Source organism: Corylus avellana, chromosome 5 (assembly GCF_965113065.1).
Source record: "Corylus avellana chromosome 5, dhCorAvel1.hap1.2, whole genome shotgun sequence".
NCBI classification, from domain to species: domain Eukaryota; kingdom Viridiplantae; phylum Streptophyta; class Magnoliopsida; order Fagales; family Betulaceae; genus Corylus; species Corylus avellana.
Window position 1 is genome coordinate 22173972 of NC_142494.1, and position 60948 is coordinate 22234919.

The 60948-nt window shown below is 36.4% G+C and overlaps 7 protein-coding genes and 1 non-coding gene across 9 annotated transcripts; 4 read left to right on the plus strand and 4 right to left on the minus strand.

The window, feature by feature from the left end:
• Positions 1 to 2064: 2064 nt before the first annotated feature.
• On the plus strand, positions 2065 to 14161 carry LOC132180770 (uncharacterized). The gene is made up of 10 exons (XM_059593711.2): positions 2065 to 2357; positions 9038 to 9212; positions 9312 to 9470; positions 10296 to 10389; positions 10870 to 10940; positions 12299 to 12350; positions 12775 to 12823; positions 12914 to 13051; positions 13616 to 13735; positions 13823 to 14161. Exons 1-10 carry the CDS (start codon positions 2158 to 2160, stop codon positions 13959 to 13961), a joined length of 1197 nt encoding a protein of 398 aa, XP_059449694.2. The 5' UTR covers positions 2065 to 2157; the 3' UTR covers positions 13962 to 14161.
• A 462-nt stretch (positions 14162 to 14623) lies between these two features.
• On the minus strand, positions 14624 to 21779 carry LOC132181344 (Thioredoxin family protein). Its single transcript, XM_059594525.2, has 10 exons — positions 21383 to 21779; positions 20443 to 20481; positions 19849 to 19975; positions 19427 to 19488; positions 18022 to 18089; positions 17643 to 17692; positions 16200 to 16269; positions 15893 to 16016; positions 15259 to 15375; positions 14624 to 14861 (listed from the first exon to the last, which is right to left on the minus strand). Exons 1-10 carry the CDS (start codon positions 21704 to 21706, stop codon positions 14763 to 14765), a joined length of 1080 nt encoding a protein of 359 aa, XP_059450508.2. The 5' UTR covers positions 21707 to 21779; the 3' UTR covers positions 14624 to 14762.
• Positions 21780 to 22750: 971 nt separating this feature from the next.
• Positions 22751 to 33474, plus strand: LOC132180250 (S-adenosyl-L-methionine-dependent methyltransferases superfamily protein). Of its 2 annotated transcripts, none has more exons than XM_059593002.2 (11): positions 22751 to 22978; positions 24201 to 24281; positions 26075 to 26153; positions 28913 to 29057; positions 29157 to 29226; positions 30084 to 30127; positions 30243 to 30321; positions 30853 to 30940; positions 32437 to 32501; positions 32630 to 32719; positions 33299 to 33474. In XM_059593002.2, exons 1-11 carry the CDS (start codon positions 22799 to 22801, stop codon positions 33410 to 33412), a joined length of 1035 nt encoding a protein of 344 aa, XP_059448985.2. In that variant the 5' UTR covers positions 22751 to 22798; the 3' UTR covers positions 33413 to 33474. The 2 variants fall into 2 exon arrangements, with proteins under 2 accessions (XP_059448985.2, XP_059448984.2); XM_059593001.2 differs by having other exon boundaries at positions 22752 to 22978; positions 30079 to 30143.
• Positions 33475 to 35694: 2220 nt separating this feature from the next.
• On the plus strand, positions 35695 to 41559 carry LOC132181332 (electron transporter, putative (DUF179)). The gene is made up of 3 exons (XM_059594510.2): positions 35695 to 36180; positions 39796 to 39947; positions 40596 to 41559. The coding sequence occupies exons 1-3, from the start codon at positions 35955 to 35957 to the stop codon at positions 41271 to 41273; spliced, it is 1056 nt and encodes a 351-aa protein (XP_059450493.1). The 5' UTR covers positions 35695 to 35954; the 3' UTR covers positions 41274 to 41559.
• A 559-nt stretch (positions 41560 to 42118) lies between these two features.
• On the minus strand, positions 42119 to 49007 carry LOC132181092 (Protein kinase superfamily protein). Its single transcript, XM_059594157.2, has 8 exons — positions 48519 to 49007; positions 47760 to 48044; positions 46796 to 47113; positions 46333 to 46560; positions 46106 to 46206; positions 43950 to 44055; positions 43613 to 43852; positions 42119 to 42593 (listed from the first exon to the last, which is right to left on the minus strand). Exons 1-8 carry the CDS (start codon positions 49005 to 49007, stop codon positions 42414 to 42416), a joined length of 1947 nt encoding a protein of 648 aa, XP_059450140.2. The 3' UTR covers positions 42119 to 42413.
• Positions 49008 to 52311: 3304 nt separating this feature from the next.
• On the plus strand, positions 52312 to 55944 carry HSD5 (hydroxysteroid dehydrogenase 5). Its single transcript, XM_059595835.2, has 6 exons — positions 52312 to 52598; positions 52795 to 52987; positions 53771 to 53856; positions 53998 to 54129; positions 54799 to 54963; positions 55418 to 55944. The coding sequence occupies exons 1-6, from the start codon at positions 52416 to 52418 to the stop codon at positions 55754 to 55756; spliced, it is 1098 nt and encodes a 365-aa protein (XP_059451818.2). The 5' UTR covers positions 52312 to 52415; the 3' UTR covers positions 55757 to 55944.
• Positions 53089 to 53162, minus strand: TRNAN-GUU (transfer RNA asparagine (anticodon GUU)). The gene has a single exon. It is a non-coding gene; the product is annotated as a tRNA-Asn (tRNA).
• A 1253-nt stretch (positions 55945 to 57197) lies between the features above and the next one.
• LOC132183211 (Integrase-type DNA-binding superfamily protein) lies at positions 57198 to 58050 on the minus strand. The gene has a single exon (XM_059596613.2). The coding sequence runs from the start codon at positions 58025 to 58027 to the stop codon at positions 57542 to 57544; it is 486 nt and encodes a 161-aa protein (XP_059452596.2). The 5' UTR covers positions 58028 to 58050; the 3' UTR covers positions 57198 to 57541.
• Between the last annotated feature and the right edge of the window lie 2898 nt (positions 58051 to 60948).

A 60948-nucleotide genomic window follows, 5' to 3' on the forward strand; every position in this document is an offset into this window, starting at 1 on the left:
TTGCGTTTGAGAAATAGAGTTTTTAAATTAAAAAGAGTTTTTGGGCAAAAGTTTCACTTTTAAACTTTTGCCAAAAGTATTTTTTTGGCCATTTTTAGACATTTTGAACCTTTAAAAACGCTTTTAATTTTTTTTATCAAACAAGTATTTTTTTTCTTTAAACGAATTTTTTAAGTATTAAAAGCACTTTTAAGTCCTTCAAACACAATCCCAAACAGGCCCTGAAACTCGTTCGAACAAGCAGGCCTCATAATTTTCTTGCTGTTTGAATCATTTAGAACACCATTTGTTTGGATTTAGATCCCAACAATTTTTCATTTAGATTGTAAGTAATTTGAGCAAAAATGTGAGAGAGACCATATAAAGTTTACTTTTCAATACAGGAAGACGAACTGTCCAAAACTTGATTGAAACTTGATTGAACAAATAAGCCCATGAAAACTTTCTTACATGTAGTCTCTGGACAACGATCTATCAACTACCCAGTACAACTATACATTTCTGGTTTTGACCAAATATCACTTTTCTCTCTTACTCATCGCAATACTCAACTCCATCATTTCACAATTTCTAGGATTATTCAAGGTTAAAGAACACGACTGAGTCTTTATCAGCAATAATTTAGATGATTTAAATAAAAAATCTGCAGGTAGCCAGCAGCCAATTGTGTAAATTAAAGCCCCACTATTCTCACTGCTTTTTGATGGACCTTCAAAGTTCAAACAATATTTGCATTTGTAATTTCTCTCTTTTTAAAACAGCAAACTTTGTAGTAGAATGAACCAAAGCCCGTCTCTCTATTATTAGCAATAAATTATTTGATTATGTAATTTGTTTTATATCCATTTTCTTTAACTAGTTTACACTAATTTAACTCGACTTTTTTCATCTAGAATTTCATAACATGCCAGCATTTAAACCCATTTTGCTTTTCTTAATTTCTTGTTGGGGTTATCCCACATCGGTTGTAGAAGGGATTGGTGATCAGTTTATAAGTGTGAGAGAAAGTCTCACATCTTGAGCTAGTTTTTGGGGTTGAGATAGGTCAAGACCATCCAATACTGGTATCAGAGCCCAGATTTACCAACAAATCTCAGCCCAACAGTCCACAGGAGAAACGGGTTGTCACTGCTACGACCCAAGGGCTGATGTGTGAGAGAAAAATTGTTGGGATTATTTCACATCGATTGTGGAAGGAGCTGGTGGTCACTTTATAAGTGTGAGGAAAAACATTTTGAGGTTAAGATTGGTCTAAGACCACCCAATATTTCTTTCAAGAAATTCCTCCCCTTTTCTCAACAAGAATATTTAGACAACTTATGTAATGAAGTAAACTAATTGAGAATCTTTTGAATTTTGATGGTAGGTGGAGTTCCCAAAAGACACCTATGACCTAGTCAGTAGTCAATATCTTTTTGTTTTTTTTTTAATCTCTAATTATTTGCTATATAAATTGTTAGTAATGGATATAGGTGACAATTTGTGTTTGCATATCAAGTTCGGGTCGTGTCAAGATATGAATATAAGACTATATAGGTTAACGCTAATTCGACACATTAAATTAAACGGGTCAAACTCCTCAACTGTAACTCTTTAATTTTATTTAGGGTTTAGTATCAAAAATTGACATCCTTAATAATGGGCAACAAATGACTCACTTATATGTACAAATAAATTTTTGCCTGTTTTAACTTGGGTGTTATAAAAAAAAACTACAGCACATGCAACTAAGACAATTTATTTTGGATTGCCCAACCACTTACTTGGATAGGTAAATTTCATATAAATTACGGACTTCAATCTAGAAAAACCTACCTTTCTGTTAAAATTTTATTATTAATTTAATTGGTGAAATCATACGCTTGTTTGCTAAGTAGTAAGTCGATTTTATTGCAAATGGTACCAATTTTTGTTATATATATATATATAATTTTAATTATATTCAACGCGGGGGAGGGGAAAAGGATTGTTTCATAAAAACAATATTGGGCTGGGCTGGGTTCGTCCCACCCAATAGGGGCCAAAATAGCATAAAGATTTTAGCAAAATCCAAGGTTTCTTGCAGCGAGGCAGACATATAGTTTACCAGAGACTTTCTTGTCTCCGTCAAGGACAAGAACAAGAACAAGAAGAAGAACGAAGCAAGAGAGACAGAGCATGAAGTTCGCAGTAAAGGCATGGAACAACGGAAGGGCACGTTCAGGGGTGCTGCAGCTGGGCCGCTGCCCGAGCCCAATAGAGACACCTTCCCTTCTCCTTTCTACACGTAAAGGGCTGCCCTTTTTTATCCCCCCTGACTTCCTTCCCTCTCTTCCTTCTCCTGATTCCCATCTACTCCAAGTCTGCCCCTTTCACTTGTAAGTATTTTCCACTCCACCCCCTGCACTTTTCCTCCTTTTTTTTTTTTTTTTTTTTTTAATATTATAGTTAGTGCATTAAAGTTGTTTGTGAATTGGGTTGCTTGAGCATAGTTGAAAAGTGTTTTTGTATTTTGAAATGTTTGCTAATGGTTTTGGGAAAAAATGTGTACTTGGTTTTGGATGAATGAGTGCCAGATAATCTAAAACTGAACTTCAAGTAGTTTTATTATTCAAAAAAGTTGCTTACAATATATGTCTGATAACAATGGAGAAATGGAAATGAAAATAAACATGGAATAGTGCTTATTGGATTGGCATAGTTGAGGGAACCAATTTTGTCCCTCGAGAGTCGAGACTGTAGTCTGATGCAGCAGGGTGGTGGAAGTCGGTCTCCAGGATTCGGCAACTGCTAGAGAAAGCTGGTAAGGGTGCATTCTCCATATCAGGTTGGTTGGTGGACCTATCTATCTAAGCAACCCTGTTAGAATGGAAGAACTAAGGATAATTTTTTGGACAGAGCAAAACTAATGGAGAAGTAGAGAGATTCTGAATTGTGTATTGGATTCCTTAGACAAAGTGATACCGGACAGAAAAAAGGATGGAAAACAAGTACACAGATTTACACTCAAATGATAGATAGAAGTTCACCACCCAAAAGATAACACCCAAGGGATATAGAATATCACCACCCAAAGGCTTATAATAAGGGATACAGAACTAGAAAACTCACCTCTCTAAGGCTCACACCAAAGAGATACAGAGATACAAGGAGAACTCTCCTCTCAAAAGCCAAAGGCTGGTTTTTAAATTAACACAATAGTCTGCTTCCTACACTTGCACAGACAAGTATTATATAAGCTTAGAACAGCCCTCTAAGCATAGGATAAGTCTCTAAAGAAATAAAACAAGTAATAATGGCATAGAACAATCTTTAATTCGTGGGCAGCAGACAAGGGGACAAAACAGCCTACTTAATGCGTATTCCGAGAAGGCTGACCACTCCACTTGAAACAGTCATAACTTTTGACTCCCAACTCCAAATGATCTGAAACGTTTTTAGTTGGAAAGATAAGATTCTAAACTTGAAGTTAGACCCAGGCATGTGTTCGAAATGATGAAGTACTGGACGGCTATGATGTTTTTGAAGTCACTAGAACCCTCTAGATTGCATCAGGATTTCTTCAATTTGGGCCTTGACATTCTGTTGGGCTTGTGGACTTATTTGGGCTGAAGTTTGGGAGATTGTTAGTGGACTCTTGCTGGACACACCCGTGTCATTCTCCCCGGGTTGATGAGGACTTGCCCTCAAGTCCGTGGTCTCTTCGATTTCTTCATATGGTGCTAAGTCACATACATTGAAAGTGGCAGATACACCATACTCTCCAGGGAGCTCAATCTTGTAAGCATTTTCTCCAATGCGTTGGAGGACTTTGAAAGGGCCATCTGCTCGTGGTAGGAGCTTAGATCGTCGTTTCGCTGGAAAACGTTCTTTTCGAAGATGAATCCATACCAAATCTCCTTCCTTGAAAACCATTGGCTTTCTATGCTTATTGGCCTGTGTTCGATACTTCTCATTTTGCTTCTCAATATGACCTCGAATCTGCTCATGCAACTTCTTGATTCCCTTGGCTCGTTCATCAGCACTGCCACTAAATTGAATGGTTGTAGGAATTGGTGCCAAATCAAGAGGGCTAATGGGGTTTAGGCCATAGACAGATTCAAATGGACTACAACCAGTGGTTTGACTAGTAGACCTATTATAGGCAAATTCAGCTTGGGCAAGGAGGAGATCCCATTGACGGATGTTCTTTCCCACAAAACTCCTCAAGAGGTTTCCCAAACTCCGATTAACAACTTCAGTTTGACCATCTGTCTGAGGATGGTATGCAGAGCTGAATTGGAGGATAGTTCCAAGCTTTCGCCAAAGTGTACGCCAAAAATGACCAACAAACTTGGAATCACGGTCGGAAGTGATCGTTTTGGGAATGCCATGGAGCTTGACTATTTCCCTGAAATACAAATCAGCAACATGAGATGCATCAAGAGTTTTGTTGCAAGGAACAAAATGGGCCATCTTTGAGAATCGGTCAACCACCACCATAATGGAATCTTTGTTCCTTTGGGTTCTAGGTAAACCCACAACAAAGTCAAGACTAATATCCTCCCATGGAGCATTTGGAACAGGCAATGGGATATATAGTCCGGTGTTCTGTTTGCGACTCTTTGCAAGGTGGCAAATTCGACATTGCTTCACGTGCCGCACAACATCACGGACCATCTTGGGCCAAATGAAATTCTCCTGCACAAGAGCTAAAGTCTTGTCTCTGCCAAAATGACCAGCAAGACCTCCTCCATGGGCTTCTTTGATAATGGCTTCTCTTAATGAACATTGGGGAATGCATAAATGGTTGTTTTTGAAAAGAAAACCATCTTGCAGCAAGAAATGGTTGTTAGGACCATTAGAACATTCCTTCCAAGCACAGCCAAAATCAGGATCATCTTTGTAAAGTTGTTTGACAACTTCAAAACCCACAACCTGCACTTGCATGGTATTAAGTAAAGAGTGTCTTCGACTTAAAGCATCAGCTACTTGATTGAGTTTACCTGCCTTGTGCTTGATTGAGAACGAAAAAGCTTGCAAAAACTCACTCCATTTCGCATGTCGTGTGTTGAGCTTCTGCTGGCTGTTCAAGTACTTCAAAGCTTCATGGTCAGAATGAAGTATAAATTCTTTGGAGAGTAGATAATGACTCCAATGCTCCAAGGCACGAACAAGAGCATAGAATTCTTTGTCATAGGTGGAATACTTCTTTCGGGAGTCATTGAGCTTTTCACTGAAAAAGGCAATTGGCTTGCCTTCTTGGCTGAGAACACCACCAATCCCCAGATTAGAAGCATCGCAATCGACTTCAAACACTTTGGAGAAATCTGGAAGCACAAGGATTGGTGCCTCTGTTACTTTCTGCTTGAGAAGTTCAAAGCTCTTTTGGGCTTCTTCCGTCCACTTAAATGTTCCTCCCTTAAGGCATTCTGTGATGGGAGCAATAATGGTGCTGAAGCCTTTGATGAAACGCCGGTAGAATGATGAAAGTCCATGAAAGCTTCTGATGTCATGAAGGGACTTGGGAATAGGCCAGCTAGTGATAGCCTCAATTTTGCTGGGATCCATCATGATTCCTTCCTTAGAAACAACATAGCCTAAGAATACTAGGCTATTTGTGAAGAAACGACACTTCTTCAAGTTCACATACAACTTCTGCTCTCGTAGAGTTTGAAAGACTTGTTGAAGGTGCTCCAAATGCTGCTCTGAAGATTTGCTGTAAACTAAGATATCATCAAAGTAAACAACAACAAATTTTCCCATAAATGGTTTAAAAACATGATTCATGAGACGCATAAATGTACTGGGAGCATTAGAGAGTCCGAATGGCATGACCATCCATTCATAAAGACCATCTCTAGTTTTAAAAGCTGTCTTCCATTCATCACCATCTCTCATGCGAATTTGGTGGTATCCGCTACGAAGATCCAAGTTGGAGAAGATTGTGGCTCCATGAAGCTGATCAAGGAGATCATCTAGCCGCGGAATGGGAAAGCGATACCTGATGGTGATCTTGTTCACAGCCCTACTGTCGATGCACATACGCCAAGAACCATCCTTCTTTGGTACTAGAAGTGCTGGAACAGCACAAGGACTCATGCTTTCTCTCACAAGGCCTTTGGTGATCAATTCATCAACTTGTCTCTGCAACTCTTCATGCTCTCTTGGATTCATTCGATAGGCTGCCTTGTTAGGTAGAACAGAACCTGGAACGAGGTCAATGCGGTGCTGTATGTCTCTCATGGGTGGAAGACCCGGTGGGAGCTCTTCCGGAATAACATCAGGAAATTTCTCAAGAACTGGTTGTAAGATAAGAGGAATTTCAATTGGGTCTTTCTTTTCAACTACCACTAGAGCATACCCTTCCCCACATTCTGTTAAAACTCTCTCAACTTCACATATAGAAAGTAGGTTATTACCCTCCCCTTTAGAAGGTTTAGGTGTAGTCAACATTCTTAACGGAGCTAAGGTAATTTTGGCCCCATCTTTTTCAAAAGCATAAGTGTTTTTGAAACCATCATGAAAAGTTCTTCTATCAAACTGCCATGGTCTACCAAGCAATATATGACATGCATCCATAGGAACAACATCGCACAAAACTTCATCTTTGTAATTCTTCCCAATAGAGAATTGAACTAAGCATTTCTTTGTTACCTGGATATCATTGCCCTTTTTAAGCCATTGAAGCTTGTAAGGATGGGAATGAGGTTCTGTTTTCAGGTTGAGCTTCTCCACCATGGTTGTAGACACCACATTCTCACAACTTCCCCCATCAATGATGACATTGCACACCTTGCCACTAGAGGTGCACTTGGTGTGGAAAATGTTGTTCCGAAGCCAATCTTCTTCTGCGTAGGTGGATTTCAAGATCCTGCGAATTACAAGAGACTCTCCTTGATCTGCATATGTCAAGTCTTCCTCAGACTCTTCATCAACTGGTTCATCCCCATCATCTTCCAAGTCTTCCTCAACAAGTGAGATTATCTTGCGATTTGGACAATCAGAAGCAATATGTCCAAAGCCATGACATTTAAAGCATTTTCTACTTGAGTTAGAATTATTGGAGCGATTTGAACCTGCATGAGCATCACTCTTGGCTGGTTGTTTGGCTTCACTCTTGGCTGGTTTGGCAGCTGCATTCTTGGGATATGGAGTGGTCTTGGCAGTAGAACTACTCCCCCGGTTGGTGATTCCTCCTTGATTGAAAGGTCGATAGGTACTCCTGCGCCCTTCCTTCAATTGTCTCTCCACCTTGAGTGCTAGCTTACAAACATCATTGTAAGTCCAATAAGGCTGTAACTGAACAACATTACTGATTTCGGAACGTAAACCTCCAAGGTAACGGGCTACCATTTGCTCCTCCGGTTCTACAATATCACAGCGCATCATAGAATGATCAAATTCCGCTGTGTACTCCTCCACAGAAAGTTCGTTCTGCCGAAAGTTGTGGAACTTAAGAAAAGCATCTTGTCGATAATGATCTGGCAAATACTTCTTCTTGAGAGCCTTCTTCATCTTAGCCCACGTCACAATGCGGCTTTTCCTTTCACGTTCCCGTTGTTTCTTAAGGTGCTCCCACCAAATAGAAGCATGCTTTCTCAACTTGATGGCAACAAGCTTCACCTTGTGGTGTTCTGGAACATCTTTGTAATCAAAGATTCGCTCAATGGTATTAAGCCAATCAATGAATTCATCAGGCTGCATTCTTCCTTCAAATTCTGGAATATCCACCTTGACATCGTAACGACGTTGGACACCATGAAGTCTTATGTTTCGAGGATGAGGTGGAGTGCTGTCACTTGAGGTGTGACTACGAGCTTGGTGAAAAGGATTAACACCCTCTCCATCGTCGCTGGAAACTTCATTCTCCGAGTCATGATGAGAGGCATCATGTTCAGAGGCTTCAAAATGTTGTAAACGTTCTTGGAGCTGCTGGACTTGTCTTCTCAAGTTGTCCATTTCGATATCTCGCGGGTCTCTTTCTGGAGCTGCTAGGGGTTGGTTAGCCTGAGCACGACGACCACGAGCAGCCATGGAAATCAAGACTTGAGCAACCTGGCTTTGATACCAATTTGATACCGGACAGAAAAAAGGATGGAAAACAAGTACACAGATTTACACTCAAATGATAGATAGAAGTTCACCACCCAAAAGATAACACCCAAGGGATATAGAATATCACCACCCAAAGGCTTATAATAAGGGATACAGAACTAGAAAACTCACCTCTCTAAGGCTCACACCAAAGAGATACAGAGATACAAGGAGAACTCTCCTCTCAAAAGCCAAAGGCTGGTTTTTAAATTAACACAATAGTCTGCTTCCTACACTTGCACAGACAAGTATTATATAAGCTTAGAACAGCCCTCTAAGCATAGGATAAGTCTCTAAAGAAATAAAACAAGTAATAATGGCATAGAACAATCTTTAATTCGTGGGCAGCAGACAAGGGGACAAAACAGCCTACTTAATGCGTATTCCGAGAAGGCTGACCACTCCACTTGAAACAGTCATAACTTTTGACTCCCAACTCCAAATGATCTGAAACGTTTTTAGTTGGAAAGATAAGATTCTAAACTTGAAGTTAGACCCAGGCATGTGTTCGAAATGATGAAGTACTGGACGGCTATGATGTTTTTGAAGTCACTAGAACCCTCTAGATTGCATCAGGATTTCTTCAATTTGGGCCTTGACATTCTGTTGGGCTTGTGGACTTATTTGGGCTGAAGTTTGGGAGATTGTTAGTGGACTCTTGCTGGACACACCCGTGTCACAAAGCCATGTAAAGAAGACATTGAGGAGTGGTTACAAGGAGTGTGAAGAGTTACTAATGCTCCAATGGCTAGTGCCTTAAATATTCATTAATGCTCCAAAGAGAGGTTGGAAGACAGTAAAAGTGCTGTAGAAACCACTAGTGCCTAATAGATTTAGGACTGTGTAAAGCGTAATATTTCAAGAAACTTTGAAGCATACAAATTACCAATGGAAACACTTCCAGGAGAGAATAAATTTAGTTTGCTTGTGTATAATTTAATTATGCATTGAGCAAGCTACGTGACATTATTTAATTCTGCAGTTTGGAAGGCCTTTCACCTAAAACGATATCAAATATTGGAGGACTTCATCAAATGCTTGGTCTGCATGACTATGTACTTGCAGCTGTAGGAAGGGACTCTATTCAATGCCTTCCAGAGTGTAACAGCACAAACAAAATTGGAGCATCATTTGAGACTCCTTGCGGTCGTCTTTTGGTAATTGGCCCATATAGCTTCTTGATCAGAGTAACTTTTACTCAGTAATTTTCTAATAATCAATTTGTAAATATTTCTAAATTTATTGTGTGCTTTCAGATTAAACCTGTAGAATACATGGAATTGATTTCTTCATTGAGGCCGAATCTATGGGCCACTTTGGCTGATGAAGTGCCTACTTGGGTATCTGAAAAGAGAAACAAGACCTCGGTGGATCGAACTATAAGATGGCTTGATGAATGCATTGCATTAAGCCCAGTAAGAACTATACGTGTGTGTGTGTGTTTCCCCTGTCTTTCTGGTCTTAATTTCTATCATAATCTGAAACCAATATCTGGATATTGTGAGTTAATGTGTTAAGATGTGTGTGTGTGTTTCCCCCCGTCTTTCTGGTCTTAATTTCTATCATAATCTGAAGCCAATATTTGCACATTGTGAGCTACTGTGTTAGGATGTTTCTGACTTTACTTGTAAGTCATAATGCATTGTTGGAGATTTTAAATGAAACTTGACTAAGCAATGTTATGCTATTTGCTAGTTAATCAATTTAAAAATCTTTAGGAGCTATGATGTGTGTGTGCTTTCCCCCCTCTTTCTAGTCTTAATTTCTATCAGAATCTGAAACCAATAGTTGGACATTGTGAGTTACTGTGTTAGGATGTTTCTGACTTTTATTGTTAGTCATAATTCATTGTTTGATATTTTACATGAAACTTGATGTTGCAATTTTATGCTATTTGCTAGTTCAGCAATTTTAAAATCTTTAGGAGCTATGACATGTGGGACATCTCCCTATTAATGTGTTGTTGCATACTCATGGAGATGAAACCCATTTGCCTCTCTGTTTTGATACCTTCATTTATGATGAAGAAATGTGAATAAAAAGTGGGATCAACAAAAGGTTTTCATGAATTTCAAGGTGATTGCTCTCATATGTTGTGGGTTTTCTTTTTGATCATTCAATTTTGTCAGTGGCAACTAGTAAATTGTGAGCTCATTAGTGACATGCTTTAGATCTATTCGACATACTCCTTGTTGTGTAGTTTGGTTGTTAATGGGCATGAATTAATCTATAAAATATAGGCAGGTGGAGCTGTTTTTGGAGCCATTGTTGGAGGGTCTAGTATAGAAGAACGCCAGCGATGTGCACAAGAGGTAGCCGGTCGAAATGTATCAGGTTTCTCCATCTTTTCAATTAACTTAAGTTATTTGTGAAGAAGATTCGGTCATTGCTTGGAGAAGTTACAGTTGATGATGCCAACATAATCTCTCCAGCTCCTCACTTATATCTTTCCATGTTGTTAGTGTTTACTGTATAGACCACCAACATGGTCATCTAAGCATTAGTCTTATATTTCCTTGTGATTTTTTGTTGTATTTAATGAATGTTGTTGTTTCTAAACAGAAAAAAAAAAAAAAAAAAAAAACCACATACCTTTGTGCAAGAAGTAGGAAATAAAACCCATCCTCCTTTCAATTATCCATTGCTAGAATCATTTGAATTTTTTTTTGTCTATGCATAGTTTTAGTGGTATTAAGTGATTATTTTAGGATATTGGCCTGTTTTAATCGATTATTATAGGAGATTGGCTTCACTTTGGAATTATTTTTGGTTATCTATTTTTCTTTGAACTTGACCACAAGATATCTTTTGCAGGTTATTGGATTGGAGGTTTTGGGCTTGGAGAGAGCATGGATGAGCGCCCTGCTCTCCTTAATGCTGTTACTGTATGACACTCAATTCTCTAAGTACTGAAAGCTCAAGAAATCCTTTTATGGTTTTGTCTATAACTTTATCACTTGTTCCAAAAACAGCAAGATAAATGATTATTATATGATTATGTTTGTCCACCAAGTTGAGTTCAGCAGCGCGATACATTGACATTCCGCTGATACATGAACAACTATCATCATGACTTACCACAAATTGACGATTTTAGAAATTGAGTATCCTGAGACTCCACATTGATAATTGGTTTATTTTCCTTGGATAAAATTTTGAAATAAAATTGGCTGAGTAAACAAATGCTTGAATGAGAACAAATTTTTAATATAAATCTTTTCTTTACAAATTGTAATGGTATGCTAAATGAGCGTCGCCCTAAATTATATTAGATAAGTTAATAAATGGGTGTTGCCCTAGGGTTTAATCATTAGTCTATAAAAAGTGTCTTTTGTATGCCAATGGAGGCAGACTTTGATAGAATAAAATTATGAGAATATGACTCTCTCTCTCTCTCTCTCTCCCTTAGCTTCTTCTCTCTCCTTTATCTCCTTCTCCTTGCTTTGCCCTACTTTTGCTGTGTGATTTTTGAGATCATTGTTTGTCCTACATCATATGATCTTTAGTATCTTCTTTATTTTCAGTATTTTCAAATTTTCTTCTTCTCTCTCCTTTACCTCCTTCTCCTTGCTTTGCCCTACTTTTGCTGTGTGATTTTTGAGATCATTGTTTGTCCTACATCATATGATCTTTAGTATCTTCTTTATTTTCAGTATTTTCAAATTTTATTTTATATCAATTCAATTTAATTATGATACCTACCCACCTCTGTCAAAGCTTACACTTCACTTCATAGGATGAAAAAAGCTTCATCTTAGTTACTTGTCTCCAAAACAATGAAATTTAGTATACAGTTTTCTGTTGAACATCACAGCAGTACAGGTTCCATGTTTGAAGATCAAATGAACCCATAGTCATAAAATCTGCCAACAATACACATTGATCTTAATATTTTACATATTTTCTAAGTTATGATATTCATTATGGTTGTGACCAGTTATGTCTGCACCATGTTTAGTGTAATGGTATCTATGGCGTCATTTAAGGCTTTTATAATTTGTAAAACTCAAGCCATATACCGTTAAACAATGACTCTGATGGTTAACGTCAATCTCCATTTGTCTCGGCCAATTTACTGAAGGGAGCAGTATAGAATAGGGTTGCTGAAAGTCATACAAAGAAATTTTACTGTGTTAATAGTAGCCGCATCTAAATGAATCCTCTACTGAAAGGGCTTTTTTATATTTAAACTGATTGTTTCCTTAAATATTTCTGAAATCTAATTCTGCTGCCAAATGCGCAGGATACTTTAGCAGAGGAAAAGCCGCGCCTGATATGTGGGCTTGGACTTCCAGGTATCAAGTTTACCGTTATTACTATTATTTTATATATATATATATATATTTCATTGCCTAGGAGACAGTTTAAACTTTTATCACTTTTATTTTCCTTTTATTGGTATCTATCACACATGAAAATTTGTGGAGGTTGAATGCAAAATGTTGCATGCAGCCTATTAAAAATGTGAATTTCAGATTAGCATTTGCGCTAATTGAGGATCCAATGCTTGATCTAATCTCAAATGTTGACTTAGGTCGTCTGGGCATGTATAGTTGTTTCTGACTTGCAAGTTGCTATACTTTCTTATCTGCACTTATTTATCATTAGGACAGTTTCATATTAGAAACATGTTTCCAGTACTGAAATGTATTGTTGTTTAAACATTTCATTGTGGATTCATAATCTGTCAGCAAATAAAATCTGTTTTTAATCTCACAGAGGAGGTCTTGCAGGGTGTTGCTGCAGGCATTGATCTTTTTGACTCAGTGTATGTAACTTATTTCACCATTTATTGTCTTCCGAGGTTCTCTCATGTTAATTTCACCAATATATGAATAATTTATGTTACGCTTTGCAGGTATATCTATCATCTTACCCTTGGAGGCTTTGCACTTACCTTTCCTCTGGATGGATTTGATGTAAATGAATCCGACTTCCAGCAGAGTGATTTCGGAAGTGACCAGACAAAGATTAATTTAAGGGCAACAGTTTACAGGTAATTGATAAGGATCTTTTTCTACTTACAGCATTACCACTTGATATAGTAGAATTTGTTGATCTTTGGTAGCAGGAGTCGGAATTTTGATCATCATACGAGCCTAATTTCCATCTTATATATGGAGGTTAAAACATTTTATCCATTCTGTTCCTTATGTTTTATCTAAATTACTTTGAAAATTCAATTAAATTTGATTGTTACATATATACTTGTTTCTTTCTCATGTCTGATTAAAATGGCCTTTCTTGGAGTACTATTAAGTCCTTTTTTCCATCAACTCTGATTATAGTTTTTCATTTTAATTCGTTGATACTCTATTCTACTTCCGGCTTACAGAAATTTGTTCAATGCCCATGTTGAGATTTCTTTATGTCAATGGTTCTCAAGTATGGAAGGGTATTTACTTGGACATTAAGCATAGGACATGGACAACTACTTTTTCTCAAGTTTCATGTACTTTTTGTGTTTCTTTCCAATGTTTCCATAGTAATTTGGAGATTTAAGAAATTTAGAATAACAATTTTGTCTGTCGTCGTTATTGGATTTTTTTTTCTTGAACAGGAAAGATCCATCACCAATCATCAAAAGCTGTAGCTGCTATACATGCCAAAACCACACAAAAGCATACATTAATCACCTGCTCAATGTTCATGAAATGCTGGCTCAGATTCTGCTAGAAATGTAAGAGAACTAATTGGTGGCGATGACGATGTCAAAAGTATTACTATTTTTGGAGCAATAATCATAATCCTGTTCTTCATGTTGCAGACATAATACTCACCATTATCTTGGCTTCTTCCGTGCAATAAGAGCAGCAGTTAAATCAGGAAACTTTGAGCAGTTTTGGCAACAGTTCATTGAGGGTAGGCGTGACCAGCTCGCTGTGGCTGCTGCTGCCCAAGCATGAGTTGCAATTTTTGAAGTCTTTATGAGAGTGTACTAGTACTAGTTCAACTACGTTATTTAGGGCCTGTTTGGTTGAGAACGTTGAAGATCTTGAGAATTATATTGATTCTTGAGATTTTAAAAACCCACGAGAATTGATATGATTTCATTCGGATAACAAGTTAAATCTAAACCTTCACTTCAAAAAGAAATTTTAAAACATCTTGTACTATTATCATCTATCTTTGGATTTTTAATGCAAAATATTTCTTATCCCATGTAAGGCTTATATCATCATAATCCTAACATATCCAAAAAGCATTGTAATGTGAACTCATTAACCCTATGAAAAAAATTTATTGATTTCTGTTTTGACAGTTTGACCTATTGAGATTATAAAAATTACAACTCCTCCAATTTAACTCCAAAATGACATGAAATTTATCTTAAAATCTTCTTCATTCAAAGAAACACAACATATCAAAAAGTTGTTAGCCCAAATTGTTTAAAATAGGGAATTGAAGACATAAAATGACACAAAAACCAATTTTTCCTAGTTTGTTAACAATCTATATGGACATCTGCAACTGGGGTTTAGAGATTATTTATCATCACCATCTTGGGAGTTTTTCTTTTACAGCTTATTCAGAATTGAATTTAAATCAGTATTCCTCAAGAAGAATAGATAAATTTTCTTTTCCTTTTTTATTTTTATTTTTGGGGGAAGAATTAATACATTACCCTGAAAAAAAGAATACAGGGACGGGCATACCCCAAACAAACAAAGAAAGCTATACACAGAATTTAGCAACAGAAGTTGGAACTACACAGTGGCTGCTGAATATGTTTGGAACAAATAAGACAAGATCTTCTTGTAGTCACCAAATCGAGCACCAGTGTTAGGATCAATAAAGTAAGGAACCTGTAAGATAAAATTTCCAGAGTCATGCTTAAAGTTCTCAATAGCTGAAAATAAGCATGCAGGTAAACAAAATATCTTCAACATACCGTGAACCTTGTATGTGTGTCTTCTCCCAATTATGATGAGCTTATGCAAGGCCCAGGCCATAAGAAAGACGACACACACAAACAGATTCAATAGCTGTCAGAGTGTTTTGCTGCCTAATTGAGGTAAAAGTACATTGCAAGTATCACTACCTCATATGATGGCAGCAGAGATACTGCAGAAACTCAAGCCCCAATAGAAGGCACAATGACTAGTATGTTCAGACAATACTGGGGAAACTAAATTCATCTCAACTAAAGCACACTAGTTAATAGAAACTACAGATTGCCTAAATGTTGTATGGAAGACTAACCTCTTTGGATCCAGATACATCAAGAAGTATCTGTGCCCGCCGAGAACCTTCTCCAACATTATGGAGGATGTAAGGAAGCTCCAACTCACACAGTGCCTCACGCACAATTCGTGCATACTGGAAAGAAAGAAAATGTGAGGAAAATGGAAGTGAAATACATTACATATAACACAAAATGCTTTGAACTACTAGAAGATACTTGAAGAAAGTATAACAAGCATGGCAGGTCTAGAAATTGATTTTATGTACTTAAAATGATCCTAATATTCAAACTTATTTATACATCTGATTTAATAATCTAGCATACTGTCTGAGTTTTATTTTTCTTTTCAGGTTTCTTTAGTTGACAACTCAAGGATGTTGCTACCCAAACATGCCTCAGTTTGGCCAGTTGAAGCCCATAAATCAAAATTTAAGCAGGTATCGAGAGCCTGCACTTTATTTTCCACTTGGGACTCCAGCATACTTATTCAAAAAGGATGGGGAAAAATAAAGAAACAAAAACACTCATTTTTCCAACTTTCTATGGAGTCAGCCCTGTCTGTAATGTGGCATAGAAGTGAAATCAGAAACCATTTAAAATATAAAACACAATAATCTAGACCAAAAAGGGAGTGGAAAACCATTATCTTACCGGATTGTTTTCATATGAGAAAAGTTCCAACTTTTTGGGTGGTGGGTCTTGTCTGGCCTTTTCCCACAATGTCATTCCTCTACCTGCTCTGAGAATTGTTGGCATCCATCCTGTGAAAAATGTGCTGCATGACAGGAATTATAAAGTTTAGGTTATATACATTAAACAAATCTAAACTTGATGATCATGAAATAAAAAGAAGACATTGTATCTAACAGCAATTGATAACTTCATCTCAAATCTCCAAGCTGTTATCATACAGAATATGAAATTCTTGACCATATTGGAATTTTCTGATATCCAATACCTTTCCAAAAGTCCTGTCGACAGGCTTCTCCCTTTACCATATTGCTGAAAAAGGTAATTCACAATGTCACCTATCAGCAAAAGTTACAATGTATGTTAAAGAACAATTGAACATGATGAAACTAGGCCCAGAAAGCAATTACACAATATGAATTAAATTATGAGCTAAAATTTACAAGTTATAGATGTATAGTTTTAGTTCTCAAATTTGTGTAAGAGACTACTGAAAGAAGTGCAAAACAATCCCTTCAAATGTGCATCACATAATCAATAAATTCAATTTAAATCTAAAATCCTGAGGATGACTTTCATCAATCAGTCCTGTCTGCTGAGTGTAACAATATTTCACTTTCTTTTCAAAACAAAATTACAAAATGACATGGCCAGCATCATCTTAAGTACCATGACAGTTCAGGAAATGTTACCAAGGGATCCAATTTATCCAGAAAATCATATCTTCATCGTTTCAGGGAGTTTTCGAGCTTAACTCTCTTTATCCTATATGTGTATACATTGCCCAACCAGATCAGGTGCTCAAGTTGTCTAGGCCATCTAACAGCCTCTTTTATGTCCCTAGGAAAATTATATTCTCCCTTATGTTAAGAAGTTATAGTAACTGGCAGTCTAATAGCCGGACCCTTTGAGCCCTTCATGGATTGGAAAAACCATTGGGTCTTCTGGCTTAAAAGTGCCTCACTAAAGTTTTTGGGTCAATTCAGGGAGCCGTGGATCCATCTTGCTTATATTTTTGCTGCCACAGCTACTCAACCCAGTTGACCCCTCTCTCTAATCTCATGAAAATTCTAAAAACTAAGAAAGGTACTATCTAACTAGTCAGCAGTTGATAAATTGTTTGTTACAAGGCTATTGGATTGGATAATTCCCCCTTTTTTGCTTGCCCTACTTTTGATTGAAAAAGTGTAAAAAAAAAAGAAAGAAAAAAAAGGGCAAGTACTCATGAAGTTCTCAAATGTGGTCAACATTTTATTTATTCCAATTTTAATGTGAAACTATAACACAGTTTCCTACATCCTACAGGATAATCTACTGTGATTTTCCTTAGGTTTTTTCTAAGTACACTAAATATATCAAGAGACGTTAAGATGTTTATACATCTAGTAAGTCCTGTGCTGAAATTCATAATAAGTTACAAAGAAGCATGCTACTATACAGATATCTACTGGCACTGTAAAAATCTTGCAGCTCATGGCTACATTGTAGTAAAGGACTAGATATCGATTGGGACTGATTGGATTGATGGATAACACAAATAATTTTAAAGAGATTATAAAAATCACCTTTACAATTATTATCAAATCCAGTAAATGAGAATACATAGTTGAGACATCCATATTAACAAATTTGCTCCCAAGAAAATCAGATCTATCTAAAGAAAATTACAAGTAACCACATCCATGCTTGTGAAATTAAGCTTCATGCTTACCGCTTTCATACAATGAAATACCAGTATTCACATCAATGAGGAAAGGAAACCTGCATGGAAATTCCATAACTGTTCAAGTTTGTGAAAGGTAAAGAAGAAGCAAAATATGGATTACACGTTATCTCTCAAAGAATGCATGTCCCAAATACATTAAGGATATCAAAACCATCGGAAGTTCATACTTGACCATAGTAGAAATGATGTGTCATAATTATTGGCATATCTGGTCATTTATGTTCCCATTAACATCTATGGTGACCTGATATGCATGACAACTGATCATATTGATATTGGAGTTCTAGTCTAACTCAAAGAAATTCCACAAGTCAAACAAAACAACAGCTTGATATAATAAAACCTGGCAGAAAGAATTACATACTGCTCTTTGCCACCAGATGTTCTAACCATCTCTCTATGTCTAACAGAGCCTTTTGGACAGGGATAGACCTATGCATACATGCATTGAGTTCAGTTAGGAAACTAAATGACAAAGGAGCACCATAAGGAAAATACTTTCCAAATAATACAAACAAAGCTGAAAAACAATGGACATCAAATAGTTTATTCATAAATCTGCAAGACATATCTTTTTTGAAAAAAATCACAATCAGCTATAGGAGCTTGTTTTACCAAATTATCAACATCCATTTGAATGAGTTTGAACAAGGAATTAGAATAGCTATGTAGGAAAATTATTGGCTTGGTCATGCTACATCTGAATTCCATTTATGACATGATGGATCTATAACCTGATGGGAACAATGTAATATTAGCTAAATCCAGATAATTGGATCAGATTTGGTCACCTGAAGAGTTATGAATGTCAACCCATTTTTCCAAAAACTTACTTTATATCAAGGTTTAAGTACTTATCTGACAAGCAAACAAATGAGAAATGAAGTGTAATGAGACTTTTACTATATCTAACTTTTAGAAGCTAAAGTTACCATGATTCGGATCGGGCAACCTTATCCAAGAATCGCTCAGTATTGACTTATTGTACCACTATTATTGAGCATGTTGTTATGAATGCAGTTAGCTAGAGGATCTCAAACTGTACAGAAGTAGCAATGCATAGGCTATGGAACATGCGACTCAAACAGATAAGCTTTTTATAGCATGGCAGACTGATGCAACTTTGATAGAGAAAACACTAAAGATAATTTCTTGACAGCATGAGATCATCAAAGATGAGGAGAAAAGGAAGAACAAATTAACGAAGAAGTTGCTGGCCTGATCTTCCCATTATTTCCAAAGACATAAGTTTATTAAGCCATAACATGTGAAGGTACTTACTAATGCACTTTTGGTTATGAAGCAGTTCAGATTTGAACATGATAGGAATTTGAAATTGAAAACTCCAAGCAAAATTAATTGAAAAGCATTGAATGATAGGAATTTAGCGACTTATGCAAAGTTAGGGTATTGAAAAAAAATTCATGAAATAACAATATAACAGAGCTACTCCAACCTTTTCCCATGCAAAATCTGAAAACCTTTCCTTTTTTTTTTCGTTTTACTTTATAATAGATGCAAGCTGGATTAGAATTAAGTCCATAAGTCTCAGCTTAAGCATGGGCTCAAACCATCTGTTATTACCCTTTTTTAATGAATCTTACGATGAAGGGATATGCCTAGAGTGGAAAAATAGAATGGTGTAGAATCCATGAGATAGCAAAGAAAATGTGTGTTCTTAATCTAACAATAGGACAGCAACCAGTAAATCATGAGAGATTGAGATAATTAAGGAGTTGGTGATTGTATCTAAAGAACTCATTTCTCACCTCTACAGAAAGATCTAGCTCAGTCATGGCCTCTCGAACCCTCCGGCAAAAGGGGCATGCCTCTGTTGACAAATTATATTTGAAAGATTAAACTTACAGAAAAAGTAGCAGTCCCTCAAAACAACTTAAAATGTTGAATAAACATTTACAACAATCTGCAGCACATGGTATGCAAACTTAGTTGAAGAATCCTTATCCTAAAAACTATCATGATTCTCTTAACCAATAGATGACTTGCTTCTTCATTAGCCCATATTCAATCATATGGAAAATTCAAACAGTGTAAATCATGTTCCAAAAATAGTTTGGATGCTCATAACTTAAAAGCCACATGAAACAAAATGTACTTTTTCTGCTTGCAATAAGCATCGATTATGACTTTATCGATGAATAGCTGATTGTATAACCAGGGAGAATCTTGCCAAATTCAAAGAGTTGCAAATTCATAGGAGGATCTAAAGTGGGGATCTCTTGGCTGTGCGAACTCTCGGATAGTGCATTTGATCCCCATGGAAGTCTTGCCAAGGTGGACATTAAAGATGTTGCGACCTACATTCAGAAACAAATGCAGAGGTGTCTGAGTTAGCGAGAACGTAAAACTGTTCAGAAATTGAGACCTACCTAGTCATATTACTACACAAATGTATGCAGGATACGTGCACAAGACATGCATATGCAGGGACACAAGAAAAGAGATGCAAAGTGAAATACGTGGCATTCTTATTGAACTGTAAAGATTAGGGTTTTAAGTATTCTCTTCTACTCATCAGGAGCAGTTACACAAACTAAGTTTTGCCTCACAAAGCATTTAGTATTTTTTATAAATTATATTATCCACTGTATCTTTTCATTCATTTCATTTTCCACATCTGTTCTATGAGAATATGAAAGAAGAAGCATCAACTAAGAACTAAAAATAGTGAAAAGGCAAAAAGGGGAATAATAGAGAGAAAAATCCATAGAACACAATATTGAATCTGAATTTTGAAAATAAGACAACTCTTAAAAGAGATTACCTCCAAACTATAATTCCGTTCTCGAGAAGGATCTCCTCCCTGCAAGAAAGAAGACAAATATAATGGTAAATTAAAATGAAAAACCAGAAAACAAAACTGAAGTTTGGATCCCATAGAACAAGTAGTTAATGGGGTACTACGACAAAAGATTGTACAGTCAAAGATACAATATATAAAATCATGCATGCATCAAAGTTTTAACGGGAAGTAGGATTAATTAGGGATTTGATACAACAAGTTAAGCTAAATACATGGTTCTTGATACTCTCGCTAGGCTTGCAACCTTTAGCATCTTACATAACCCACCAGGCAATTCAAGCTGCATAGGCTCCTTACATCTCAGTTTATACAGGACAGGTGCATTCAGTGGTTGTACCTTTCTATGTTAACATGCCTAGTTGTACTGATCTTAAAAAAATTCATCCACCTGATCTACTTGATGCGAATCTACAATAACATAACATTTGATAAGCACCACTTCATCTTATTTGTTCTTTTATGGGAACTTTATTTCTTCAGCTTAGTCATACAATGAGATAAAGCTGACACTGTGAGTCTGTGATCGATATTCTATAATATCTGTAAATTTAAGTGCTCATGCATCATGTAAAATTAACAAATGCTGAAGTTTCTCTACATATAACTTCCCAATTTGGAGGACAAAATTGATTGCAAACCCAGACTCCAAAAATTCTGAGGGGGTGCCAATTAATACATTTCATTGCACATTTTCGACGTTTCCAATACTCAAATCCATTTTACGATAAATACTAGTTCCAGCTACAAATTTTCTTGGACCAATGAAGACTTAAAGACTTCCATCTCTGTGAACAACATGTTACGACAGTAATACTTCCTTCTATGTCAACTAACACGAAAAATACTACAGAGAAACTCAAATAAGGTGCATAAAGGTTTCAAATTTTAGCCGTGTACTTACAGAGAAGAGCTTGAGCAGGGGACAAAGAATGGACAAAAAACTGGTCGATGAGTTGCCACCACTACTGGAAGCTGTAACATTTCCCAGGGAAGATTGGGTGGATGGCTCGCTGGTATTGGGTTCTGCATCAGTAGATTTTGCATGAAATTTGTTTCTCTGAGAAACCCAAATCCCATTTCCCAACAATCTCTTAGAAAATGGGGCGAAGTTGAGAGTAGAAACCGGAGCTGAAGTGGTTGGGAATGGAAAGTTGTTAACCTTCGCAGGAAAATCCTGAAGTGGGGAAGTTGAGAAATAGGAGGAGGTCAGAGAAAACAGCGACATTCTCTTAGGATTTGGGTGGCTAGTAGCGCTTCGTCTGCTTCACTATGCCAAAATTGTTTAACAAAGTTGTATACTAGGTCCGGCCTGTTTGGCAAACTTTTACAAAAGTCCTTTTGCCGTCAAACGCTCAATCGCTTTTTAAGTATCAGTTACCAGATTTTCGGATGTCATTCAACCGACAAACTTTTCAAAACAAACAATAATTTATTTATTTATTTATTTTCTTAAAACTCAAAACACTCTTAGAAAATAAAACACAAAATATTCTTTAAAAATAACTTATTATTATATATTTTTTAAATTGTAACTTATTCATACACAAAATTTTAAGTGTAAGGCTAATTGCGCGACCAGCGATTGTGTGGTAGCCTTATTAAGGGCTTGTTTAAATTGCGTTTGAGAAGTTTAAAAGTGTTTTTAACACTTAAAAAATCAATTTAAAAAATAAATACTTATTTGCTAAAAAAATTAAAAGTGCTTTTAAGAGTTCAAAAAACCTAAAAATATATATATACTTTTAGCAAAAGCTTAAAAATGAAATTTTTGCAAAAAAACTTTTTTTAACTTAAAAACTCTATTTTTTAAAGGTAATCCCAAATAATTTGGCAGTCTTGTGGTGGCCATCATTAGTTCTATGTTGGCACCATGGTTTTCAATTTTTATTATTTTTTCATTTTATAAAATTGTTTCTTCTCAATACTTTCCAAACTATTTTTGAACTTTTTTTAAATGTGCTTCTACCAAATTAATCTTTAATTTTTATTATTTTTAAAACTCTTTTCAAAATTTTAAACACATTTCAAAAACCTTACCAAATATTCTAATTTGCCTTGCAACACTTTGTTTGGGATAGCTAAAAAAAACAACAAAGAGATATAAGATATTCGTAAAATACTTCAAATTATTATTACTTTTGCACAACAATCAAAAGCAAAAACACCGTCCAAATAGTTTTACCAAACAAAACTCTACCATCAATTTTAATCCTATCATTTTAAAATGTTTTAACGTTTAAAATGTTTCTTTCATTTTCTCCACGAATATTTATATACATACCGGCTTTCTACTAGCCGCCGTTTGCCTAAGATAGAAATGATGAGGGCTTTCTCTCAGTATCGGAGAAGCTCGTTGTCTCTGTGGAGAAGATCAAGAAACGAACCGTACCGTATCTTCTCGTCCGGTTCTTTCTGTACGGACACTACCACCAACACCACTGATGAGTTCCAGAGCTCGAAGCTCCAGATCTTCGATCGCCACCTCAAACGCAGACAGGTCTCGTCTCACTCTCACTCCCTTTCAAATCTTTCCTACTCTTCCTTCTTGTTCGTTGTTTGGCTGGCGTAATTCAAAAAACATATATATTTTTCTCATTGTGCAGAAAATAGTGTTTTTTTTTTTGTGCAATTGAAGTACTTCGCCGGAATGCTGTCATGCTGACCAAACGATGAAATTCCTTTCACGTTTTTCATTCTATACTTGTTTTGTTTGCCAGATGCAACGGCATTTTGTTTTTGTTTTTTTTGAGATTTTCGTGTTAGGATTGTGCGAGTTTTGGGACAAGAAATGAAATGTTATGTTTAGATTTGGTGCGTCAGATGTTTTATTTTCCTTTGTAATCAGAAATTGTTTAGAAAGAAAAAGAAGCTAAGTACTCGTTGGGTTTTAGAAGTCTGCCACTAAATTCTGTTTGGTTTCGAAGTAATGTGTGAAAGGAAAAGAAATTTAAAGTTTTCCTTTTTTTGGCTAAAGTTGTTGTCTTGGTTTAGAAAACTCGAGAAACTGTTAGGGATGTCTATGAAGTTGCTTGAGTCCCAATTTTGGACCTCTAGGGCAGTGAGCAAAAAGTAGGAAAGGAAAATAATTTGTTGTTTGAATTTCAAATTTTTCAAAATTTTGCTAATTATTTTGGTTGGATTTATTTTAATACATTATTATCATTCCTTATTTGTGGCGAAAACCTGCCAAATAAATTAAACTTCTATGCTCCAGTTTTTGTCAAGTTTTTTCCGAAACGGGGCAGTTGTACTTAACCATTAAGTTCTATCAAATTTTATGCTTCCTTTTGCCACTTGCAGAAAATGAAATAGTGAAGTTTGGATGAAAAAAATGAAGAAACTTAAGATAAATTAAACGCACTGAGGGCAAAGAGGCACTCTTTCCCTTGCTCCTACTCCAATTCGGTCTTTTCAGTGGATTGGTTAATTTTACTATTTTAGAGGGTGCATAGATCAGCTTCTGATGGTTTTGTTATGGTTAACTTGACCTCTTTTTATCTTTTCTTTTTTCATTTTAAAATGAAATAAATGACGAGATTGTCAAAACCTTTGCCCTCTCACAGTCTCTCTACTTTATAATCTTTTTACATGTTTTAATCTCTCTCTCTCTCTCTCTCTCTCTCTGTGGTCTCAAACTCCCTTTTTTTTCATTTATGTATCTGTTCCTGGGTTGCAAATGTGTTTTTGGTATTCTAATGTAGGTTGTTTCTTGGTGGCAGCGTGATCGAGCTGCTTGGTTGATGCGTCCAAAGGATTGTTTTGTTGATACTGTTGCTGAGAATCTATTGGATCGCTTGGAGGTAGTAATAAGTATATTTATTATTTAGATGGTTTCCATGTTCTTCAGTGTTACTGAAGGGTTGCATGGCTTCTACACCTAGAGTGTTGCAATCATTGTTATTACGATCGTGCCCCTATAGGTGCTTTCTAATATTGTTGTTATCATTGGTGTGGAACTTGTTTTTGAATAAGAAATGAAAATAGACTTGAAAAATTATTTTAGTAGCTCTAAGTTGCGAAAGAAAAAGGGAGGGTTGATTTTAAAACCTTCATGGAAGAAAAGGCTATAGACTAATTTTTCATTTTGCTCCATAGAGGACCCTTTTTCTTTTTCTTTTTTGTTGTCGTCTTGTCAATATCATCATCATTGTAATTATTAACAAGCAATCAGTTCAAAGATTAAGATATTAGAGTTGTGTGATAACTTATTTGAAACACACCCCAAATTTGAATGTTAAAACCCACTGCAATGACGCATTACAGAGAAGTAGGGTCTTAACATTGCGAGGTGCTCAGCTTTTTGTGTAACCAATTTGTACACCTGGTGTTGGAACAGTTAGCTCTTGTATTCAAATATTGAGGCCTGCCTAGAAGATAGGCAAATATTTACTGAATACAACTTCTTTACTCTTTGGTCCTTTAGAATTGTGGTTCAATATAATTGCCTCTTCTTGGGTTTCAAGCTATTTGGAATGCATTTTGTTTTCCTTTTTCTATTTTTTAGGAGATTTCCATCCACCTCTTCCTCCTTTTTATTTTTTTTATTTCCCCTGTTTCCAGTAAGTTTTTATCCCACAATGCTGATATGGCATTCTCAAGCAACCCTTTGAGTAGTCTTTGTTAAAAAAATATATAAAAAAATCCATGGTTGATTGGAACTTTCACGTCAGCATTGTAAGATAGGTGTGAGATAAAAATGTAGTTTCTAGCATTACTCTTTATTATATTGTTGGAAGTTGTCAACCAACACGCAAAAAAGAAAAAAGATATTCTTCAATTCATTTGAATCCCATGGAATTATTTATACTGAATATTGCCCCCAACAAAATTGAGACTTGAACATCTACTCATAAATCATGTGATCATGACCACTTTCAGCCTTTTTTTAATTACTTTTAATTTCTCTCATAAACCATGAAATCATAGTCATTTTAGGTTATTTTTGCTTTTCGGGCAAAATCATGGTTATTTTCATCTTCTTTTTAGTACTTTTTTCTTTTAATTCACTACCTTCTTCAGGTTTCTTCTCAATGAAGCTTAATGTTTGACATATATTTTATGATTTTTTCATTAAAATTAATTTGCGGATGCAATCTATTTTTTAGCCTAGATGCTATTAAATTTTGAATTATTTTTTAAACTGTTATACATATTTGAAGTTGCAATCATCTTCTCTAGTATCTCAGATGCATTGTGTAAAAACGAAACTGTGTCAAAATAATTGTTTCTTTTATAATCTCGCTTTAATTATCTCATATATTACATACATTCTATAATTTAAATAAAGCATTTTTTGTATGAGCATTTGAAGATTTAGTCATAAATCAATTGTTAGAAATATATATATATATAACAATTGATTTATGACTAAATCTTCAAATGCTCATACAAAAAATGCTTTATTTAGAATTACGCCTGGCCCCCCTAGATAAATATCTTGGTTCTCTACCTGGTAGTAACCAATGGCAACTTCACTTACAAAGTTTGAGTTTACTATTTATCATTCAAAAGAGTCTTAAATGTCTGAAGACCGTAAACCTTTAGAATTGTTTCCTCTTTAGGTTTACGCTAGCCATGTGTTTGCCTTTTGCAGGATTGTAAAAAAGCATTTCCCACAGCATTATGTTTGGGTGGTTCATTGGAAGCTATCAGGCGTTTGTTACGTGGTCGTGGTAAACATTTAACAGTATCTTTTTTTCCCTTCCAACCATGCATCTAGCTTTTTCTTACAGTTTGCCGAGCTATTATTAATCTGCAATCAGTATAAATTAAAGAATTTATTTGGGTTTGAATTAGGAAGAACCAGGATAGCATGATTTAATACTTTGGATTTGAGGGAACTGTGGGAATTTGAATTTGCATGAAGGCCACCCTTTTTAGATATGATGCGGTGATTTTTTTTTTTTTTTTTTGGTTGTCCAAAGTTGTAATCCAGTGATTGAGGAAGATGCTACACATACAATTAGAGTTAGGTGGTCAGTTGTCTTTAAATTTTTTTTTGATAAGTAATAAGAAGTTTTATTAAAAAGCGTATAGGCGCCCCAAGGTACACTGGAAGTATACAATAGGATCACCTAACTAGAAGGAGAAAAACGAAGAAGAAAATCATCATAACTAATCGAAACAGGAGAGACATGCGCAACGGTCCAAAGATACAAAGTTTGAAAGCAAGAGGCTAAAATGTCTTCCCAAGTCCCCTCCACATCCTCAAAGCACCTATTATTCCTTTCCCTCCATAGACACCAAAAAAAGCACGTAGGCACCATTTTCCACACCGCGGCACTCTCCCTCCTCCCCGAAGACCACCAACAAGCGAGAAAATCCGAAACCCTCTTCGGCATCACCCAAGACAACCCAAACCGCCCGAAGAAGGTGCTCCACAAAGTATAAGCTACCTCGCAATGAAGGAGAAGATGATCCACCGTCTCCTCGGACTTCTTGCACATACAACACCTATTTGTCACAATCACCCGTCGCTTTCTAAGATTGTCCAGGGTCAAAATTTTTCCCAAAGCCGCCGACCACACAAAAAAACTCGCCCTCAGAGGAGCTTGGGTACGCCACACACTCTTCCACGGAAATCCTCCCCCAACAGGGCTCGCCAAGTCGGCGTACAGGAGCTTGACCTTGAATCGGCCTCTTTTGGAAGAATTCCACCACAACCTATCTTCACACCCTCGCCTCACTTGAGCCGCATGTAACACCTGGAAAAAAGAAGCCAACACCTCCACCTCCCAATCATGCGCTTCTCTAGAAAAGCTCACATTCCACTGGTTAGTGCCTCCCAGCACCTCCAGATGCTCCGCCACTGAAGCATCCTTAGCGCAGGCAATGCTAAATAAACCTGGAAAGGCATGCTTAAGAGCCAAATCACCACACCACAGATCGTGCCAAAAGCGCACCTTAGACCCCTCCCCAACCTGAAATCGAGTAAACCTTTGGAAATTGGCCCACCCCTTCCTGATGTTCTTCCATAACCCCACCCCCAGAGGACCCCCCGGCTCCAAGGAACACCACCCTCCCCAAAAACTACCAAATTTCGCATTCACTACAGCCCTCCACCAAGAATCTCTTTCTAACCCATAACGCCACAACCACTTCCCTAAGAGGGCGCGATTGAAGACCCTAAGGTTCCTGATACCCAAACCTCCCTCCTTCATCGGAGTGCAAACCTTCGCCCACCCCACCAGGTGGAACTTGAACTCATCGCCTAGACCTCCCCATAAAAAGTCCCGCTGCAACTTCTCGATCCTCATTGCAACACTACCTGGAATGGGAAAGAGTGACAAATAGTACGTCGGCAAGTTGACGAGAGTACTCTTGATAAGGGTTATTCTCCCCCCCTTAGACAGATAAGATCTTTTCCACCCGGCCAACCGACGTTCTATCTTCTCAATAACTCCATCCCAAATATGTGTAGCCTTGCAAGAGGCCCCTAACGGCAAACCAAGGTACCTAACAGGCAATGAAGCAACCCCACACCCCAGAATCTCAGCTAACCTGTCCACTTGGACCACATCCCCCACTGGAATAATCTCCGACTTGGCCAAATTAACTTTTAACCCGGAAGCAGCTTCAAACAACAGAAACACACTCCTCAAATACCGAAGCTGGGCCGGCCTAGCATTGCAAAAAATCAAAGTATCGTCCGCAAACAAAAGATGAGACGTAGTAATATGACCGACCTGAAACCCCTCAATAAAACCCCCGTTCACTGCCGCCGAAATCATTCTGCTTAGAGCTTCCATAACAAAGACGAACAACAGAGGAGATAAAGGGTCCCCTTGTCTCAAACCCCTGGAGCTGCTGAAGAAACCATTAGGCGAGCCGTTGATCAGGATTGAGAACCGCACCGAAGAAATACAATGTTCAATCCAAGAACACCAAATCCCACCAAAACCACACCTCCTAAGCATGTATAACAAGAAACCCCAATTCACATGGTCATAAGCTTTTTCTAGATCCATTTTGCATATAACCCCTGGTTCCCCAGATCTCAGCCGACTGTCTAGGCATTCATTAGAAATCAAGACAGGATCGAGAATCTGCCTACCTTTAATAAAGGCACTCTGGGATTGAGAAATGACCTTATCCAGCATAACCTTCATTCGATTTGCTAACACCTTTGCTATGATCTTGTACATACCTCCCACAAGGCTAATAGGCCGAAAATCTCTGAGATTAGTAGCTCCGGGAATCTTTGGAATTAGCGAAATGAAAGAGGCATTAAGGCTCTTCTCAAACCTCTCCCCAGCATGAAAAGCGTAAAACACCTTCATTACATCCTCCCTCACCACCTCCCAACAAATTGATAGTTACTGCCATGTTGTATTTCATTTACCTGCCTTTCCCCCCCTCTAATATGTTATTTTTGTCTATGATATGGTACCTCTATAGATTGTAATATCACAAACGCTTTCCATGATGCCAGGTGCCATTGAAAAGCTCATCATGATGGATACATCATATGACATGGTAAAATTTTGTAAGGAGGATGCTGAGAAAGATGTGCATAATGAAAACATTGAAACGTCCTTTATAGTTGGCGATGAGGAGTTTTTGCCTATCAAAGAGAGGTGTGCATGTACATTGACAGTTCCTTTTATAGGTTCATGTGAAATCACTATACTAGGTAATTCTCATTTACTTACTTGCTCTCTATTTGCGGTTTGAAGCTCTCTAGATCTGGTAATAAGTTGCTTGGGGCTCCACTGGACAAATGATCTTCCAGGAGCCATGATACAGGTTTGTCATCTTAGATTCCGTTTTGGTTGTCTTTTATGCAACAAATTCAATAGAATTAGAAAAAGAGACAGAAACTTAATTAATTAAATGGAAAAGTTGCATGGGAACAAATGTGTAATCTTTGTATTTTATTTTCTGTGTTGTTAGATGCACAAAGGGCAAGTATGTATATAAAAAAGTACATGGTTATAGAAAGAATAAACACTGGAAATGTCAAATGCTACCAGTTGGTACTTCATCTTTATTCTTTCAAATTTATGATTACAAATATCGAACATTATTAAGCACATGCTATTAGAATCACATTGATTTCTTTGCTTTCTTCTTTTAATAAGTTTTAACATTTTTAATCATAAATTAAACCCAAAGCAATATCAAATATTTTATTTGATTTAGCAATTTGACAGCCAAAAGTATACACATGCATGCATAAACATAGAGTAATATGCATGCACACAACACACCACACTTGTGCGTGGGTTTCGATAGCGGTAATAATCTGCATGGTCTGAAAGAACATTAAAACTAATTTGGTTATTTTCAAAAAAAGAAAAAAAAAAATGTATGTCTCTCCATCTTCTCTCTTCCCCCCCCCCCCCCCACCAAAAAAAAAGTCTCCCGTCTTTTCACATATTTAGAGGGTCCTTACTGGATTAATTTGTAATGGCAATGGCTGATACTTCAACCATGATTCTTGTTGTTGGAGACACCATCACAAGTTCACCATGAATTGGCATATATGGTTCCTGTTTCTTTTTCCCACTAAATTTGGTTGCTATCTTTTGTTATTATTTCAGTGTATATATGTGCTTGTGTGTGTGGCAATGTCTAAGACATGTTTATCTTTGTCAGTGTAGATTAGCGTTGAAGCCGGATGGCCTGTTTTTAGCAGCTATCCTCGGTGGAGAAACCTTAAAGTTGCCTATTCCTTTGCATTTACTTGTTTATTTACTTATGCCCATACAGATGCAGGAAATGCCTAGTTGATTTTTCTAATTGCTCATACTTGTGACTAGGGAGCTGAGAATAGCATGCACTGTGGCACAAATGGAGCGTGAAGGAGGCATCAGTCCACGAATATCACCTTTGGCACAAGTATGTTTTGTTGAAGAATTCAGCTCAATTTCTTTATTGAAAAACTTATTTTCATTTATGATTTTTAAATGAATTCAAGCAGTAATATTTTTGCATGATTGATGTATATTAATATGTACAGCATTCTTGCACTTATGGTTTTAACGTCCTCGAGTCAATGAGATTATATTTATGTATATTATTAGTTAAAAGTTAAAATGAAATAGAAGTTAAAATTATTGCATTGCATGTTTTGGTTCTCAAATTAACTAAATTAAGCACTTGTACTCTAATTTTTTATTTTGTTCATGTTAATTTGAAAGTACTTGAGATTATATTTATGCATATTAGTAGCCAAAAGTTAAAATGAAGTAGAAGTTAAAATTATTGCACTGCATGTTTTGGTTCTCAAATTAACTAAATTAAGCACTTGCACTCTAATTTTTTTATTTTGTTCATGGTAATTTGAAAGTACTTGAGGAATAAGCATCAACAATAAGCCCTATTGGACATTGTGAACCAATTAACAGATTTTTTGCTCATCTTGTTTAGGTGCGGGATGCAGGGAATCTTTTGACTAGGGCAGGCTTCACCCTTCCTGGTGTTGATGTTGATGAATATGTTGTTAAATATCCAAGTGGTAAGCAGTTTCCTATCTGCATGCGATATTTGTTTAGCATATATTGGCACCCGTACAGCTTGTTGCATGAGTAGAACAACAATGAGTTGCTTGTTTACTAATTCAATACTCTTCCTACTTTCTTCACCAAAATACCCTTTATTGTGTATGAGTTACAAGTGTCAAATCAGTTCAAGTTAGTGTTCGTCATTACTATAATGCTTCACTTGGTATCTTATGCTTAATATTGTGGTGGGCCGCCAAGGGTTTCTTTGCTCTACCAACTAAAGACAAACTCTATTATTATTATTATTATTATTATTATTATTATTATTTATTTTTTGTTTTGTTTTGTTTTTCCAGTTGATACGGGGAAATCATTTGTATTTCTTTTTTGTCCCTCTTATTTTTAATAGGGGAGTTCTCGATTGCCTATTCTTTCAAAAACGTTGAAGATCAATTTTCTTGTGCTTTTGCGGGTGTTTATGGCGCTAATATTGATGGGAATAGAAGGCCTTTATGGGATGAATTAGCTGGATTGATTAGCTGGTGGAACTTGCCCTAGTGCATTGGGGGAGGCCAACGTTTCTCATTTTCCTAGCGAGAGATTAGGTGATGCCCGCTTGAGTCCAACTATGGGGGAGTTTCCAGACCATCTTTGAGCAGGGATTCATGGACATCCCCATTGTAGGAGGTTCTTTTACGTTGTCAAACAATAGAGATCCTTCATCTAGAATTAATACATTTTTTTTATTTCCCTTGAGTTGAAAGTCCAGTTTCCTGACTTGACCCAGAAGAGGTTGTCTGGATTGTGTTCGGATCATTTCCCTATCATTTTTTATTGCGGAAGTCTTCATGGAGGTAGAAGCTATTTTAAGTTTGAGAACACGTGGTTAAAATTATAGGATTTTGTACATAGCGTGAAACAATGGTGGTTGTAAGGATGCTTCCTTTGCAGATCATTTGGAGTTTTCTAGTTTCTCATTAATGAAATGTTAACTTTCTCAAAGCGGCTCATGACTGGGAGATGGATTCCTTTACCTCATTTTTCAGTTTGTTGTATTCCTTCATATTGAGACGGGATGGCAAAGACAAACTTTGGTGGGTAACTTCCAAGATGGGTTGCGCGTCTAAATAAATTGTGTTTACTTATCAAAAAAAAAAAAAAAAAAAAAAAAAAAGGTCAATGTACCTTACCCAAATCTATGCCTTCTAATTTTTGTTATAATTTTTCTTGGCTTGACAAATTTATGTGTCTGGCAGAAAAGATTTGACAGATTAATATAACAATGAAAACAAATTCTTCACTTGACCAACTTATGCTTTGATTTACTTTTCAATTCAAAGGCAGGTCAATATTTTAAAGCGGATAAGATATAAGTTTGCCTATTAGATGTGTAATCGGATCAGTCTTGTTTGACATATGTTATTTTTTGTGATGGTTACCCTTCTGTCTCCAGGCTTTTGCCTTTTTCTTTTCCTTTTTTAATATTCTTCTCTCTATCTGTTTGGTGTAGCTATGGAGCTGATAGAACACTTGCGTGCAATGGGTGAAACCAATGCCCTTCTACAACGGAATGCTGTGAGATTCTTTGATTTTTTGAATACTGAACATGTTTGTTTCTGATGAATATGTTATAACAAAGAACAGAGCATGGGCTACCTCAGAAAGTCTCAGTTAAAAATTGATGTTTCCATTAATAAAACCAGATCCTAAAGAGAGAAACAGCCCTGGCAACCGCAGCTATTTATGACTCAATGTTTGCTGCAGAAGATGGCACCATCCCTGCAACCTTCCAGGTGAGCATAATATCTTCCTTCCTTCACTACTTCCTACACTAACAACGTTTTTCCTTGCTAATGTCTATTGAAGCTGAGGAAATTACAAACTACATCCTATACTAACAACGTTTTCCCTACTAAACAATTTTTAGTAGGATTATTTATAAAATAATATAACCAAGATATCACTATTTTGAACAATTGAGTACAACAATTGCCATCAACTGTTGTCCCAGGTTCATTAAAATTTAATCATCATGCTTATATGTACAAAGTCGCAAGATATGTGCATAGCCCAAAAGGAAAGTATCATGTTTTTTGGTTTTTGTGCAAATATTAGAGTCTTTTGACTCTTTGACAGAAAGGTAGATGTCCTATGTTTCAGTCCACATATTCATGATGCTGGTAGTTACTCATTTTGAATCTACATGCTTTACTGATTCAATTGAGATTCTTTTGTTTAATAGCATTCAAAAAGAGAAAAACTAGTGCCCTAAATTTGAAGGGGAGTATCTTATTTTTGGTTTAACTTTAATCTAAGCACTAAATCAAGGATGGTCTATTGTACCCTATTTTTGACACGGCTCTTGATTGTAGGTTATTTACATGACAGGATGGAGGGAACATTCTTCTCAGCAGAAGGCTAAAAGGAGGGGATCTGCCACCGTATCCTTCCAGGACATCCAGCAGCAATTTGGAAGTGAGAGTTGAACTGTCTCTCTCTCTAGCTTACCTTTGATGAACATTTTCAACCAATGGAATAATTTAACATGGGAATGAAAAAAAAAAAAAAAAAGAAAAAAGAAAAAAAAAAAAAGAAGATTGTTGTAGCAAATATTTTCCAGAAATTTCAAAAGAAAGATATATAAAAGGGTTATTAAAAGAGACTATCAAAATTATCCTTCATTAACCTTCCCTACGCTTCTAGTGTAGGTTACATGTGAATGGTTAAAAAAATCCACCTTCACATTAAGCTCTCTGTATATTTTATCTAGACTACTACGAAGAGATCTTATAGGTTTTTGGCGGAAATGATGATTTGCCGTGTCCTATGGATGAAAGGACTGTTATCAAGAAGTCCATAATGATCGAACTAGTGATCTCTGCTTTATGAGGTGTGGCTTCCAGTCGATTGAGTTACCTCTTAGGGACATTGAAACTTGAAATTAAATGCACATATGTTCAAACAATTTACAAATCGAACAAATATGCATTATTTTATTTAAATATGAATAGATTACAATTTTAGAAATGTTGCTTATCCAAGATGCAATCCAATGAAAGTTAGATACATCTTTTTGGCTTTTTGATAATAAGCTTTTATTTTTTTGTTTTTGTTTCTTTTTTTTGGTCTGCAACTTAGAAAGCCAAATCTACTGCGTCATCTTTCTCTCTTTTGCCTTCGCGTGTGCACACCTTGTGCTGCCCGAGCGGGCACGTGTGCCTCACACTTCGCTGCCACCTATGCTCCTTTTGGGCTCACACGGGTAGATCCACCCACAGCTTTCCCACTCCCTTCTCCCTAAATCTCAAACTAAGCCTATTATGTCGAGTACCTCTCTTACTAGACATCACGATGGTGCTCCTCTTTGATGGCTCTAGATGCTCTTCTTCCAATTGTGGTTCTCGAGTTTTTGTAGTAGGTGCTATTTGAAACAGATACACCTATGGATTGTCCTTACAAACCACCATTTAATGCGGACCCAGGGTTTTAATGCACTATATTAATTTTACTAAGGTCATTGTTAGGCTGCCCCCACAAGCTTTTCTGTTTTTAATATGTTTTACTCTTTTCCTCTCACTTTCTCCTTGTACTTGCTTAGGAAAAAAAAATAAATTAAAAGAGGATGTGAACCATAGACAAACTAAACAATCCTCCAAAGAACTTAATGCACATCCCAACAAAACTTTGCTATGGATCATGGACATGTGAGATCGAACTCCATATGTTGATGATGATGACGACGACCCTTAATCCTAATTGTTGACCAGATAAAAGTCACATTCCAACACAATCGGATTCAGTTTTTGTTTGGTAAGTGGGAACATAAAAAGAATTATTTTGATCATTAGATTACTTCATATATAATGACAAGCCAATCAATACAGTATTGGTCAATCAATACAATATTGGGGTGTGTGTGCATGGTTGCGACAAGTGAGATACAAGTCGTCCCACATGACAAACATTTGAGGCCGTCATCACCACATCAAGAGGGAGAACTCATTTCAAGGAATTAGAATTAAGAGAAATTTCACTTGACCTAGAGTGTCTTCAAACAGTTAGAGGTGAAAACTCTAATCTTCTCTTATCTTAAATAGGTTTTCTAACCGTCAAAGAATAATCACATTTAATATGGGGGATCTCTTATTATTAAGTTATCTGAATTTCTATGAAATTTGAACCGGCTAAGATAGGAGGTTACAAAACTTACTAACCTTTAAATACGTAGCTCTTGCATCCTAAATTACTTAATATAAGTGTGTTCGGTAACTCTTCTCTTAAGCTGTCCGAATTTCTATAAAATTTAGATACCTTAATAAACAATCCTAACTCTTTACAATAGCCATATCTATCATTGTATCTAATCTTGTCGTTCTCTATCAAATAGGGCAAGGAAGAAGGCTGGATTGCTAAGAAGATGGTGTTATTGGATTTGACCATTCAATCAGAATTACAATCCGCCCTAAAACGAGGTAAACAAATAGTGATTTTTCACATAACTGTCGTTTTACACCCACTATCGGATAAAAAAAAAAAAAAAAAAAAAAAGTCGAATTGAAAGATGATAAAAAAAAAAAACACACACACACACACACAAAAAGAAAATAAAGAAAGAAAGACAGACTTGGTCTTGGAGTGTAGCGTGGGATAATTAGTTACCCGTTACTGACTCAGTGTTTACCCGCCGGCGCAAATTTCTGCTATGCACACGAAGCATTGCTAACGTGCGCCCACGCTGCGCACTTTTTAATAAAGGAGCACACTCAAACTCGTCAGCATCCCCCATACACACTCGCACTACACAATCCGGTTAAAATAGGCATATTCTCTGTTTCTCTCGTTTTCCCCTCTCTCTCTCTCTCTCTCTCTCTGTGTTTGTGTTTTGTTTCTTTTATATATATATATATCCGTTACAGGATTTCTCACCCTTCTTTTTCTTTCCCATCGTTTCCAACGTGAGAGAGAGAGAGAGAGAGAGTCCGGGAAAATTTGAGTCCATTTTTCCAGGAAAATCGTTGTGAAGGAGGGATGGATCTGTGGGCCGTGCACGTCAAGAACTCCACCCAAACCCCTCTCTTGCTCAGAAGCTCGTTTCCCAAGAAACCCATTTCCTCTTGCCTCGGAAGAAAAGCCAATTCCTCTTGCAGAGTTGAGGATTGCGGGGTCTTTGAGATCAGGGTTTTGAGGAGGCGCAGGGCTTGCTCTTCTTCTTTGGTTGTCAGAGCTATGGCGAAGAAGAATCACGATAATTCCGGTATGCGGGGGTTTTTTTTTTTCCTTCAATATTTTGCAGCGCTGGAGTTCCCGTGCAATTTTGTGGATTTCGTTTCCTGGGATTCTCGGATTTTGGTGTCATTTCTGGCTTTGATTCGGTTTGATCTGTGTGTGTGTTTGTAGCTTGGTTGGTCTTATGGTGTCTGATTTTTGTTTGACACTTCTAAGGTTGACTTTTAGTTCTGTCTGGTTGCTTACTTTGGAAGATAGAAGTGGTAATTAATGTTAAAGACCCATAAGCCATAAAGTAGAGTACTTGCAAAGTCTGAGTTTTATGTTTGAAAGGAGCCCGACAACAAACGTTGCCTTTTGGGTGTCAGAGGGAGTGTGAGCTAGAAGAAAATGCCACTGGAACTGTTTCTGCACGCGAGATCATTCACAAAAAGAAGTCGTTCAATTTTGCAAGAGGCAGTAGGATGATATGGGAACACAATAATTCCTTTTGGTTGTTAAATATAAGAGCCAATGATTATATTGGTTTGACGATTAAGATGTTAGCAGACAAATTTGGTGGTTTATTACTAAGGTTTAAGTGTTATAGATATAGAATACGATACAAATGTTACATTTTTTGAATATTGAGTATGTATTTAGCATTGAGGATTGATGAGAAGGTGGAAGGTTTTTTTTTGAATCCCTTGGGGTGGAAAATTCATTTATTTGCGGCAGAAAAAGTCTGATTCAGATGTTCCAAATTGCCCGAAATAAACATGTCCAGGTTGAATGGTTAGCCAGATATATTAGTTTAACTTAACCTGAGAGAATGAGAGTTGAATATTGTACTACATGGTCAAGCTCCTCGTCATTTCTACTCTCTTTCATTTTTATTTTTTTTAATTTATAAGGGTTAATGTTTAATGTGTAGACATGATGTTTTATAGGGGCAAATGACGGAACATGGTTTTGCTCTGTATTCCTGAAGCAGAAGGGATAGTTGTAGATTGCTTTTTTCAATTGCCCAAAAGAACTTGACATGATAGTATTTAGACATTTGAAAGCCACGGATTACAGTTTACTCAATTTGGATGATTTGAGTTTTAAGAATCAAAACTCATTTAAACTTGTTTTTATTGGGTTACTGTATTTGTGTATATACACACATGTATATTTATATACACGTGTGTGGATGTTTAGTCTGATCTCAAAAGGTGTAGAGAAGTTGATTTTGGGTGTATTTTGAAACTTGTTATCTGCTTTTTATAGATTTCTTCAATCTCATTGCCAAATGTCCAAAAGGCTGGATTTGAGAGTTTCTATAATATGAAGAGGCAACTGATATTCTGTGTGACATCAATGCAAAAGGTTTTGCTTTCCTAGCTTTTATGTCTATATAAAGGCCCTTTGTAGTAGGCTGTGACTTGTGCCACTTTCTTGCATCGGCTTCTAGATAGTTAGCTCATCATACTTTTCTTCACATAGCTTATAGCTTGGCTTTACTTGAAGCATTTTTGTATATGAGACCTATTTTAACAAATCAATTGGTAATTCTTCCCTACCCTGGACTTCTCTTCATCCTTTGTATTCGTATGTGATTGACGAGATTGGAAAAGCTGGTTTCTAAAGGCAATTTTGATTACAAATGAATGCACAAACAAATATAATCAATAATATTCAGAAGATGCAGTGAGCCATCAATTGGGTAAGATTTTGAGTAACCATCTCAAAAGAGGGACCAGAACTTCCTCTATCATTTGGGAAGAAAGGCTTTAGAATGAAATGAAGAAAAAAGCTCTGCTTGTATTTTCTCTAATAGTCATGTGATATTTATAGGTGGAGCTTTCATAAGATTGTTTTGTGTCTATATAAGCAATCTGCTCCTGTGCTCCCCCTGGTTGGGTCTTCCATATAGCATCACATTTTTGTTGTTATATTGCACAGTTTTGTCTTCTTGTTGTCCTTGTGGCACCTTGTGCATGAATCCTATTACATGCAGTCAGTGGTGATTCTTGCATATGACTAAACAATCTTAGCCATCTTTCTCAGACTTATTAACTATCAATGCTACTTTGCTTATCATCAATGTGTTCATGTCTTATATTTTATTTTTTTATGTAGTCTGACTTATCCTTGTTAAAAAACTTTACTTGAGTTACAATTATTGACCTTCCTTTCTTCATTGCTAATATTATATATCATAAAGCATGTTCGGATTTATGGATGCTTTTAATCTTTTCTTTCTTTTAGTAGGTATTAAATCATTCACTCTGTATTTGGAAACACTTCTCTACATGATTTCAATTACCATAATTATGTTGGGGGTATTTATCAATAATCCTTTCTTAGAAATAATTTACGCAAGCTCTTGCTGTCTCGTTTGGGTTATCTTCTGTTCGTTTGGAGCCTCATGTGTATATTGACTTTGTACTTAGGACGCCTTACGCATTTTCTACTAAATTTTACACGACTTATCAAAAAAATTACGCAAGCTCTTGCTCATCTTCTAATACTATTTTTTTTTTTTTTTTTCGGCCTCGTTTTGTATGGATTTTCTTTAGTATACAAGTTTAGCTTAAAATCTAACAGTAAGTTAGACTTGCAAATACAAGTTTTGTAACTGCACGGTTAGCAAACAGCACATACCAGGGACCTCATCTGGTAAATCCTCAGCAACTAATAAAAAATGTTGGGGCTTCATATAACCCTTGTTGTAAGCTTATTGTGAATGGAAGCTCTCCTTCTCTCCTCTAGTTGTTCACATGGTAGTAATAGTCTATTATAAACGTCCTTGATCATGTTGATATATTTGGTTGTTACTTCTTCAATGGTCAACATCATTGTTCTGTGGGGATCATATCTAGAGTTTTTGTATTATATGTTTCAAAGCATTTATGGTTTTTGTTTTCTCCCTAAATGTTTCTGTCTTCCCAAGTAGGAATGCTAATGTCTTGGTTAATAGCAACAGCGCATATTTTTATTTTGAAAATGCTTAATGGTCACTCGATGCAGATGCAAATCATTGTTCCATGATCTTTTTAACCCATTTATTTCATTTTTAATATGTTCATTAATTAAATAAATTCTGCTTTCTGAAAGATAATTCTTTTTCCAATGAAAACAATTATGTGCTCCACCACTTTGGAAAGAAGATGTGTTTTGGTCACCAAATGAGAATTTGACATGTTAGTGTTTGGTTGTTGCATTGGCATGCTAGATAATGACTCCAATTAAAACTGTATGCCTAGGCCTTGCTTGAGTTCTGTATTATCAAGGCAATACATCCAGCTTGCACCAGAGGATTTATGTTGTTTTTTTCTCATCAGTGACAAATTCCATGTGCAAAGATATGATTGAGAGAGCTTGAACAATGATCGAGGATAATTAAAGTTTGGCTTTTTTTTTTTCTTTTTTTTTTTTTTCTGCTTGTTCTTAAGAATTCATTCAAGGTTTTCGACTTTGGAAATCAGAATGTGTTTTTCTTCAATGCTAAAAGGAACTTTATTGTAATGGTGTTAGATGTTAACTGTCATTTGGTATGGAGTCTCATTGAATATGGAGTAGGATCGGACCTATTTCTGTTGTTTTAAAACTTCTAATTGAGTATAAAATGTGCAAATAAATAAAAATTTATTTTTGTATCTTCATGGAATGAATACAGGAAATGGTGATCGATCTATTCCAGAAGGAGATGGCATGAAAAAGAATAATTCTTCTGATGGAAACAAATCCAATGATACTGCTTCCAACAAATCTCAACGTATAAAATTGGACTGGAGAGAGTTCAGAGCTAATCTATTTGCTCGGGAGCAGGTGATGTATTGCTTTCATGAACGACTTATATTGTATAGCTGTTGCCTACCTAGAATGAAAGGTATCGTGTGTAAAGTCCTAAAGGTATTATGTGTTTTATTCAATGCTGTATGCTAGTATTAAGGTGGTGAGATAAGAGCTTTTTAGAAGTGCCAATCTGTGTATTTGATTGGTTCCTATATGTCATGGGTTTGTCTGGTTTATTGGTAATAATCACAGCCTTCCAGATGAGGGTAGGGGGATATTTGGAAAGTTTGTGAAAGATTTTCTGACATGACCTATGAGCTGGTACTGTGCTGGGTTGTTGGGTCAATACTTACCTGCTTATAGTTGTATTTGTCTGGGGTTTGTTCAGTCATGCTGCCTGGTGCAAATCAACCTGTTTACAATTGTGATGTGCACGGGTTACAAAGTTAATAAATGAGGTTGAACTCTAAGGTGCTTATTTTGGGAGATATCAGTTCCTCCTTTAGTTCTCCTTTTTGCCAATGCATTTGAAATACTTTCCATGTCTAAGATGTGGAATGCTGGTATCAGTAACAAGCAATGACAAGGATAGTTGAAAATCATGTTCCATAAAGCTGTAAAATTTACTCTTGTATTTTTCCTAGAATTTAAAATTTATACTTTGAATGATTATTTTTGCAGGCAGAAAAGGTAGAGACTGATACTCACAACGAGGGCGTGAAACCCCACGAGTCCAAATCGCTTGGCCTTAAATGGGCTCATCCTATTCCAGTACCTGAGACTGGCTGTGTCCTTGTTGCCACAGAAAAACTTGATGGAGTCCGAACCTTTGAAAGAACTGTTGTTCTCCTTCTCAGATCTGGAACCAGACACCCACAAGAAGGCCCATTTGGTGTTGTCATCAACCGCCCTCTTCACAAAAAGATTAAACACATGAAACCCACTAATCTTGATCTTGCAACCACTTTTTCTGATTGTTCATTGCATTTTGGCGGGCCTCTTGAAGCGAGCATGTTCTTGTTGAAAACCGGGGAAAAACCAAAGCTTCCTGGGTTTGAAGAGGTGATCCCTGGCCTGTGCTTTGGTGCTCGAAACAGTTTGGATGAGGCTGCAGGGCTGGTAAAGAAGGGTGTTCTTAAGCCTCAGGATTTCAGATTCTTTGTTGGTTATGCCGGCTGGCAACTGGATCAATTGAGGGACGAGATTGAATCCGATTACTGGTATGTGGCGGCTTGCAGCTCAAATTTGATTAGTGGGGGTTTATCAGACTCTTCATCAGAGGGTTTGTGGGAGGAGATTTTGCAGCTAATGGGTGGTCACTACTCAGAATTGAGCCGGAAGCCTAAGCAAGATATGTAGTTATTAGATGAGCCTATGGATATGCTTACTAAATAAAAACCAAAACCCATCCAACAGTTGAAGCGGATCATGCAATCGAAGTACAAGTAAAGCCAATTGTACAGAAAGCTCTCTGGCATCTGATCAGTAGATCTTCCTTGTGTTTCTTTACGCTTTTTCTTTTCTTTGTTTTATTTAATTTTATTTCTAATCAGAGAACCTTGAAATATATGGTTTTGTATGTAATGACACTCTTTAGGTTACGCCTTTGATAAGAAGTTAAGCAATTAGAAATCGCATTTTTATAGTCATGCATTTTATTTTTTTTGTAATTGCTCAAATCTGAATCAGCTGCAGCCACCATGAGAGAATACTTGTTCGAAAAGTTTAGCCTAGAATTTAGAAAGAAAGCCTGGATGATTGTCATTTCCTTTGTTTTTAATAACTCAGTCATGATTCAATGGATTTTTTTTTTTTTTTTTTAAGCAAAGTGGGGAAGAGGGAAAGGGATTACAAAGGGGGTCTCTCCCAGTCATGATTCAATGAGTTAGCTGCACTTCAATGGTTCTTTTCTCACAAAGGTTCTGTTTTATGATTCCTAGTATCTTTAAATTATTTCCCAATATCTATAAATGTTTTCCCTTTCAACTATTAATTACTAATTATTGATAAACAACAAAAAGTAAATTAAGATCTAAGATATTATTACTTGTCAAAAACCAGTAACTAATGCCTTAAATTGTTGCAAGCTTAGCAAAATGACTAAAGCTTGACAGAAAGATTCTGTATCTTTCCATCTTGTAAGTACAACAACAAAAAAACACTAGATACAAAATGAATATATACTGACTTCCACTGAACAAAACCTTTCCACTATACAAAGCAACCGCCTTCCCATCCTGTCCAAACAATGAAAGAAATGCCCAGACCCTTCCAAACCATCTTGAATGACTTCTTTTCTTTCTCTTCTTCTTTCTTCTTTTTCCTCTGCAACATTCTAGGTTAAACCTTAGTGGCATATTATATCTATCAATATGTGGTGATTATGAAAGTAGTTTCCTACTGGTTTGCAAGTTGCATTCACTGGTCAGCTGAACAACTAGGTCATACATACAGAATCCCTACCCACCAAGGCACATGAGTTTCATATTTTGGGGATCATCAGACATTTCTTGAATGACAATTATCATAGTTTTTATTGGTCCTGGTCTTGTCAAGGCGCGCTTTACGGACAGCCTGTTGTATTTGTCTCTCATGCTCTTTGAGCATGTCTTCAAGGTTTCCCCCCGGGGGCATCAATGGTCCAGAGTAGTGGATTCTGTTCTTCTTTGGTACATATCCCTGCAATTAAAGAAGGAGAGGAAGTATTGTTAAATACTCGGGAATAAGTGAACATCACCAAATTAATGTACAACAGGAAGCAGTAATTTGAAAAGAACATACAAAAGAGTAAAATAAACAATATTGGAAAACAATCTTCAGCAGGTTAAATAAAATGTGACGTGTGTTAAATATGTATGTCTAACATGTTTATAATCATTATCATAATAAGTCATTTGAAAAGCATGCCAAACAATAGAACTAAATAAGCAGCTTGAACAACACAAAATCTCAAAAGAACTTTGGTTCAAATCCCATCAATCATGAATGGGGTTCAAATGTTAATTATACTTCTGTATTTACTTTGTCTTTCTTCTGTTTGTTCTCTCCTCTCAATAAAATCTAGATTTTATATCAATCCATCTCTATTACTAAATTGATATTGCCCTCTTAGGATGCTCCATTGATTGAGAATATTCATCATGAAGGGGTAATAATGTCTTAATATACTTTAATCAATTTACTAAATTTTTATCTAATGCTTCATGAAAGGGAAGAACATGATTTCGTTTCCTGTAATGCTCACATTAACTTTCAATCACTGCATAATATGTACGCAGTAAAAAGGAAAAAAAAAAAGGATATGAGAAAAGCCCTAAGTTCATATTCCTAACCTTTGCCTGTCTCTCATGCGTAAGATAAATAGTTATTTGCTGCAGTAGAGGTAATGAAAGGTCAACACATTGAATGGAAGATGCATACAAACATCTAACAGTGTTATCTTAAAAAGAAATTAGTAAATCGTCAAAATATTGAGAAAATTCGTTAACTGCATAAGGCACCACAATTTCAAAAAAATGGAATGTTGTCATACGTAGTTTTTTTTTTTTTTTGGATGAATAATAATTTATCAGTAGAAGAGGAAAGCTACTGAATTCTTATTACAGTCCCGTTTAGGTTTCAGGTCCACAGTTTTTACTTGTGAGAAAAAGTAAACTTAAGAAGGGGATGTGAGCAGAAAGAGTTAGTTGATTATTTACCACTCCAGGATCTTTTCCAGGGACTGCCTGAGGTATGTGAGACTTCTGCACCTGTGACTCTCCACTGTTTCTTGCAGGGGCTGCCGTCTTATTCCATGATGATCCTACTGCACAGGGGTGCACCATTGAACTAGAACTAGAGAGGCCATTCTGCCTCCCTCCTCTAGGCGGCTCCATCAGGAAACCAGACCCACCATCCTCCAGGGGATCGTACTTATGACTTGAGGCTTTGGGATTTGACTGTCCCTTCCATGTTTAAGTTAGCCATATGAGTGAAGGCTAAAGAAATGAAAAGTACAAGAATAATGAATAGGCGTCTTTCAACCTCAAAAAGTACCTTCAAAGAAATATCTCCCTGGCCATTGAATTCTGGTGTTGGCACTGCATTGGTACCCCTTCGAACAGATTGAGGACCATGTCCTTTTACAGTTGCAGCTTTCCGCCTGAATTTTTTTAAAAAAATAAAAAATAAACAAACAAAATTGCGTTAGTGCAATGCCCAAAAAAAATTTGAAGGCAGCACCCTCTGGAAATTTTAATAAAACGTATGGAAAAAGATTGTCATTCAAGCTGTGGAAAATGTTGCATTTGAGGCTTCTATGCAAATAACGTCTCCAAGCCAAAGCCACATATATGGTGCCAAGCAGCTTTAAAAATATGGTCTTGTACAAGTTTCAAAACACCTTTTTCTATTTGTTTCTTCGCATTTTTATATGCAGGAGCTAACTCTTTTGGGACAATGCAGTATACAACAATACTGAAGTTTCAGTTACACCTATTTGATACACTGGCTAATGCACCCAACGGCACAACATTTTACTTGGATATATGAGGAGAGAAAGATATACCTTCTAATAGTAATAAAAATGCAATATTTACAATAGGCAGCTCATTGCAGTTCTTATATAACAAGTATATGAGATAGCGTATACGACCCTAAATTCCAATTTTAAGTAATTGTGGCACATGGAGAGAACCAAATAGAGATATTAAAGAACATAAACCAATTCAAAAAAAATTATTAGAGAAACTTATGGCTAGAAAGTACAATAAACAGAAAAATCATCATTAGGCTTAATGGGATGTGTTAATCTATGATGGCGACTCATCTACCAGCACCAGGTGGGGACACATTTTGCTGGTTAGGTGCTAGAATGTTATCAGCATATTACAGAAGCTGGCAAATCTTTGTGTTTAGACAATGCTAGAACCCTTAATTTTAAGGTCCCCAAGTAACATTGTCAGACTCAAGTATAAGATTTGATGAACTTAAGGTAAAAATACACTTAACCCCACAAACTTACGTCAGTTTATACCTCCAAACTTTAAAAAAGTGACACTTAGCTCCTTCCAATTACCACTCTGTTATGGTTAACAAAAACCTTCATTAGCATTTTCCATCAAATTGGACATAAATTGTGTCAAGTGACCTGCACATGACTTTTTTGGTCAAAACATCCCCAAAATGCCCCTTTAGCTAAAATTGATTTGCCAAAATTTCCTCAAAAAATTATTCACAAAACCCCTGAAGGTGTGGCTGAACCACTCCATAAGCTATGGGGTGAGGGTGGTTCGGCCACCCCAAAAATGAAAAGGTGTGGGGGTGATTCAACCACCTCTGAAAAAGGAAAGAGGGTTTGTGGGGTTGGTTCAACCACCCCCAAAAAGGAAAGGGGGTGGCCAAACCACCCCCAAAAGGCTGTAGGGGTGGTTCAGCAAATGGAAATGGGATGGCCGAACCAATTCCATAGTTGATTAGCTCAGAAAGGAAAGGGTGGCCCTGAAATTGTAAAAAGAGGTGGTCAAACCATCCCATAGGCTGTGGGGGCGGTTTATCCACACTTGGAAATGGAAAGGAGGGTGGCCAAACTGCACCCACAGCCTATTGGAGTGGTTTGGTTTCGTTTAGGGCCATTTAGGGCCATTTTGGAAAGTTTTAAGTAAAAAAAATTCATGATGGTGAACGAGACAGATTTTCTATCCAATTTGACATAAAATACTAACGGAGGGTGTTTATTGTAACAGAGTGGTAATTGGAGGGTGTCGAGCGTCACTTTGTAAAGTTTGGAGGTATAAGTGCCAGGGTGGTGTAAGTTTGGGGGGCTAAACGTATTTTTCCCTAAATTTTAATTACTACATCCCCTAAAAATTGTTCGCTTTGGAAAAGCATATTTAAGAAAGGTATCATTTTTAGTAGATTCTTTTACTTGTAAAAGAAGACAGTATCACAATGCATATGATGACAGAAGTTAAAAGGTTCTTTGTATTTTTAGAGTGGACCAAAATTATGACATAGACAAACTAGTTGTAGACTATTTTAAGATGGGAGTAGTTGATATTTTACAAGTCACTCCTACTACAATTTGAGAGAGTATGTTCATCTTAGTGAAGTAATGGAATTAAGTCACAGCTTGAGCTATTCATGGATGAAAGAATCAAACATTTTCTTTCTGTATCTAAGAGAGAGAGAGATGATGCCCTCAAATAGCATACCTTCTTGCTTCCTCATCTCGAAGCTTGGCATCGAACTCCTTGCTTGGAGGATATTTCGGTAAACTTGATGGGTCACAGGGTAGGGGCTTTGCTGTGAAGAACTGGTATGGAAAAAATAAAACCATAAATGTATATCCAATAATTCCAACACAATTATAAATGAGGTTAGGATAATATCCCAAGTAAGACATAAGGTCTAAGAGTTACAAAGGGAAACTCAAATTTACCTCACTTCTAAGTGCAGAAGCAGCTGATCCTCGATTCTCTGGTTCTACTGAAAGGAGTTTATCAACAAGAGCCAAAGCCGAAGAAGGAATGTCTTTGAATGTCTCAAAAACATTACGCTTGTAAGGGTGTTGAGGTTTGAAACTAGTTGCATGAGGCAATCTTGATCTCTGCCAATAGTCCTCAGAGGGCGATCCACAAAGCTTAAAAATCTTATGCATTTGTTCCACCTGGTAATAGTCAGGATTTTGTTGACAACTAGTTAAAAAAAAATTATAAGTAGAAATGATACGCATTTGTGAAAACTACTATATTGACACAAGTTCTGTAAGACCAGAGAAAACTCTGATTAGGAGGCATATGGCTACATATAGTAGGAAATCATAATGAGCATAGACAATGACGTTCCTTACACCTTACGAAGTATGTGTAAGATTCAACTAATGTAATCAATAAGAAGATTACCTCCGTTCTTCCAGGCATAATAGGCTTCCCAGCAAACAGTTCTGCAAGGATGCAACCAGTGCTCCACAAATCAATAGCAGCTCCATATTCCGTAGCACCAAGCAAAAGTTCAGGTGCTCTATACCACAGAGTTACCACTCGACTAGTCAATGGCTGCTTTTGATCAGGCTCAAAAAAGTTGGCCAGACCAAAGTCTCCAATCTTAAGAACTCCATTATCGTCAATCAGAAGATTCGAACCCTTGATGTCTCGGTGCAAGATACCACGACTATGGCAGTGCTCAAGGCCACAAAGCAATTGTTGCATATAACATTTAATCTGCAAGCCCGTCACACAAATACATTTTAGACTAGCATTATTGCAAGCAAAGGAATGTGCAACTTAAATGGAATAAGTGAGAGTAAAATTTATTTCAATCTTTTCCAGATAAGAAAATTGCAGACCACAAAGTAAGTGCACCAGTAGGGATGCCAAGTCCATATAAAATTCCAGCTTTGGGTATTGATTGAAAAAGTGGTTCCACTCATTTCTTTGGGCAGCCAAAAATGACTTTAGTCCATCAAAACAAGGTCATGTTGATCACAGTGAAACACATGCCTGGGCAGAATAAATCAAATCAAAACAACAATATGGCTTTGTAGATTCTTCTGGTTGTCCATTTCCACTGGTGTTCTTGCTCTTTTTCTTCTACTTTCTTCTTCTTCTTCTTTTTTTATTTTTTATTTTTTTTTAAAGTAAATTCATCTAACGCTTTTTAATTGTTGAAATAGAGATGGGAAATGCTTTTAATGAACCATGAAATGTCTATGATTAAATGCTTGGTAAATTACAGTCCCCTGGTGCATCTGGTAAGTCCACCCAATATCTTTACTTTTTTCGGCCTGAACACCCAATGCATTGAGAAATCATACTCAAAATGGATACGCTTCAAACTTTTAAAAGTGAAAGCTAGAAGAGAAGGTACCTGTGGTTCAGTAAATGTGATGCTACGTGTTGCTGCAAGCCCAGCAAGGTCATGTTCCATGTACTCAAAGACAAGGTACAAGCTGCTTGAAATTCTTGAAGTGACTAATCCCTCAAGCTTCATAACATTTGGATGGTCAAGTTTACGCAGAATATGGATTTCTCTAGCCATAAAACGGACACTTTCTGGATCCATATTTACAAATCGAACTTTCTTCATTGCAACAATTTTTCCAGTTTCAAGGTCACAAGCCTTATATACACTGCTGTAAGTTCCTTGTCCAATCTGCATTAAAAGCACCCCATTTGAATATTAATATATAAGACTTTGAACGAGCATATAACTCTTTTTATCACGTTAATAAAAATAAATTTGTCCTCTTCTACTAATTTCGTTTTTCTTTCATAATTATCACATTATAACAGATATTATTCCTCAAAAATATCATGCAGTTCATAGAAAATAGTACAGATATATGATTAGTAAGTAGAACTTTTCAATCATAGTTCTTGGTTTATATGATATTTGTGATGCTAAAATCTGTTTTAAGTGTGAGCATAACATTGTACTTCTCCATAATATAGCTAAAGATATTTAATAATTGCAGGGGCACAGAGAAGTTGATCAAACACCATTACAACACCATTCTTTCAGAGCAAAAAAGAAAGCTATATCTAGAAAAGAAAAGAAACGAAACGATCACATATCAGCAACATAATCAAAAAAGGGAAGACATTGTAATATGTAAAGAGAACTAACTTTGTCTAACTTCTGGAAAGACTCTGCCCGTCGAGGCAACAACCCTTTGATGGCTTCTCCTGCAACTGAAGTTAACCAAGACGGCCACCCGGCCGCAATTTGCTCTCCTTTGGCACCATTGGGCATGCTAATTATCCTAGACATTTCTGGGTGTTCTCTACTCGATCCCAAATCCATTGTTGCCCATCTCTGGTGATGGCCACTGGTTGGTTTTTGCACAACCATCCTTTTCTTCTCTTCATTGTCCTTTGCTGCATTGGCAGGCGCTTGTGAGGCCAATGAGCCATCAACCCGTCCAACCTCCACTACAAACTCTTGTCTCTTTGAGGGAGCAGGAGCCACCAATTGAACCGAAGACTTGTTGGGCTCCTTCTCTCTCTCATACTCATCAACTTTGTCAGGGGCTCCTTTGGAGCAAATGCAGCCCATATTCCCAGCTCGGAACGTTCTACAAATGAACAACAAGCCCCTTCGCAAAATCGCAACCATTAATTAAATGGCTACACCTACATTTTTCCCAGGGGGAGCTTCCAGTTTCAGCCAATCAACATTTCCTCAAATCTCAATCTGGGTGCTCAAAAATCAATTATGCTCGATATGAAAACCGGCACCTTATGCTCTGCGTTTTGATTAACCTCAGGTTCCCAGAAACTTGGGACAAAAGAAAATTGCAGCACAAGCCCCAGAATTCTCTTGCAACTGGCAAAGTTTCGATATTTTTAATGAAAATGTGGGTGTATGCGACAAAGAATGTTTCAGAAAAAATTGAAACTTTAAATTTTACAATAAAAAAATAATAATTATTAAAAAAAGAAAAAAAAAAAAAGAAAAAAAAAAGCGACAAACAAGAATACAATTTCAAAATTAGACAATGGAAACAACCAGACCAGAAAACCCTGCACTGAACATGAAAATATTAAAATGTGAAAAAGAAAAACAAAACAAATGTTCTTAATGCAGGTGTTTCCGGTACTTGAACGATGAATTAAAAGTGTTCAAGTTAATTGGAAGGAAACAGAGGACATGGATGGAAAATCCAAAAAAAAAAAAAATGAAAAAAAAAAATTATGGGTATTGGAGATTGGTCTGATTTGCAATGTGGGTCACGAGAGAGATTTGCGGGAGTGGGTTGAGCCTAAAAATGCGAAAGAACGATGGTTTCGGGAGTTGACAGCTTGGTGGCTGTTTGGCTGACCCAGTTCTCTCTTTCTCTCTCGAGAAAGGGAGAGAGAAAGGGCTTGAGAGAACATGGATTTTATCTATTTAAAGGAGAAAACAATCAAGAAATGGGAATGTTTTGATTCTGGTAGAGCCGCACAGAAACAGGGGAGAGTGGGAGGAGAATAGTACGACCGCTTTCCAAACAAATTTTGCAGATGTGCGACGCACTTCTATTTCTAGTTTTCCCTTTCCACCTCATCTTTTTATTTATTTATATATTTTTTTATTTTTTAATTCCATGAACTAAGATGAGTTGGGACCACGCCTTTGTTTTTTTTTTTTCTTTTTTTTTTCTTTTATAAATGTTAACTTTTTAGCTTTTTTTTTTTTTTTTTTTTTTTGGGTCTGTTTAACACATTTATGTCTACTATTTAAAAAAAAAAAAACAATGAAAACAGCACAAAAAAAAAAAAAAAAAATTAACACTCAAAGAATATTGAGTAACATTTTTCTTTCTCGGCTGGGTTTAGCAAGTACATGGGCAGAACCCCTCCAAGCCAAGGGGTGGTAAAAAAAAAAAAAAAAAAAAAAAACATTTAAAAATTAACTTTTACTCCCCCCAAACTAAATATATTTGTTCTGCTCTTGGCATAACAACCTTAGCCCTTGGGCCCTAAGGTGGTCAGACAAAAAATTTCTTTCAAAAAAAAAAATATATTAATTTTTATAAAATAGACCTTAAAAATTATTTTTACCCACAATATTTAAAAAAAAAAAAAATTTGCCCCCTCAAATTAAGACTTTTAGTTCCGCCACAAGCAAGTACACCAACTTTGAAAGTAAATGAGGAATAATTAATCGTTGATTTTAATAAAAAAAAAATGTACATGAAGGTTGACGAAAAGGAGAAGTGTTAGGTCCTCAAGAGGTAGTTTAATTGGTTGAGATCACGTCTAATGAAGTGAATGTCACTAGTATGAATTTTTCTCCTCCTCTTATGCGAACATGTCAAAAAAAAAGAAGAAAAAGTGCTAGAAAGCCAAAGAGAATGAGCCAGAATTCTTTCCAAATTGACGTGGCAAAAATTTTAAAATGAAAAAAAAAAAAATTAAATTTAAAATTCTTGTCACGCCAATTTAGAAAGAATTATGGCTCCTACTCTTTGGCTCTCTAGCATTTCTCAAAACAAAGATTAGTTAAGAAATATAAAATATAAAATCGTACACAAATAAAATAAAGGGTCAATAACCTTTTTGGTATCTGAGTTTTAATGTTTTTATTTTTCTTCCTTAGATTTTAAAACATGACAAATTTAGTACTTCAGATTTTGGAAAAGACCGAATCACCACCTCCATTAATTTTCATCAATCCCCCACTAACGAAAGTCCACATCATCGCCACATAATCACGTAATATCACGACACGTGTCCACCTCAAAAAATAATAAATAAATGGTAAATCCACGTGGGTATAAGATTAAACTTAAACAAAAAAATTGAAATCCTTCATCTTCGCCAAAATCTCTCCCCCCACTTCCATTATCCCAACAAAATCCTCCAAAGGACCAAACCCAAGAAACCATCTCCGTCGAAATCCAATGCCTCAACTGCAACCTGGGCTTCCTGCAAGAACAGATCTCCACCGCCCAGGAGACCCAGCCGATGCCCCAAGTCTGAAGCTGATATTTTCCCATCACCATCTTCGTCGAAGCATTGGAAAACACGCTCAAAGTCTTATCTTTTCCTCATTAAACTGTTGAAAATGAATTGGGTGATTGCTTGTTTTGCAAGACGGATCAATTTGCTCTCTTGGGTAGCTGCAGAACATTGTTGTAGCCATGCTTATATACCCTTTGAGGCTGCGTAGCTGAGAAGGTGAGAACCATCTATGAACTTGCTGTGAGTTTTCGATGCATTTGAAGAAGTATTCAAAACGAAGAAAGCAATTAAGAGGAGGAATCCCGTGGTATTTGGGGCATTTATTGCTTAGAGAGTCTTGAGAAAATAGTATGGAAAGCATCAAAGGAATGGACGGAGAAACAGAGGAGAGGGGCAAATTATTTCAATTTTTTATTTAAGTTTAATGTTATACCCGCGTGGATTTACATATAGTTTTTTTTTTTTTTTTTTTTTTTTTTAAGGTGGACACGTGTTGAGATATTAGGTAATTATGTGGCAATGACTTGAACTTCCGTTAGCGGAGGATTGACAAAAATTAACGAAGGTGATAATTCAGTCTTTTCTAAAATCTGAAATGCTATATTTGTCATAAAACCTAGAAAAGAAAAAAGAAAAACATTAAAATCAAGTATTAAAAAAAGTTATTAACCCTAAAATAAATTATTAAAACTTTTATATATATATATATATATAAACTGTAGCTTAATATTTCTTAAAATGTAAACAGATGGAGAGAGGGTAATTACTAAAGGGGACAGGTGTGGATAATAGGGGGTGTTGCAATGGACAAAAAGAGGCACAGAGTTGAGCAGAAATCATGCAGGAGAATCCAAAAAACACTCCATTCGTCATAACATGAGATTGCTCAACCAACACGTGTGCTTTGGGGCCTCTTGCATGTAATTTACGGTGTTGATCGGCTACCACTATATGTCAAACCCAACAGCTAGCCCTTCTTCCTTATCCGCATGATCTCTCTCTCATAACTCTACTTTTCTGTTCTTTTCTCTCTGGTTTCGATCTGAAGCAATTTTTTGGGTGAAATAGCTTTTTGGCGATGGATCTGTTTAACTCTGTCTTGAATTGGGTGGTGCCTCCGGCGAGCTTGGTGATGCTGGCCTTCGCATGGCCAACCCTGTGCTTTCTCAATGCTTGTGAGTGGCTTTACAAGTCCTTTAATAGTGAAAATATGGAAGATAAAGTGGTTATTATCACTGGAGCTTCCTCTGGGATAGGGGAGGTAATTCTCTTTCTTTCTTTTTTTCAAGTTTTGCATTTATATTTCCTTGATAAGTAAATTAAATTAATGACATACCCTTAATTTCTTTTTCTCTTTTATTTATTGGTACGTAATTTTCTAAATCTAACACAGGTTGCAGAAAACAAGCTATTAATCTGACTGAATTTTACATGAAAAGTTGTGTTTTTGAATGCAGCAAATATCATATGAATATGCAAAGAGGGGAGCAAATCTTGTGTTGGTGGCAAGGAGAGAGAGTAGGCTGAGAGTGATAAGTGAGAATGCAAGGTTCATGGGTGCAAGGCATGTCACAGTTATAGCTGCAGATGTTGTCAAGGAAGACGAATGTAGAAGATTCGTCAATGAAACAATAAACATCTTTGGGCGTGGTATATTATATGTCGCTGATCATCACCCAATATATATATATATAGAGAGCTACTTTTTGCTTCATTTTATTAAAATGCTCCAAAAAAAAAAAAAAAAAAAGCGCTAGAAGGAGGGCTCGAACCTCCGACCTTGTGGTTAACAGCCACACGCTCTAGCCAACTGAGCTATTCCAGCTTCTTATTAAGATGCAGTATTGATAATAATTGATACAAATTTGTCAATTATACGATTCTAAAATTTTGGTTTGAATAGATTTTGATCGTATTTCTATGAATTGCCTGATTTGTGTATTTGGGTTTTGGTCGATGTTGCCATATATAATATTGCTCAATCAATAAATTAAGAAGGCTTTCTTCACCATAGCAGTGGTTTAGTGGTCGATCTTAAGGAAATTCCCATGAAATTGGACACGTACTAAAATGTGAGTTCAACTCTTCGCAATAAAAAATTACTTACACAAATTTAATTAATATTAGTTGCCTTGAGAACTATTGATGTTTTGGTAGGGCCGCATGATCAGGTTATGGTTTAAGGGAACGCCTATTGTTCCCACAGTTTAGCCCCTATTCCCAATAGACATGTGTTACCACGATCACGACTCATGCTCCCTCCTGCCCATTTGCTTAGAAAAATAAATAAGGCTTTTAGTATAGGTGGATTAATAGTGGGAGTCGTAAGGATAATTGAATTGATAAATAAACTTGTGTTTTATACAAAAATTACTGTCGCATTCTCTTTTATCTATTTTTAACTACTTCATATTTTGACCTCAAATTCTGCAGTGGATCATCTTGTAAACACAGCAAGTCTGGGACATACTTTCTACTTCGAGGAAGCGACTGATACATCTGTGTTTCCACATTTGCTGGTAATAATTACACGTTCTAGCTAGCTTCTGTCTAATTAATAATATTAATCCTTCAAAGTATTAATTACTTTTAACAAAGTGTGTGCACTTTTGCTCTTAGTTGCCACTACAGTAATTAATTAACATTTTTGTGGCCTGCAGGACATAAATTTTTGGGGAAATATTTATCCAACATTTGTTGCTTTACCTTACCTGCACCAGAGCAATGGTCGAGTCATTGTTAATGCATCAGTGGAGAACTGGTTACCTCTGCCAAGAATGAGTTTGTATGCTGTGAGTATCATGAACCAAAGCATGGCTTTTATATATATATATATATTCTTTTTTCTTTTCTGTTGAGGATAATTAATTAGGTAGTTTTGCTCTCTATTTGAACACAACTTAAATATTATAAATTACAGTCATTGCCAATCACTAATTGGGTTAGATATAAGTTTGAATATTATACTTTTGATGGGCGTGTGGGTGTTTTATTACACATGTGAGGACAATTGGCAAGTTGGTGATGGATTAATTAATTAAGACTTGGTTGATTTCCATTGAGTATGAAAATTGAAGTCATGTACCCCAGCTGGGCATTGAAGTTAGTTTCATGGTATTTGGTTTAATCAATAAAAAATAATATTTAATTAAAAGTAGAAAAATATTTAGAGAGTTTGATATTATTTAATGGTTTTAAAAAGTGGCTATATATACCTAGTTCAATGCTCTTAAAAATGTGGGATTAAGCGTGTGTTTCATATCAAAATGTATGCTTGCACACACAACACAACTCAACACGACAATATAATTGATGAGGCCAACATGATTTGTCCTTTTCATTGTCTCTTTTGTTTATGGCCACGTTTAAACTGTTTTCATCCCTGACTGGACGCCATTTAATTGCCTTAATCAGAGAGAGTTTATTGGCTTTCCTTTTCTTTCTGTGTTGTGAACCTCTAGGCTGCCAAGGCAGCTCTTGTAAACTTCTACGAGACACTGAGATTCGAAGTGAAAGATGACATTGGAGTTACAATCGCAACACATGGTTGGATTGGGAGTGAAATGACTGGAGGCAAGTTCATGCTAGAGGAGGGGGCTGAGATGCAATGGAAGGAAGAAAGAGAAGTAAGTTCTTTATCGATCATGCCTTTCAATTCATATATATATATAAATCATTTGAGGCACCATAATTAATTATCATATATGTGAATCGGAGGGATGGCTCAAGTGGTAAATCAGTTGGTCTTAGTACCTCATAAACAGAGGCCGAACCACTAAATTCCCCCACCCCCCCTACCCCAATAAAATATATTTTTCTAGATGTTTTGTCCCCCCAACACATAAAACTCTAGTTCTGCCCCGGCCCAGCTCATGAAGCATCATGCATCTATTCAACTTCTTTGAGTGCAAACAATTTCTTAGGGCAAGCCCGTGATTGAAAGCCTGAACTTTATCCAGTCCTTATGGGGGACGTTTTGCACGGTATCTTGAAATCTAATCAGGCATGTCCTGGTTATCTGTGCATAAAATAAAAAATAAAAAACAACCTTGCATATATAAATGTTTTTGTTTAATTTAGGTACATGTGAGTGGTGGATCAATGGAGGAGTATGCAAGGCTGATAGTATCTGGGGCATGCAAAGGAGAATCATACGTGAAGTTTCCAAGCTGGTATGATATATTCCTCCTCTACAGGTTTTTTGCACCAAATGTTCTGAATTGGACGCTGCGAATTCTTCTTTCCTCGCATGGCGCGAGGAAAACATCTCTGGTGGGCACGGGGAGGCCCCTGCAGCTGGAGTACTCTGCAAAGCCTCTAATTGAAGGCACCCCTCCCAGGAAACAGCTTCTTGCTAGTCCCACTCACTACTCCCAATTCTCCACTCCGCAGCAGCAGCAGCAGCTCAAATGGGAATGAAAAATGCTTTCACGTACAAGTACAACCCCTACATCCTTGCATGCATGTACCTCGTACCTTCTATAAATAGATAATTCGGTTTTTTTTGTGCTGGAAATTTGTCACGTACAGATATTTCTATACTCTGTTTAATAAAAAACATAAATGTCGGATGATGCCTAGCTCTTTCCGGATATTAGCTTCTCATGTGGTAGCTAGCTAGCTATACAGGGGCGGAACTATGGTGTGGGAGACGTAGGGGAGATGAACAAACTTATATAATACAAAAGCATATAGACAGATATAATCTCTTTATATGCATGTTTGTGTGTGTTTATATAAAATAAAAACATAGAAGTCTTACAGTTAATCTAATGACATCACAAACACACAATAATATAAATAACTAGCAAAATAAACTAAATACGTTCTATATACATTTGAGTGTATACTCTTTTTTTTTTTAACAATTCCCTGAAGCTTCAAATAACAACAATGCTAAGAGTCGAGTCAAACAATGGTAACTGATTATTGGTTAAAAGCTCATTAAAGAACCCAAATCATTTAACTTTTCCTTTTATATATTCAATCAGAATTCCAAACCAAATTGAGCTTCTGGTTAGAAGTGAACTAGAATATGAAGCGAAACAAAATGAATGAGGTATTTTAGGTTTTTTATGTTTGAAAGGGGGGTAAACTAGAAAAAAATAATAATAAAAGGGGACACAAATTATTGTTTTTTTTTTTTGGGAGGGGGCCAAAACTAAAAAAAAAAAAAAGAATTAAAATGGGACAAAAATATCATTTTGAGAGGACAAAAATATTATTTTGGAAAGACAAATTTTTAAAACTGACATATTTTAAGCAAATTTATAAAAAATTTGGTGGGACAATTAGTCCCCCAACCTAGGCTGTAGATGCGCCCTTGGCTATGTATATATAACAAATTAGCAATTTATCCTAAAAATTTAAATTAATAAAGAGATAATAAACTTTATCATTGAATCTTACCTTCCCCAAATAACAAAACCCGATGACGTCAAAGAAGTCATATACCTGGATATTTATGAAGAGAATTTCTGATATTCAGCATAGAAATTTTATATTTCCGGATTTATATTACATATATAGATCAAATGATTGATAAGCTATCATCCAATGATTCCAAATCTGATGAATTTGGTACACATAATATCTTACATATATAGATTAAATGGTTGATAAGCTATCATCCAATGATTCCAATCTGATGAATTTGGTACACATAATATATATATAAATAATAGGGGTTTAATAAATGTGAAGACACTTGTGCTACACGTACATATACCACTTATTCAGGTTACAATTAAAATTGGGCCCAGTCTATGAAGCAGGAGCAAGTTCCAGGAGGCGGAATTTGTGTGTGGGCTCTACTTTTAACTTTTATATAGATTTTAATTATCGGGTCCATAAAGTTGGTCAAAGTTAGGGAGTCAACAAATTTAAACCACAGCTTTTAATCTTAATGGCTCAATGGATGAGGTGGACCAATCTGCAGCCTCAACTCTCAAGCCTGCATATCATTCACTGGTTCTCCACGCGGTCTACGGTCTACCACCGAGCAGAGGCTCTGTTCTAATTAATGAAAACTGCATTACAATATCTTTTTGAGACGACAAAAAGGTCAACAAGACTTCTACATATTAGTGGAACTCGAAATTAAAAGGCTATCCATAAAAAAAACCTCTAAAATGAGCCGTTGGTTTTGAATGGAAGCCACATATACTTATATACACATGGGAAAAACTACTGCGCGCATGCTGATCAAAGATAATCGTCAATGGAAATGCTGAAAGCTTCTCCTTCTTTCACCTCATTTCCAAATCCCGACATCCCAGTACAATTGTCTCCGACATACTCCCACAACCCATGACCCGCACCGCCACCTTGATCCTGCTTCACTTCACTCTCCGGCAACTTGTTTCCGATCAACTGGGCATCAATACCCATACCGGCGTCGGAGGCGGCCTTCTGCACCGACCTCGGAGACATGTCTGTCCGGACAATCGAAGGCAACATTAGCGGGAAGTTAAGCTTGTCCAACGCCGACAGTCTGTGCAGACAATAAAACGCAACGTCGCGCGCCACCGCCGCAGCCTCCGGCGTAGAGTAGGAGCCGAGCCAGAGCCTCTCCTGCGTGCCGGGGACCCGGATTTCAGACACCCACTTGCCCCATTTCCGCTGCCGCACTCCCCTGTATTTCTTCTGCGACGACGTGCTTGCGCCACTTTCTTCCGAGCTGCAACTCATTTTGCACTGTAGTAATATTTGAAGCTTCCTGTGAGAGCTTTTGAGAACAGAAACTTGAGGGAGTGGTTTATATAGGTTGAGGAAATAGAAAGTCAAAAGGGGAGATGATCGCAGAGATTGATGGCGAGGGGTCAAGGTTTTAAACGGTCAAAAGTAAAGAAGGGGTTAAGGCGTTGGATCGTCAAGAGAATTTGGACGGTGGATTGCAGCAGTAACGTGGAAAGCTAGCTCTACTTTCTGCCCAACAAAAAACGTGTTGGGGAATTTATTGTCATAAATCCCGTACGTGGGCACAGGCGAAGACCTGGTTTGTCGATCCTTGTGGTTACCACGACAAGATCTGCCCACTTGGCAGTTGGCACTAAACTTTAAGTGGGGACACCGCTAAACTGGGTCGTTATTTCATACGTCACGAATGACGTCATAAACACAAGTGGCATGCTGGTCTCTTAGACTAAAGAAAGTCAACCGAGGGAATCCCACCCCACACCCCAACCCCACCCCCCCACCATCCCCACGTGATTTGAAAAGATATTTACGTGGATTGTGATTTGTGAGTGAAAACATTAAAAAAAACAAAAAAAATTATGTCGGTATTAGATTATTGGTTGGAAATATATCGATGTCAAATCATCTAAATTATAAATGAAAATCTGAAAAAGAAAAAAGAAAAGACGAAGAATGTCAAACTAATAAAATAACCACAAAAAATGTCAACCAATATCTTAAGAAGGTAGATAATTAGATGCTTCTTATCACGTGTACGTAGTTGACTTTCAAAGCATTTGGTTGCCCTGGGTTAATTAATTACTTGTGGAAAAACTTTGTTAAGTAAATAGTATACATTGGGTCTAATTGAGATAATAAAAAATAAATTGGATTTGAATAAATCAAAATCGGAATCTTCATTAAAAAAAAAAAAAGGGTAAAACATCGAATTAATTCTTTAAATATACCAAAAATTGCCCAAATGAAAGAAAATGTAATATCAGAATTTATTAAAAAAAAAAAAACAACCTTCGAGTAGAAATTTTTTATCAGAAAAATTTGACCTGCCAAGTTGGGATGCTGACTTCAGCGTCGCCTTTCCTGAATCCAGAAGATTTGAGACTCTTGGTCGACAACTCAGTTCTTGGACCTTTGGATTTTGGACTTTGGAGCCATGCAAAGGTTGAAGATTTAATTACCTGTATTGACATGAGTGCAACGTAACGTGTGAAGACATTAATTATTGAAAAAGTGCGACTTTGTTTTGTTCGGCTTTAATTTGAGCCTTTCATTGACTCAATTAATAGTTTTACGGGTAGTTGAAAACGGAACGGTATAACTTAGGGAACTTAATTTTTCCTTATTTTTACGAAGTCCCTTAAAACAAATATTGCGAATCATTTTCGGAAAAATGATGGCGTATTAAAAACAGCTAAAACAATTTGGTGCACATGAGCATGGTGGCGAATAAATTAAGATTTTCGTCGATTCTCAGCCGACATCATTTGATTAACCATTCTTCGGTTTACGTTCTGTATGTACATATTTATGGTCAAATATTTGTTTAGGTAATATGTTGAATTTTGTTTAATCAAAGGAGGCAATTAACTCATTAATCTTATTTCTCAAATAATCATTGATGGCTTGACATGGGACATGCATCTAGTTGGTATGGAAACCTTAGTTGGTTGTGTGTTCCCACGAAGTCAAGGAATGGGAGAGTAACCTGTGTGTTTTTTTTCTTCTTCTAAGCAAATAATTATCTTTGTTTTTGACGCAAAATATCTATATATTCTGGCGGTGGCTTTCTCAATAGCGGAAGGGACGACTAGAATTTCAACCTTTGTTACTATATTTGGGTATCTCAATCCCATATGCATGCATGTAACTCTTAATATTCAAACTCGGTGGCCGAGATGAAAAAATATAATAATAATAATAATAAAAAAGAAGTAAATGAGTGATGCGACCACCTTGAATGGGAGGTTGAAAGAGTAATGTTACATGTTTCTTTTGTATTCCTCTAAGAATTATGTGGCTCTTAAAATCAACATTGAACTTATGATTAAGTACTATTGAATTTTGATTAAATTATAATTTTAAAAGCAGCATCATTTTTTAAGGGACACAAAAGTAACTTTTAGAATTATTTTGGTCGGAGTGGTTTAACAACCCCTTTGTCTTTTTCTCAGCTGATGTGGGCAACTCCAACCCCTTCATTCACTTTTAATGGTAATATGATCGGTTTGTGTGATCATGTTGATTAGTTTGAAAATATTGTAATATTTTGTGGTTGAATTTGAATTAATGGTAATATGAACAGAGTTTTCTTCCAAACTGGGTTGGAGTAACTTCCTTCAACCCATTATATAAAAATGAAATATGTCCATTTTTTTAATCACATGGAGAAAGACATGAGTTTTTAATATTATTTATTCCAACTTTGTCCATACTATTAAAAAAACATGTGCATCTCACATGTTCAAATGACACATGTCATTTTTATAGACTGAGTTGAAGAAAGTTCCTTCAACCCAGTTTGAAGGAAAATTATGCCCTGGTAATATTTATGATTGAACTTTTATCGGTAGTTTAAATGTATTGTTGAATGTTATTTATGACTCTTTTAAATTGAAATTATATGATTATTGTTAGTTAATTTGTATATTTTAATTAAACATAATTTTTAGTTTGATTTTTTAAATTATTGTATATTAGTATTTTTATGTTGTGATTCTTGTGAATAAAAATTACATTTTATAGGTTAATATGATTAAATGAAAATAAATAAAAATTGTAATTTTCCGTGCTCGTGCCAAACGCTGAAAAATGTTTTCATCGTAAAACATTTTCCTGTAAAATGACTTTCCTAAAAAATATTTAATAGGCTAAAATATGCATGGGTTTCTAGTTGGATCAATTTACCTCCACTA

Coding starts and splice junctions, on each gene's coding strand:
- LOC132180770 (XM_059593711.2), top strand. CDS start 2,158: ATGAAGTTCGCAGTAAAGGCATGGAACAACGGAAGGGCACGTTCAGGG. Junction 2,358..9,037: donor CAAGTCTGCCCCTTTCACTT/GTAAGTATTTTC, acceptor TTAATTCTGCAG/TTTGGAAGGCCTTTCACCTA. Junction 13,052..13,615: donor TTAAGGGCAACAGTTTACAG/GTAATTGATAAG, acceptor TTTCTTGAACAG/GAAAGATCCATCACCAATCA.
- LOC132181344 (XM_059594525.2), bottom strand. CDS start 21,706: ATGTCGCTGTTTTCTCTGACCTCCTCCTATTTCTCAACTTCCCCACTT. Junction 16,270..17,642: donor TATTTCATTGTATGAAAGCG/GTAAGCATGAAG, acceptor TTTTGCTGATAG/GTGACATTGTGAATTACCTT. Junction 16,017..16,199: donor TCGACAGGACTTTTGGAAAG/GTATTGGATATC, acceptor CCTGTCATGCAG/CACATTTTTCACAGGATGGA.
- LOC132180250 (XM_059593001.2), top strand. CDS start 22,799: ATGATGAGGGCTTTCTCTCAGTATCGGAGAAGCTCGTTGTCTCTGTGG. Junction 24,282..26,074: donor ATCTATTGGATCGCTTGGAG/GTAGTAATAAGT, acceptor TGCCTTTTGCAG/GATTGTAAAAAAGCATTTCC. Junction 30,144..30,242: donor CTCGGTGGAGAAACCTTAAA/GTTGCCTATTCC, acceptor ACTTGTGACTAG/GGAGCTGAGAATAGCATGCA.
- LOC132181332 (XM_059594510.2), top strand. CDS start 35,955: ATGGATCTGTGGGCCGTGCACGTCAAGAACTCCACCCAAACCCCTCTC. Junction 36,181..39,795: donor GAAGAATCACGATAATTCCG/GTATGCGGGGGT, acceptor GAATGAATACAG/GAAATGGTGATCGATCTATT. Junction 39,948..40,595: donor ATCTATTTGCTCGGGAGCAG/GTGATGTATTGC, acceptor TTATTTTTGCAG/GCAGAAAAGGTAGAGACTGA.
- LOC132181092 (XM_059594157.2), bottom strand. CDS start 49,007: ATGGTTGCGATTTTGCGAAGGGGCTTGTTGTTCATTTGTAGAACGTTC. Junction 48,045..48,518: donor CTTTCCAGAAGTTAGACAAA/GTTAGTTCTCTT, acceptor CTTTTAATGCAG/ATTGGACAAGGAACTTACAG. Junction 47,114..47,759: donor TCACATTTACTGAACCACAG/GTACCTTCTCTT, acceptor ACGGGCTTGCAG/ATTAAATGTTATATGCAACA.
- HSD5 (XM_059595835.2), top strand. CDS start 52,416: ATGGATCTGTTTAACTCTGTCTTGAATTGGGTGGTGCCTCCGGCGAGC. Junction 52,988..53,770: donor AATAAACATCTTTGGGCGTG/GTATATTATATG, acceptor CAAATTCTGCAG/TGGATCATCTTGTAAACACA. Junction 54,130..54,798: donor CAAGAATGAGTTTGTATGCT/GTGAGTATCATG, acceptor GTGAACCTCTAG/GCTGCCAAGGCAGCTCTTGT.
- LOC132183211 (XM_059596613.2), bottom strand. CDS start 58,027: ATGAGTTGCAGCTCGGAAGAAAGTGGCGCAAGCACGTCGTCGCAGAAG.